Source organism: Rhinoraja longicauda, chromosome 1 (assembly GCF_053455715.1).
Source record: "Rhinoraja longicauda isolate Sanriku21f chromosome 1, sRhiLon1.1, whole genome shotgun sequence".
Lineage (NCBI taxonomy): Eukaryota > Metazoa > Chordata > Chondrichthyes > Rajiformes > Arhynchobatidae > Rhinoraja > Rhinoraja longicauda.
Genome location: NC_135953.1, coordinates 11818056 through 11890144, shown reverse-complemented (window position 1 = coordinate 11890144; position 72089 = coordinate 11818056).

The window sequence follows — 72089 nt, the reverse complement described above, 5'->3', positions numbered from 1 at the left end:
GATCGGGATTGAAGATCATTTCTCTGGCGGACCTTTTTTAGTTTAGTTTAGTTTCGAGATACAGCACGGAAACAGGCCCTTCTGCCCACCAAGCCCACGCCGACCAGCGATCCCTGTACATTAACACTATTCTACACATGCTGGCGGACATTTTCTATTTAACTTTTATACCAAGCCAATCAACCTACAAACCTGTATGTCTTCGGAGTGTGGGAGGAAGTCGAAGACCTCGGAGAAAACCCACGCAGGTCACGGGGAGAACGTACAAACTCCGAACAGACAGCACCCGAGGTCGGGATCGAACCTGGGACTCTGGCGCTGTGAGGCAGCAACTCTATAATGCTGCGCCACCGTGCCGTTTCTGGCAACCTAGATCAGAACATGAGCAGGATTAAAGATAATTTTTCTCGTGGACCATTATTGAAAGAGCCCTCCCTGAAAAGTTTCTGGAATGGTAGGGGGAACCAGATTCGGGCAGGTCTTCATTAATCTTCTTGCTTCCCTAATTTCCTTTGGACCTCCAATCGATTTTTGCAAGTTCCTGTCTAGAGTCATAGAGTGATACAGTGTGGAAACACATTGCCCACACCAACCAACATGCCCCATCTACACTAGTCCCACCTGCCTGCGTTTGAGCCACATCCCATGAAACCTGTCCTATCCATGTACTTGTCTAATTGTTTCTTAAACATTGTGATAGTACCTCAACTACCTTTTCAGACAGCTCGTTCTGTACACCCACCACACGTTGTGTAAAAAAAGTTATCACTCAGGTTCCTATTAATTTTGTCCCCTCCCCTCACCTTAAACCTACGTCTACGATTCCCCCAATTGTCTAATACCATCAAAGTTGGCTCTGCCCCAATTGTGAACTTTAACCTGTGGAGCAGCCCTGTCCTTATGTCTGAAGAAGGGTCCCGACCCAAAACGTGGCCTATCCATGTCCTCTAGAGATGCTGCCTGACCTGACAAATTAGTCCAGCACTTTGTGTTTTACTTAAGATCTCAGGAGTTTCTTATATCTCTATATCAAGTCAAGTCAAGTCAAGTCAAGTTTATTTGTTACATACATATACAAGATGTGCAGTGAAATGAAAGTGGCAACACCTGCGGATTGTGCTAAACTACAAAACAGAATACAAAAAAATATTTTTTAACACAAAAAATAAATTAATACAGTAAATTAAATTAGTCCCCTGGTGGTATGAGAGTTAACAGTCCTAATGGCCACTGGGAAGAAACTCCGCCTCATCCTCTCTGTTTTCACAGCGTGACAGCGGAGGCGTTTGCCTGACCATAGCAGCTGGAACAGTCCGTTGCTGGGGTGGCAGGGGTCCCCCATAATGTTGCTTGCTCTGGATCTGCACCTCCTGATGTATAGGTCCTGCAGGGGGATGAGTGTAGTTCCCATGGTGCGTTCAGCCGAACGCACTACTCTCCGCAGAGCCTTCCTGTCCTGGGCAGAGCTGATCCCAAATCAGATTGTGATGTTCCCGGACAAGATGCTTTCTACAGCCCTTATGTCCTTATCCCTAACTATTTAGAAAGCTCATAGAACTGTGGTCCCAAAGTGCTCACCCACTTCAAGTTCACTCACTTGCCCTGCCAAATTCCCTAAGAGTAGGTCAAGCAGCTTTGCCCTCTCCCCTTGTCGTGTCCTCTACATTTTTTTCGACATTAGACTTTGGAGATACAGCACGAAAACAGGCCCTTTGGCCCACCAAGTCTGAGCTGCTCAGCAATCACCCTGTACGCTTGCACTACCCGATGCACCAGGGAAATATTTACAATTTTACCAAAGCCAATTATCGTACAAACCTGTACATCTTCGGAGTGTGGAAGGAAACTGGAGGAGCCGGAGAAAACCCACGCAGGTCACGGGGACAACGTACAAACTCCGTACAGACAGCACCCGTAGTCGAACCCGGGTCTCTGGCGCTGTGAGGCAGCAACTCTATCGCTGCACCACCATGCCACCCTTGTCTTTTTCTTGTACACACTCAACAAATTTCAGCCCATCTGAGCCATAGATTATTAGTCATAAAGTGATACAATGGGGAAACAGGCCCTTCGGCCCAACTCGCCCACACCAGCCAACAATGTCCCAGCTACACCCTAGTCCCACTTGCCTGCACTTGGTCCATAACCCTTCAAACCTGTCCTATCCATGTACCTGTCCAACTGGTTTTTAAATGAAGGATAGTCCCAGCCTCAACTACCTCCTCTGGCAGCTTGTTCCATACACCCACCACCCTCTGAAAAAGTTACCCCTTGAATTCCTATTAAATATTTTCCTCTTCACCTCGAACCTATGTCCTCTGGTCCTCGATTCCCCTACTCTGGGTAAAAGACTCTGTGCATCCACCCGATCTATTCCTCTCATGATTTTGTATACCTTGGCATTATGACAATGTCCGTCTATAGAATAACAATACGCCAAAACCATTCTCCTTTCAACCTGTGACCCGAATTTCAGGGAACTATGTACTTCTATCTGGTCGCAGTTAAATACTCCCGTGGAGAATCCAATTATTTCCTAAAAATTGTCACACTTCATTAGTCCATTGGGATAATGATCCCGACATTAAGTGAGGGGAATAATTTCTCCATTAATAGTTTCAAGCTGTGTCATCTACTCCTGAATTTACAATTGAAGTTAACACTTGATTTTGGACTTGCCTTTCCAGTGTGCCAAGATACAAAAAGTAATGTGACTAACAGGAGCTTGTTGGAAGTAGAAGCTGGAAAAGGTGTCTTGCTTCCAAGATGGCGCCCAACCCGGGCGACTATTTGCGTGCTAGCCACAGAAGCGGGTCTACAATCACATATTACAATCGCCCCACACTCTTAAATCTCTATTCCTACAGCAACATTTCTTACTTTAACTATGATCTTCTTAAACTCCTACCAGTCCGGCACGGTGGCGCAGTGGTAGAGTTGCTGCCTTACATCGAATGCAGCGCCGGAGACCCCGGTCTGTACGGAGTTAAATAGATAGAAATGAGATAGAAAATAGGTGCAGGAGGAGGCCATTCGGCCCTTCGAGCCAGCATCGCCTTTCATTGTGATTATGGCTGATCATCCACAATCAGTAACCTGTGTTATAGACAATAGACAATAGGTGCAGGAGGAACCATTCGGCCCTTCGAGCCAGCACCACCATTCAATGTGATCATGGCTGATCATTCTCAATCAGTACCCCGTTCCTGCCTTCTCCCCCATACCCCCTGACTCCGCTATCCTTAAGAGCTCTATCCAGCTCTCTCTTGAATGCATTCAAAGAATTGGCCTCCAATGCCTTCTGAGGCAGAGAATTCCACAGATTCACAACTCTCTGACTGAAAAAGTTTTTCCTCATCTCAGTTCTAAATGGCCTACCCCTTATTCTGAAACTGTGGCCCCTTGTTCTGGACTCCCCCAACATTGGGAACATGTTTCCTGCCTCCTGTTTGTACATTCTCCCCGTGACCTGCGTGGGTTTTCTCCGAGATCTTCGGTTTCCTCCCACACTCCAAAGACGTACGGGTATGTAGGTTAATTGGCTTGGTAAATATTTTAAAAAATGTCCCAAGTGGGTATAGGATAGTGTTGATGTGCGGGGATCGCTGGTCGGCGCGGACCCGGTGGGCCGAAAGGGCCTGTTTCCGCGCTGTATCTCTAAACTAAACTAAAGTAAAAAATCATCCTATCACAACCAGAGAAAAGTCCTGAACTACTATCTACCTCATTGGTGACCCTTGGACTATCCTTGTTCGGTCTTTGCTGGCTTTACCTTGCACTAAACATTCTTCCCTTATCATGTATCTGTACACTGTAAATGGCTCGATTGCAATCACATATTGTCTTTCCACTGACTGGATCGCACGCAACACAAGCTTTTCACTGTACCTCGGTACACGTGACAATAATGTAAATGAAACTATAAACTCCATCAGCCCATCATGTCCGCTTCATCGTTCATGGTTTAGTTTAGTTTAGTGTAGTTTATTATTGTCACGTGTACCGAAGTACAGTGAAAAGCTTTTGTTTGTGTGCTACCCAGTCAAAGAAAAGCTGTACACTTTTACAATCAAGCCGTCCACAGTGTGCAGATACAGGATAAAGGGTGCAACATTTAGTGCAAGATGAAGTCCAGTAAAGTTCAAATTAAAGAGAGCTCAAAGTCTCCAATGAGATAGAAAGTAGATCAGGACTGCTCTCTAGTTGGTGATAGGATGGCTCAGTTGCCCGATAACAGCTGGGAAGAAACTGACCCTGGCACCGGAGGTGTGCGTTTTCAAACATCTGTACATCTTGTCTGATGGGAGAGGGGAGAAGAGGGAGTGACCAGGGTGAGACTGGTCCTTGACTATGCTGCTGGCCTTGCTGAGGCAGCGTGAGGTGCAGATGGCGTCTGATAGGAAGGATGTCGACAAAATGGAGAGGGTACAGAGGAGATTTGCTAGAATGTTGCCTGGGTTTCAGCACTTAAGCTACAGAGAGAGGTTGAACAGGTTGGGTCTTTATTCTTTGGAGCGTAGAAGGTTGAGGGGGGTAGAAGGTTGAGGGGGGACTTGATAGAGGTTTTTAAAATTTTAAGAGGGACGGACAGAGTTGACGTGGATAGGCTTTTCCCTTTGACATTGGGGAAGATTCCAACAAGGGGACATAACTTCAGAATTAAGGGACAAAAGTTTAGGGGTAACATGAGGGGTAACTTCTTTACTGAGAGGGTGGTGGCTGTATGGAATGAGTTTCCGGTGGATGTGGTGGAGGCAGGCTCGATTTTATTATTTAAGAATAAATTGGATAGGTATATGGATGGGAGGGGATTGGAGGGTTATGGTATGAGAGCAGGTAGATGAGACTAGGTCAGAGAAAGTGGTCGGCGTGGACTGGTAGGGCTGAATGGGCCTGTTTCTGTGCTGTAATTGTTATATGGTTATATGGTTATATGGTTATAGAAGGAACGTTGGTGGACACAAAATGCTGGACTAACTCAGCGGGCCAGGCAGCATCTCTGGAGAGAAGGAATGGGTGACGTTTCGAGTCGAGACCCTTTTTCGGACCAGTCAGGGGAAAGGGAAACATGAGAGATAGACAGTGATGCAGAGAATACAGAACAAATGGATGAAAGATACGCAAAAAAGTAACAGTGATAAAGGAAACATGCCATTGTTAACTGTTTGCCTGGTGTGAACGGGAACCTGGTGCGATTGGGGTGAGGAAGGGATGGAGAGAGAGAGGAAGTGCCGAGGTTACCTGACGTTAGAGAGAAAACACACGTGGCTGTGGTAGCGAGTCTGGGTTAAAACATGGTGGTGGAGCCAGAGAGCAGGACAATAGACAATAGACAATAGACAATAGGTGCAGGAGTAGGCCATTCAGCCCTTCGAGCCAGCACCGCCATTCAATGCGATCATGGCTGATCACTCTCAATCAGTACCCCGTTCCTGCCTTCTCCCCATACCCCCTCACTCCGCTATCCTTAAGAGCTCTATCCAGCTCTCTCTTGAAAGCATCCAACGAACTGGCCTCCACTGCCTTCTGAGGCAGAGAATTCCACACCTTCACCACCCTCTGACTGAAAAAGTTCTTCCTCATCTCCGTTCTAAATGGCCTACCCCTTATTCTCAAACTGTGGCCCCTTGTTCTGGACTCCCCCAACATTGGGAACATGTTATCTGCCTCTAATGTGTCCAATCCCCTAATTATCTTATATGTTTCAATAAGATCCCCCCTCATCCTTCACAGCGAGAGAGAGCAGCGAGAGAGGATGTTGCAGAACCCTCGTCCCACATTCCAAAGACGTACGGTTTGTCGGTTATTTGGCTTGGTATCAATGGAAAATTGTCCCTCGTGTGTGTAGGGTAGTGTTAGTGTGTGGGGATCGCTGGTCGGCGCGGACTGTACGTCCAAACTAAACTAAACTAAACTCTGAAGATCCTTTCCTAACCCCTTTCTCCTATCTTTAATCTGACTTTACTGGACTTTATCTTGCTCTAAACGTTATTCCCATTATTCTGTACCCGTGCACTGTGGGCGGTTTCATGGTGATCATTTATAGTCTCTCCCCTGACTGGATAGCACGCAACAAATAAATATTTCACTTGTTGTGTGGATTTTGAAGCAGCTTGTGTTCATTCACATTGCTTCCCGATGTACATCACCACTAAACTGACTTGTTCGATAGACTCACCACTGATCTATGAGCTGTTTTATTTTATGTCTGTGCCTATCTGAGTAAAGTCAGGTCTAGGGTAAAGGTGAAGTCCAAAATTCCCTCCTACATCACTGCCCCTCAGGACATGTGACTATAAACTGAACTAAAACTAAATGAGCAGCAAGCGTTTTCTGTGTGCCGTCATTTTCCAATACTCGAGGGAATTTGTTTGAACGGAGAAAGCCCCATGCCCAACTATTGCAGCTCTGGCAGACCGGGACTCAGCCCCAGACTATTAACTATGATGGTTATAAAGCATCACTTTCTACAGCGGCCTCCGGGCCTACAGTGTCTGGGCCTACAGTGTCCGGGCCTACAGTGTCCAGGCCTACAGTGCCCCCCGGGCCTAATACGGGGCAAGGGCAGTCCCGGACGGGGCAAACCAATTTAACCCAATATAGGGGATGTCCTGGCTAATACGGGACAGTTGACAACCCTACTTTCTATCCAAATATATTGTCAGAGTGAGGCCAAATGCAAATTGGAAGAACAGTACCTCATATTTTGCTTGGGCACCTTCAATAGTCAATAGTCGTTTATTTGTCACATACACATAAATGTGTAGTGAAATGAAACATTACCCGCAGTTCAACATTAAGACCAATAAGAATAATCAATAAAAATGCAATAACACATACAATCATAAACTAACACCAAACAAAAGAAACATCCATTACAGTGAGTCTCCTCCAGTCCCTCCTCACTGTGATGGAAGGCCAGAATGTCTTTTCTCTTCCCCTGCCGTCTTCTCCCGAGGTCAGGCTGTTGGAGTTGCCCCGTCGGGGCGGTCGGGGCTCCCGACATTGAAGCCCCCGCCGGACGGTGAAAGGTCCGCGGAGGGCCGACCCAAGCTACGCGATTCGGGGCGGGTGAAGACGCTGTCGCTGCCGCTGCCGCTGCCGGAGCTCCCGATGTCGGCCCCCACCCAGGGGCCTGTGGGCCTCCGGAGACTAGTCGCAGCCGTTCCCGCAGCATCCGCAGGCAGCCAGCGCCGCAGGTGGTGAGTCCGGGCCGTAGGCTCTGCGAACCAGAGCCCCAGGTGGTCCCAGGTGCATGGCCGGTGGTAGGCCGCAGTGGGAACGGAGACACGACACAGAAACAAAGGTCATGTCTCCGTTCGGGAGAGACAATGTACAGTTCCCGTTCCCTCCCACCCCCCCACACACATAACATACAAACACTACACCATATTAAAACTACAATTCATACAAAAACAACAAAAAACACAGAAGACAGACGGACTTTAGACAAGCCTCTTACAACCCTACGGTACGAATATAGATTTCTGTATCTTCAAACTTGGTACAAATTTGGTCAGGCAGCATCTCGGGAGAGAAGGAATGGGTGACGTTTCGGGTCGAGACCCTTCTTCAGACTGATGTCAGGGGGGGCGGGACAAAGGAAGGATTTAGGTGGAGACAGGAAGATAGAGGGAGATCTGGGAAGGAGGAGGGGAAGGGAGGGACAGAGGAGCTATCTGAAGTTGGAGAAGTCGATGTTCATAAAACCATTTTCTCCTCCCCCGTCCTGTTAGCACTTCACCCTGGAGTCTGAAGTCACAAAAGCTTTTAATCAAAAAGCTAATTTAAAATATGTTTTCAATTACACCTGGAATATTTCTTTGGGATACATCTAAAAATCAACGGGCTCCTGTGATCGGTGCCTGATAATTCAGTGGAACTAGCTTCAGTTCAAAAGAGAATCAGTCTGCTGCTTTACACTGAAGCATCTGCAGTTGCTCCCTACACCATTTTTTTAGAGATACAGCGCGGAAACAGGCCCTTCGGCCCACCGAGTTCGCGCTGCCCAGTGATCCCCGCACACTAACAATATCCTACACCCACTAGGGACAATTTTTACATTTACCCAGTCAATTAACCTACATACCTGTACGTCTTTGGAGTGTGGGAGGAAACCGAAGATCTCGGAGAAAACCCACGCAGGTCACGGGGAGAACGTACAAATTCCGTTCAGACGGCGCCCGTAGTCAGGATCGAACCTGAGTCTCCGGCGCTACATTCGCTGTAAGGCAGCAACTCTACCGCTGCGCCACCGTGCCGCAGTGTTGTCTGTTCTCCTCCTCTCTCCGACGAGTTCAGCAACACTCTGCTTCTGCTGTCTCTGTTTGCTGTCGTTCGCCTGACAGGGCTCACCATGGGGAGGTCGACAACGTGAGCCCCACTGGCTGCCTACGCCCTACCCCGACGGATCTCCTGCCGGTGCTCGCAGGTATCGCACCCGCCAAGCTTCGCAGAGAGTTCTTCACTCATTGGCTGGTGTGCAAGGCCCCATCGGACACCAAACATCCTTTGCACCACCTCGCCCAGGATTCACAGCAACTGGGACCTCAACGCCTGTCGTCTCGTCACCCTTTCTCCTGTCATGCAGAGACACTCTGTGGCTCCGGTTTCAACATACTAGGAGAATGGAGAACCAGCTGGGAACAGACATCGCCACCTCCTCAATTCACTGTCGCACCGAACACCACAGCCCCACCCGGCTCGGACACGCCCCGCAAAGAGCGGGTCGCCCTGAACCGGCTCCACACAGGGGTCGGCCGGTTCAACGCCAACATGCATCGTTGGGGGTTGCGTCCATCAGCAGCCTGCGTGTGTGGAGCAGACCAGCAAACAGCGCAGCACGGCATTTTCGACTGCACTGTCCTCCATCCCCCTGGTGGAGGGGTAGACCTCACGGCCCTCGACAACAGCGCATTGCACTGGCTACAGCGCCTGGAGGGCGTTACATAACTTCTGTTGCCTCAAACGCAAGAAGAAGAAGAAGCAACACTCTCTCTCGCTGCCTCCACTCTGTGATTCGTCCTGCTCTCCGGTTCTCAGCCTATCGTGTGCCCCACATTTCCTTGATTACCGTACCTGGAGTACTGTGTGCAGTTTTGGTCTCCAAATTTGAGGAAGGACATTCTTGCTATTGAGGGCGTGCAGCGTAGGTTCACCAGGTTAATTCCCGGAATGGCGGGACTGTCGTATGTTGAAAGACTGGAGCGACTGGGTTTGTAGACTCTGGAATTTAGAAGGATGAGAGGGGATCTTATTGAAACATATAAGACCATTAAGGGATTGGACACGCGAGAGGCAGGAAACATGTTCCCGATGTTGGGGGAGTCCCGAACCGGGGGCCACAGTTTAAAAATAAGGGGTAGGCCATTTAGAACGGAGATGAGGAAAAATATTTTCACTCAGAGGGTTATTAATCTGTTGAATTCTCTGCCTCAGAAGGCAGTGGAGGCCGATTCTCTGGATGCTTTCAAGAGAGAGTTAGATAAAGCTCTTAAAGATAGCGGAGTCAAGGGATATGGGGAAAAGACAGGAACGGGGTACTGATTGTGGTTGATCAGCCATGATCACATTGAATGGCGGTGATGGCTTGAAGGGCCGAATGGCCTGCTTCTGCTCCTATTGTCTATTGTCTATTGCTTTTTGCATATCTTTGCATTTCTCCTAAGTACTGTCTATATCTCTCGTTCCCCTTTCTCCTAACTCTTCATCTGAAGAAAGTAATGGGGAGAAGGCAGGAGAACGGGTTTAGGAGGGAGAGATAGATCAGCCATGACTGAATGGCAGAGTAGACCTGATGGGCCGAATGGCCTAGTGAAGAAGGATCTCGACCCGAAATGTCACCTATTCCTTTTCTCCAGAGACACCGCCTGACCCGCTGAGATACTCCAGCCTTTTGTGTCTGCCTTTGGTTTGAACCAGCATCTGCAGTTCCTCCCGACACATGTGCGTTTGCAGATGATGCTGAGGGAAAAATTAGATTCAAAGGCCTCGATCGGCCCAACTCGTCCCTGCCGATCAAGGTGTCCCATCTACATTGTTCCCTCACCGTGGCCGCTGGCTGGGTGAGGCCACGTGGGGCGCGGGGCGGTGACGTCACCCTTTGTCCCTTATTTGGGAGTGAGAAAGTTGGCAACCCTAGTCATGACGGGCTTAAAGACAATTTTCTGTTGCGTGTGGATCTAAGATTGCAGGAAATTCAAAAACATTAAAGAAAACCTGCAACAGAAACACAGTCAAAAGATAAGTCAGTCTGATGAAAAGTAACATATTTAAAACCTTAGTCAGAGCTTGTGTACACAAGACCGTTATGTAATCGCAGTAATTTGATCGTTGTTAATTTAATTCATTAACTGGTTGGAAATGTGGAATTCTCTGCTTCAGAAGGCAGTGGAGGCCAATTCCCTGAATGCATTCAAGAGAGAGCTCGATAGACCTCTTAAGGATAGCGGAGTCAGGGGGTATGGGGAGAGGGCAGGAACGGGGTACTGATTGAGAATGATCAACCATGATCACATTGAATGGCGGTGCTGGCTCGATGGGCCGAATGGCCTCCTCCTGCACCTATTGTCTATTGTCTATTGTCTTATCTCTGGGACATTATTCGCTGTTTCGTTAGTAAGGGGGGAAAAAAATCCCTTATATTTAGCCACAAAATGCAGGAGTAACTCAGCGGGACAGGCAGCACCTCTGGAGAGAAGGAATGGGTGACGTTTCGGGTCGAGACCCTTCTCTCCAGAGATGCTGCCTGTCCCGCTGAGTTACTCCAGCATTTTGTGTCTATCTTCGGTTTAAACCAGTTCCTTCCTATACTCTTATATTTAGCCCCAGGCGCTGAGACAACATTTCAGATTTTCAACCCAGCTTCAATGGCGCAGAATCAAATTCTCCAGTCGCCCAAAATAGCAAAGTGTGCAGGAAGGCACGAAACCTAGAAGCCGCAAGAAGACTATGAAAAAAAATAAACAAAGATAAATAAAAGGGAAGAAGTATAACATAGCAAAGAAGAGTGGGAAGCCAGAGGATTGGGACTCTTTTAAAGAGCAACAGAAGATAACTAAAAAGGCAATACGGGGAGAAAAGATGAGGTACGAGGGTAAACTAGCCAATAATATAAAGGAGGATAGTAAAAGCTTTTTTAGGTATGTGAAGAGGAAAAAAATAGCCAAGGCAAATGTGGGTCCCTTGAAGACAGAAGCAGGGGAATTTATTATGGGGAACAAGGAAATGGCAGACGAGTTGAACCGGTACTTTGGATCTGTCTTCACTAAGGAGGATACAAACAATCTCCCAGATGTTCTAGTGGCCAGAGATCCTAGGGTGACAGAGGAACTGGAGGAAATCCACATTAGGCAGGAAAAAGTTTTGGGTAGACTGATGGGACTCAAGGCTGATAAATCCCCAGGGCCTGATGGTCTGCATCCCAGGGTGCTTAAGGAGGTGGCTCTAGAAATTGTGGACGCATTAGTGATTATTTTCTAATGTTCTATAGATTCCGGGTCAGTTCCTGTGGATTGGAGGGTAGCTAATGTTATCCCACTTTTCAAGAAAGGAGGGAGAGAGAAAACGGGAAATTATAGATCAGTTAGTCTGACATCAGTGGTGGGGAAGATGCTGGAGTCAATTATAAAAGACGAAATTGCGGAGCATTTGGATCGCAGTAACAGGATCGTTCCGAGTCAGCATGGATTTACGAAGGGGAAATCGTGCTTGACTAATCTACTGGAATTTTTTGAGGAAGTAAACTAGAAAAATTGATAGGGGAGAGCCGGTGGATGTGGTGTACCTCGACTTTCAGAAAGCCTTCGACAAGGTCCCACATAGGAGATTGGTGGGCAAAATTAGAGCACATGGTATTGGAGGTAGGGTACTGACATGGATAGAAAGTTGATTGACAGACAGAAAGCAAAGAGTGGGGATAAATGGGACCCTTTCAGAATGGCAGGCAGTGACTAGTGGGGTACCGCAAGGCTCGGTGTTGGGACCGCAGCTATTTACAATATACATCAATGACTTGGATGAAGGGATTAAAAGTACCATTAGCAAATTTGCAGATGATACAAAGCTAGGTGGCAGTGTGAACTGTGAGGAAGATGCTATGAGGTTGCAGGGTGACTTGGACAGGTTGTGTGAGTGGGCGGATGCATGGCAGATGCAGTTAAATGTGGATAAGTGTGAGGTTATCCACTTTCGTGGTAAGAATAGGAAGGCAGAGTATTATCTGAATGGTGTCAAGTTAGGAAAAGGGGACGTACAACGTGATCTGGGTGTCTTAGTGCATCAGTCACTGAAAGAAGCATGCAGGTACAGCAGGCAGTGAAGAAAGCCAATGGAATGTTGGCCTTCATAACAAGAGGAGTTGAGTATAGGAGCAAAGAGGTCCTTCTGCAGTTGTACAGGACCCTAGTGAGACCGCACCTGTAGTACTGTGTGCAGTTTTGGTCTCCAAATTTGAGGAAGGATATTCTTGCTATTGAGGGCGTGCAGCTTAGGTTTACTAGGTTAATTCCCGGAATGGCGGGACTGTCATATGTTGAAAGACTGGAGCGACTAGGTTTTGTATACACTGGAATTTAGAAGGATGAGAGGGGATCTTATCGAAACATATAAGATTATTAAAGGGTTGGACACGTTAGAGGCAGGAAACATGTTCCCAATGTTGGGGGAGTCCAGAACCAGGAGCCACAGTTTCCAAAGCAAAATAGACAACATCTACAGCACCTTAACCACCAACGCACCTGCTCCCCCTCAAACCACCTGCCCCCCCTTTTCCTGTCAGCCCCTGCCTCAGTTCTCCCCAATCTCCACCACCGACCTCTCTGAGCTCTTCACAGGAATAAAAACTGCCACCTGCTCTCTGGACCCCATCCCCTCCAGCTTTGTCAAGGCCTGCCTTCCTGCTCTCTCTCCACTTATCACTGCAACAATAAACTCCTCCCTGTCCACTGGCATCGTCCCGCCATCCCTCAAAATCGCTGCTGTCACCCCCATTCTGAAAAAACCTGGTCTAAACCCTGACACCCCAAACAACTTCAGACCAATCTCCAACCTACCCTTTCTGTCCAAAGTTTTGGAACGTGCTGTAGCTTCCCAACTCAAATACCACCTCTCTACCAATAACCTGTATGAAACTTTCCAATCCGGATTCCGCTCAAACCACTGTACTGAAACTGCGCTCCTCAAAATCACAAACGACATTCTCCTCTCCTCCGACGCTGGCAACCTCAACATCCTCATCCTACTTGACCTCAGCGCCGCCTTTGACACCATAAATCACTCCATTCTCCTCACCCGGCTTGAAACCTCCCTTAACATCACCGGCACAGCCCTATCCTGGTTCAAATCTTACCTCTCTGACAGACACCAGTTCATCTCCATTAACAACTGTAAATCCCCCACCGCTCCCCTCCCCCAAGGTGTCCCCCAAGGCTCAGTCCTTGGCCCCCTCCTCTTCATCCTCTACCTGTTCCCCTTGGTCAATTAATCCGCCGTCATGGTCTCAACTTCCACTGCTTCGCCGATGATATCCAGCTCCTCATCTCCACCAAGTCAATCTCCACCACCACACACTCTACACTGACAAACTGCATCTCTGAAATAAAATCTTGGCTTCAATCAAACTTCCTCAAACTCAATTGCAACAAATCTGAAATCATCATCATTGGTCCAAAAACGCTCACCAAATCCACCCAAAACTTCATCCTCAACATTGATGGTCTCCCAGTATCCACCTCACCTCACATCCGGAATCTTGGAATCATCCTTGATCAAACCCTCTCCTTCAACAAACACATCAAACACATCACAAAGACAGCCTTCTACCACCTCAAAAACATTGCCCGTCTCCGTCCATCCCTCTCCTCCACAGCTGCAGAAACCCTCATCCACGCCTTCATCACCTCCCGTCTTGACTACTGCAACAGCCTGCTCTATGGCGCACCCTCAAAAATCATCAATAAACTTCAATACATTCAAAACTCCGCTGCCCGTCTACTCACACACACCTCGATCCGTGACCATATCACCCCCGTCCTTTATAAACTCCACTGGCTCCCCATCCCCCAGAGAATCCAGTACAAAATCCTCCTCATAACCTACAAAGCCCTCCATAACCTGGCCCCATCCTACCTGACCGACCTCCTCCACAGGCACACTCCCACCTGCACCCTCCGCTCTGCCGCTGCCAATCTCCTATCCCCCCACATCCGGACCAAACTCAGATCCTGGGGGGACAGGGCTTTCTCCATCGCTGCTCCCACCCTATGGAACTCACTACCCCAAACCGTTAGAGACTCCTCCACACTCACCACATTCAAAACATCGCTGAAGTCTCACCTTTTCAGTACTGCCTTCAACCACTGAAGGTCACCTCACCTTCTGTCTCCTTTCTCTGTTCATTTATTTATTTACTTATTTATCTATTTATTCATTTCCCTATGTTCTCAAAATCTCTGTAAAGCGTCTTTGAGTATATGAAAAGCGCTATATAAATAAAATGTATTATTATTATTATTATTAAGAATAAGGGGTAGGCCATTTAGAACAGAGATGAGGAAAAACTTTTTTAGTCAGAGAGTTGTGAATCTGTGGAATTCTCTGCCTCAGAGGGAAGTGGAGGCCAATTCTCTGAATACATTCAAGAGAGAGCTAGATAGAGCTCTTAAGGATAGCGGAGTCAGGGGGTATGGGGAGAAAGCAGGAACGGGGTACTGATTGAGAAAGATCAGCCATGATCACATTGAATGGTGGTGCTGGCTCGAAGGGCCGAATGGCCTACTCCTGCACCTATTGTCTATTGTCTATTGTCTATGAATCAAAGTAATTTGCTTCGCGACATTTCTTGGATTCAACCTCATCTTAACTCATTCGGGTTATCTGTCTAGCAGTTAATCAATTTCAGTCACACCTCATAAGTGATGGGAGCAGAATTAGGCCATTCGGCCCATCAAGTCTATTCAATCATGGCTGATCTTTCTCTCATCCTAACCCCATTCTCCTGCCTTCTCCTCATAACCCCTGACACCCGTTACGAAACACTCTCTGGATACAGTGAATGTGTAGAGGATGTTTCCCTTAGTGGGAGAGTCTAGGACCAGCGGCCATAGCCTCAGAATTAAAGGACATTCCTTTAGGAAGGAGATGAGGAGGAATTTCTTTCATCAGAGGGTGGGGTGAATCTGTGGAATTCATCAACACAAAGGCTGTGGTGGCCAAGTCAATGGATATTTGTAACGCAGAGATCGACAGATTCTTGATTAGTAAGGGTGGGGTGGGGGGGCCAGGGATTAAGGGCAGGAGAATGGAGTTAAGAGGGAAAGATAGGTCAGCCATGATTAAATGGTGGAGTCGATTGATGGGCTGAATGACCTAATTCTGGTCCTATCACTTACGAACTTACGAACCTATGAACTCTGTGACCCAATAATTTTATTTTAAAAGTTGCAAAAAATATTGTCTTTGGCTATCATGAAAGTATTCTGAGAAATGCACTGAGCTGCATGGATAGGCAATGTTTCGGGTCGAGACCCTTCTTCAGACTAAAGAAGGTGTTTTGGATATGATTTCTAATCGTTACAGCACCACTCATTTAATTTACTTTTGTTAATGTTTCAGTGAAACACTGAAGCTGAAGAAGATCTTATCGAAACGTATAAGATTATTAAGGGGTTGGACACGTTAGAGGCAGGAAACATGTTCCCAATGTTGGGGGAGTCCAGAACATGGGGCCACAGTTTAAGAATAAGGGGTAGGCCATTTAGAACTGAGATGAGGAAAAACTTTTTCAGTCAAAGAGTTGTGAATCTGTGGAATTCTTTGCCTCAGAAGGCAGTGGAGGACAATTCTCTGAATGCATTCAAGAGAGAGCTAGATAGAGCTCTTAAGGATAGCGGAGTCAGGGGGTATGGGGAGAAGGCAGGAACGGGGTACTGATTGAGAATGATCAGCCATGATCACATTGAATGGCGGTGCTGGCTCGAAGGGCCGAATGACCTCCTCCTGCACCTATTGTCTATTGTCTAGTCTATTGAAGCTGAGAGAAAGTGCAGGAACCAGGACCAAGTGAATAGGAAGAGAGTTAAGTTTAGTTTCGGATCTAGTTAAGGAGTTAAGTTGAGTTTAGTTTAGTGTTAAAGCTTGGAAACAGGTCCTTTGGGACCTCCGAGTCCACACCTCTCAATGATCGCCCGAACACAAGTTCTGTCCTACACACACTAGTGGGCGAGTCCACTGGTGGGAGAGTCTAGGACCAGAGGTCATAGCCTCAGAATTAAAAGATGTTCATTTGATGAATCGAGGACCAGAGGACATAGATTCAAGGTGAAGGGGAAAAGACTTAACAGGAATCCGAGGGGTGACCTTTCCACACAGAGGGTGGTGGGTGTGTGGAACAAGCTGCCAGAGGAGGTAGTTGAGGCTGGGACTATCTCAACTTTTAAGAAACAATTAGACAGGTACATGGATAGGACAGGTTTGGAGGGATCAGGATCAAACATGGGCAGGTGGGACTATAGACAACAGACAATGGACAATAGGTGCAGGAGGAGGCCATTCGGCCCTTCGAGCCAGCACCACCATTCAATGTGATCATGGCTGATCATTCTCAATCAGTACCCCGTTCCTGCCTTCTCCCCATACTCCCTGACTCCGCTATCCTTAAGAGCTCTATCTAGCTCTCTCTTGAATGCATTCAGAGAATTGGCCTCCACTGCCTTCTGAGGCAGAGAATTCCACAGATTCACAACTCTCTGACTGAAAAGGTTTTTCCTCATCTCTGTTCTAAATTGCCTACCCCTTATTCTTAAACTGCGGCCCCTTGTTCTGGACTCCCCCAACATTGGGAACATGTTTCCTGCCTCTAACGTGTCCAACCCCTTAATAATCTTATACGTTTCGATAAGATCTCCTCTCATCCTTCTAAATTCCAGTGTATACAAGCCTAGTCGCTCCAGTCTTTCAACATATGACAGTCCCGCCATTCCGGGACTTGTTAGCTGGGACTTGTTGGCAGGTGTGAGTAAGTTGGGCCGACGGTCCAGTTTCCACACTATATCACTCTATGACTCGATGACTCTATGGCATGACAACACACTAAACTGAACTAAGATTGTTCTGGCACCACTCAACCAGATCATCGAGCTCTCCCCTGTACCCCGACTCATCATTGTCTGTTACTTCGAAGGTAGACGCAAAATGCTGGAGTAACTCAGCGGGACAAGCAGCATCTCTGGAGATGCTGCCTGTCCCGTTGAGTTACTCCAGCATTCAGTGCCTGCCTTCGATTTAAACCAGCCATCTGCAGTTCTCTCCTGCACATCACCTGTTATTTGCCCAACATCGGTGGTATAGTCGGCAAACTTAGCGATGGTAGTGGAGCTGTGTCTGGCTACACAAAACCCATTGGCGGAGAGAGATTAGAGCAGTGGAGTGAGCACGCAGCGGTTTTTATCACGGCTTTTTAAACTAATGACAGGAGGAGATCAAGCAGAAGCCAGTAAATTCTTTAATTATAGAGTCGGATTTCAGGGCTAAGGGCCTGAACACTCAAAAATAAGAAACTGCAAGTTAATCAGCAGTCAGAATGAATTTCATCTTGATGTTGGTTTATTAACTGATTAATGAGCTGCATCCAAGCCTGATCCTATGATTCCTTCAGAAGAGAGGTCCTCAGTATGTTTCCAGCATGGTGTTTTTGAAAATAGTTTCCTCTTTTTAACCCTGGCCAACGCTGGAGTTTTAGTGCACTCAGACTATGGATCGTCCATAAGACAGTGGAGCAGAGACAGGCCATTCGGCCCATCGGGTCTGCTCCGCCATTCGATCATTTTCCATCTCAACCCCGTTCTATCGCCTTCCCCCCGCAATCTTTGTCCCCCGTACTAATCAAGAACTCGGCAATCTCCTCTTTAAAAATACCCCAATGACTTAGCCTCCAGTTAGACAGGTACATGGATAGGACAGGTTTGGAGGGATAAGGACCAAACGCGGGCAGGTGGAGCTAGTGTAGCTGGGACCTGTTGGCCGGTGTGGGTAAGTTGGGCCAACGAACAAATTCATTGCCATCTCTGGCAATGAATTGCTCAGATTCACCACCCCCTGACTAACAAAGAATGCCTCCACATCTCCGTGCTAAAGGTACATCTTTTTATTCTGAGGCCCTGTCCTCTGGTCCTAGACTCACTTACTAGTGGGATCATCCACGCTATCTTGGCCTTTCATTATTCGGTAGGTTTCAGTGATATTTTCCCTCATTGCTCTAATGTTCCCCCTTTTCCACCATAAGGTGAATGAATAATAGCTTTGATTCCACCTCAGTGAGGAGCAGGGCAAAAGCGTGCAAGCCTTTTTGTTCTTGTTTTATTACCTGTGTTCTGCCTCCCTTTGCACCACCTCCATTTCTTGTTCCTCTTCACCTCTACAAACTTTTCAACTTGGTAACAGCTGCTTAGTGTAAATAATGGCAAAAGATCCACTGAGTCATAGAGTCATGGAGTGATACAGTATGGAAACAGGCCCTTCGGCCCAACCTGCCCACACCGGCCAACATGTCCCATCTACACTACACCCACCTGTCTGTGTTTGGCCCATATCCCACTAAAACTATCCAATCCATGCACCTGTCTCAATGTTTCTTAAATGGTGCAATAGTACCTGAAATTTATTGTCGTATGTCCTGAAATAGAATTCTCCCAAAGATGAAAGATGAACATTACTTCTCGCAAAGCTAAAGAAGCATTTAGACAGATACATGGATTTCGATTTTCTTTTAGATTTAGAGATACAGCGCGGAAACAGGCCCTTCGGCCCACCGAGTCCGCGCCGCCCATCGATCCCCGCACATTAACACTATCCTACACATACTAGGGACAATTTTTACATATTACCCAGTCAATTAACCTACAAACCTGTACGTCTTTGGATAGGACAGGTTTAGAGGGATGTGGGCCAAACGCAGGCAGGTGAGACTAGTGTAGCTGGGACATGTTAGTCGGTGCGGGCAAGTTGGGCCGAAGGGCCTGTTTCCACATTGTATCATGTTATGACTCTATGATTCTATGTAATTCTTCCAGGGTTCAAAATTCAAGGTTTTCCATGAGTTCAGTTCAGTTTAGTTTATTGTCACGGGCACCGAAGTACAGTGAAAATCTTTTGTTGGCTGCTCTCCAGTTAGCAGAAAGACAATACATGATTACAATCTAGCCATTCACAGTGTACAGCTTATTTGCAGTGTATTACAGTACATTTACAGTACAGGGGAATAACGTTCAGTGCAAGGTAAAGCCAGCAAAGTTCGATCAAGGAAAGTCCGAGGGTGACAAAGAGGTAAATAGACATTCAGCACTGCTCTCTGGTTGTGGCGGGATGATTCAGTTGCCTGATAACAGCTGGGAAGAAACTGTCCCTGAATCTGGAGGTGTGCGTTTTCACACTTCTATACCTTTTGCCTGATGGGAGAGGGGAGAAGAGGGATTGGCCAGGGTGCGACTCGTCCTTGATTATGCTGCTGGCCTTGCCGAGGCAGCGTGAGGTGTAGATGGAATCAATGGATGGGAGGTTGGTTTTTGTGATGGTCTGGGCTGCTTGCCGCAGGTCTTGAATGGAGCTGTTCCCGAACCAACTTGTGATGCATCCTGATAAAATAGAAACATAGAAACATAGAAAATAGGTGCAGGAGTAGGCCATTCGGCCCTTCGAGCCTGCACCGCCATTCAATATGATCATGGCTGATCATCTAACTCAGTATCCCGTACCTGCCTTCTCTCCATGCCCCCTGATCCCTTTAGCCACAAGTGCCACATCTAACTCCCTCTTAAATATAGCCAATGAACTGGCCTCAACTACCTTCTGTGGCAGAGAATTCCACAGATTCACCACTCTGTGTGAAAAAAAACTTTCCCATCTCGGTCCTAAAAGACTTCCCCCTTATCCTTAAACTTTGACCAAGGCAGGAACGGGGTACTGATTGAGAGTGATCAGCCATGATCGCATTGAATGGCGGTGCTGGCTCGAAGGGCTGAATGGCCTACTCCTGCACCTATTGTCTATTGTCTATTGACCCCTTGTTCTGGACTTCCCCAACATCGGGAACAATCTTCCTGCATCTGGCCTGTCCAACCCCTTAAGAATTTTGTAAGTTTCTATAAGATCCCCCCTCAATCTTCTAAATTCCAGCGAGTACAAGCCGAGTCTATCCAGTCTTTCTTCATATGAATGTCCTGCCATCCCAGGAATCAATCTGGTGAACCTTCTCTGTACTCCCTCTATGGCAAGAATGTCTTTCCTCAGATTAGGAGACCAAAACTGTACGCAATACTCCAGGTGTTTCTCTGGTGCATCTGTAGAAGTTGTTGAGAGTTGTAGGGGACATGTCGAATTTCTTATGCCTTCTAAGGAAGGAAGAGTTAAAATTGCCCTAATAGATTTGGAGTTTATGAATCTGAATGCCAATATGTTTGACAGGAAGCCAATATGTTTGACAGGAAGCCAATTTGGCATCCGATGCTCTCCTTGACATGTATCTTTTTTTAATGTTAAAATCCGCACTGTCACTCTTTAAGTCATTTGCAACACAATAGTAATTATTATACCTGATATTCTTTGGAAGTGATTGAATGAGTAAGTACTATTTCATGATCTGGCACTTACCAGCAAACGGTGTCTGTAGCCTCGAACATATCCAATTCAGAGCCACTTAACGATGACATTAACTGTTCTGAAAGTTAAATTCCACTCTTCATTATCAAGTCAATCATTCATAGACTCAATGAGCTCACAGAAAAAAACTTTGTTAACTTGTTCAATTGAATACTTTATCGTCACATGTGACTGGTCACAGTGAAATTCTTTGCTTGCGTACCCAAGGTACGCAAATAGTCGCCCGTAAAGGGGGCTTACAATAGACAATAGACAATAGACAATAGACAATAGGTGCAGGAGGAGGCCAATCGGCCCTTCGAGCCAGCACCGCCATTCAATGTGATCATGGCTGATCATTCTCAATCAGTACCCCGTTCCTGCCTTCTCCCCATACCCCCTGACTCCACTATCCTTAAGAGCCCTATCTAGCTCTCTCTTGAATGCATTCAGAGAATTGGCCTCCACTGCCTTCTGAGACAGAGAATTCCACAGATTCACAACTCTCTGACTGAAAACGTTTTTCCTCATCTCCGTTCTAAATGGCCTACTCCTTATTCTTAAACTGTGGCCCCTGGTTCTGGACTCCCCCAACATTGGGAACATGTTTCCTGCCTCTAACGTGTCCAACCCCTTAATAACCTTATACGTTTCGATAAGATCACCTCTCATCCTTCTAAATTCCAGTTACAAAGTTATCCCCACCGCGCCACGTCCCCCTTTGTTCTCCCCCCCTCCCCCTTCCCCCATGGCGCCCCCCCCCCCCCCCCCCCACGTGTCAGCGGCGTCCTCACTCCCACGTGGTCCGTCCTCGTCCGTCAGTCGGTGCCATCATCGACCGACCTGTCCGCTAACACTGCCGGGGCCTCCATGGCGCCGACCCAGGCCCCAGCCGCGGGCTCCGCAGACGCAGGGGCCGATGGCCGCGGGCTCCGTCGACCCACGAAGCTCCACCACCGGCCCACGCGGCTCCGCCCTTCCTTATGGTTTCTGTATTGCGCGTAATAAAAAAGAATATAAAATTGTAGAATAGGTGATATAACCCTAGAGGGCTAATCTTTATCATCCCCAAAATGGCGGGATGGCGATGCATGAATAACCGTTGCCCCAATGTGGAGCCAGCACTTTAATTTTGAGCTGCCCACTCTTCGCTAAAACTGCAGTCGATAAGTTGTGATTTAGGTGGCTGGACATTATAGCGAGCGCAGGAGGATGAGGGGTGATCTTTAGGAGGTGTATAAAATCATGAGAGGAATAGATTGGGTAGACGCACAGAGTCTCTTGCCCAGAGTAGGGGATTCGAGGACCAGACGACATAGGTTCAAGGTGAAGGGGAAGAGATTTAATAGGATTCTGATGGGTAACTTTTTCGCACAGAGGGTGTGGGTGTATGGAACAAGCTGCCAGAGGAGGTAGTCGAAGCAGGGACTATCCCAACATTTATGAAAAACTGTCAGACATGTACATGGATAGGACAGGTTTGGAGGGATACGGGCCAAACGCAGGCAGGTGGGACTCGTGTAGATCGGACATGTTGGCCGGTGTGGGCAAGTTGGGCCAAAGGGCCTGTTTCCAAGCTGTATCACTCTATGACTCTATGAATCTATAGCAAATGATCAAATTCAAAAGCTGCTAACCTCAGTTATGATTAAACTCCTATTTCCCATACCCAAGTACGAGGGAGATAGGTCAGGCAGGTAATAGAACATAATCAGAACATTAGAACAGAACAGCACAACAATGTTGAACAAGTTGCCCCATCTCCACTAGTCCCACCTGCCCACGTTTGGCCCATGTTCCGCTACAACTTTCCCATGCATGCACTGTACTTTTCCAAATTACTTTAAAATAATAGGATGCAAGGAAATGGCAGTGAAGTCAAACAATACCCTGAATCAAACTTCATGGTGATAATCCCAAAGATTCCTGATGAGCTGGTTTCAAACATTACAGATCTTCCAACAGTCGGCACGGTGGCGCAGCGGTAGAGTTGCTGCCTTACAGCGCAACAGACCCCGGTTCAATCCTGACTGTGGGTGCTGTCCGTACAGAGTTTGTAATCCCTGTGACCACGTGGGTTTTCTCCAGGAGCTCTGGTTTCCTCTCACACTGCAAAGACGTACAGGTTTGTAGGTTAATTAGGCTTGGTATAATTGTAAATTTTCCCGAGTGTGTGTAGGATAGTGTTAGTGTTCGGGGACCACTGGTCGGCGCGAACTCGTTGAGCCAAAGGACCTGTTTCTGCGTTGTATCTCTAAACAAAAAAAACTAAAGTCATCGTCGAGAGGGACAAAATATTTGAAAAACTAGTGGAAGTGAAGGCAATCAAATTGCTAGTTCATAATGGCCTGCATCGAAGATTGTTCAAGGAAGTGGCTTCACAGATTGCACAGCCATTAGTTCAGGTGTTTCAAAATTCACGGTGTTACCAACAGATTATAAAACCATAAATATGACTCCATTGTTTAGGAAGGGAGGAAGACAGTAAGTGGGTCCCTGAGGGCTCGTTAGATTAAAGTCTGTTGCGGGCAAAATTCTGGAGTCTATAATGAAAGAAGAAATAGCTAATGATTTAGAGAAGCTTAATGTAATCAAAGCAAGTCAACATAGTTTAATTTATGGTCGATAGCTGCAAAGTGCTGGAGTAACTCAGCGGGACAGGCAGCATCTCTGGAGAGAAGGAATGGGTGACGTTTTGGGTCGAGGCCCTTCAGGGGAGAGGGAGACAGAGGAATATGAAAGGGTATAGTGTGAAAACGAGAGATCAAAGGTGGACGAAGGTCAAGGAAAAGATTAGAAAGATTACCAATAATCTAGTAGAAAAGATTATTGGTAGGAAGGGGAAGTTGACAACGAGGCATACAAAGATAAAATTTAATCAGGAGGACAATCAGACTGGTCGGAGAACTAGGGTGGGGGAGGGATGGAGAGAGAGGTTACTTGAAGTTGTAAGCTGCCCAAATGAAATATGAGGTGCTGTTCCTCCAATTTGTTTGGGCCTCACTCTGACAGTGGAGGAGGCCCAGGACAGAAAGGTCAGTGTGGGAATGGGTGGGGGAGTTAAAATGTTTAGCAACAGGGAGATCAGGTAGATCTGAGCGGATGTGTTCAGCGAAACGATGGCCGAGCCAGCACTTGGTCTCGCAAGCTTCTGTTTGTGTTTGACAAATGTATTCAAGTTTAGATTTTTAGATTTAGAGATACAGCGCAGAAACAGGCCCTTCGGCCCACCGGGTCCGCGTCGCCCAGCGATCCCCGCACATTAACACTATTCTAGACCCACTAGGGTCAATTTTTGTACATTTGCCCAGCCAATTAACCTACAAACCTGTACGTCTTTGGAGTGTGGGAGGAAACCGAAGATCTCGGAGAAAACCCACGCAGGTCACGGGGAGAACGTGCAAACTCCGTACAGTACAGCACCCGTAGTCAGGATCGAACCTGAGTCTCTGGCGCTGCATTTGCTGTAAGGCAGCAACTCTACCGCTGCGCCACCGTGCCGCTTTTTGAAGTTGTTTGAGAGTTTTCAGGGGAACCTGTGGATGTAGTGTATTTAGAATTACAGAAAGCATTTTCCAAGTGCCACATAAAAGGCTAGACACACAATAAAAGCACATGGATTATGGACAGTGTGTTAATGTGGATTGAAGGTTGGTTATGCATTGTCAATCATTCAATGGTGCTTTAATGCCATGTGCAAACACACAGTGAAATTCTGTTTTTAGTTTAGTTTAGGGATACCGTGAGGAAACAGGCCCTTTTTGGCCCACCGAGTCTGCGCCGACCAGTGATCCCCATGCAATAACTCCATCTTACATGCACAAGGGACAAGTTGCAATTTTACCAAGCCAATTAACCTACAAACCTGTACGTCTTTGGAGTGTGGGAGGAAACCGGAGCACCCGGAGAAAACTCACGCGGGTCACAGGGAGAACGTACACGTTCCGCACAGACAGCACCCGTAGTCAGGTTCGAACCCAGGTCTCTGGTGCTGTAAGGCAGCAACTCTAACGCTGCGCCACTTTTTATGCACACAGTTCAATAAAATATAGCCTTTCACTCAGTACACGTGACAATATACTAAACTGAGGTGACGGTTCGGGTCGGGGCTGTTCTTCAGAGTGATTGTACACCACTCTACTAGAGTCATAGAGTCATAGAGTGATACAGTGTGGAAACAGGCCCTTCGGCCCAACTTGCCCACACTGGCCAACATGTCCCGGCTACACTAGTCCCACCTGCCTGCATTAGGTCCATATCCCTCCAAATAAATACATCAACATGTTCAATATAAGATCATAAGACATCTCAGCATCTACCCTTGTGTACCGTTCAGTCTTACAGCGTGGAAACAGGCCCTTCAGCTCAACTCAGATTAGTTGAGTGAATGGTCCAACAACTGGCAGTGGAGTTTACTCAGGGGGGAGTTCACTTCAATAAGAGGAATTACAAGGCAGATTATAGAGAAGGATTGCAGATGAGTGAAGTGCAGAGGGATTTCTTGATCACAGATTGCTCAATGTTAACGTGCAGGTACAAAAAATAGTTAGGAAGGCAAACGATATGTACCTTTAGAAAGGAGATGAGGATGGATTTATTTTGTCAGAGGGTGGTGAACCTGTGGAATTCATTGCCTCAGACGGCTGTGGAGGCAAAGTCAAAGGATATTTTTAAGGCGGAGATTGATAGATTCTTGAATAGTAAGGGTGTCAGGGGTTACGGGGAGAAGTCAAGTCAAGTCAAGTCAAGTCAAATTTATTTGTCACATACACATACACGATGTGCAGTGAAATGAAAGTGGCAATGCCTGCGGGTTGTGCACAAAAAATAATTACAGTTACAGCATATAAATAAAGTTAATAAGTTACTATTAGTGTCGACAAAAATTTAGTCTCTGGGGTTATAAAAGTTGACAGTCCTGATGGCCTGTGGGAAGAAACTCCGTCTCATCCTCTCCATTTTCGCAGCGTGACAGCGGAGGCGTTTGCCTGACCGTAGCATCTGGAACAGTCCGTTGCTGGGGTGGCAGGGGTCCCTCATGATCTCGCTTGCTCTGGATCTGCACCTCCTGATGTATAGGTCCTGCAGGGGGATGAGTGTAGTTCCCATGGTGCATTCTGCCGAACGCACTACTCTCTGCAGGGCCATCCTGTCCTGGGCAGAGCTGTTCCCAAACCAGACTGTAATGTTGCCGGACAGGATGCTCTCTACAGCCCCAGAGTAGAAGCAATGAAGGATCCTCAGAGACACTCTGAATTTCCTCAATTGTCTAAGGTGGTAAAGGCGCTGCTTAGCCTTACCCACCAGTGCGGCAATGTGCGTTGCCCACGTCAGATCCTCTGTGATGCGGACTCCCAAGTATTTAAAACTGCTCACCCTATCCACAGTAGACCCATCTATCTCCAGTGGCGTGTACGTCCTTGGATGTTTAGCCCTTCTAAAGTCCACAATCAGCTCCTTTGTTTTAGTGACATTCAAGAGGAGGCTATTGTCCCGACACCAGAGTGCCAGATCAGCCACCTCCTCCCGGTAGGCCTTCTCATCGTTGTCGGAGATCCGGCCCACCACCACAGTGTCATCAGCAAACTTGATGATGGAGTTTGAGCTGAACCTGGCCCCACATGAGAAGGAGGAGGCAGGATAATGGGGTTGAGAGGGAAAGATACCCCATGATTGAATGGCGGGGTGGACTCGATGGGCAGAATGGCCTAATTCTGCTCCTGGAACTTATGAAATTCTGCACATTAGTATATTTGGTAAGTGGACTGGAATTGAAATAGGGAAAGACTGTTACAATTGTACAGGATACTGAAGAGGCCACACCAAGAGTGCTACGTAGCTTTGGTTCCCTTATTTAAGGAAGGATATAAAGAAGTAGATGACTTGTTGACAGGAACATAAGTGCAGATGCTGGTACAAATCGAAGGTATCACAAAATGCTGGAGTTGTTGTTGTTGTTTGTCCTTCGGGTTCAAAGATGACCATGACTTCACTTTCAGTTGGAGGATTGGTGACTGTGGGTCCGGAAGTGACTGGTGAGGCCAATCCGGGCCCGGAAAGGGGTTAAGGGGTTGGACACGTTAGAGGCAGGAAACATGTTCCCAATGTTGGGGGAGTCCAGAACAAGGGGCCACAGTTTAAGAATAAGGGGTAGGCCATTTAGAACTGAGATGAGGAAAATCTTTTTCAGTCAGAGAGTTGTGAATCTGTGGAATTCTCTGCCTCAGAAGGCAGTGGAGGCCAATTCTCTGAATGCATTCAAGAGAGAGCTAGATAGAGCTCTTAAGGATAGCGGAGTCAGGGGGCATGGGGAGAAGGCAGCAATGGGGTACTGATTGAGAATGATCAGCCATGATCACATTGAATGGCGGTGCTGGCTCGAATGGCCGAATGGCCTCCTACTGCACCTGTTGTCTATTGTCTATTGGAAGGCACGCCCACACACGTAGGACACAAGTGGATGGGTGCTGCAGTGGAAGTGGAGGTAGGCCGGGCCTTGCCCGTGGTGCATTTCCTCTGGGCCTCTGCAGTGCGTCTGTTCTCTGCTGCACGGGCTCCTGTGGTGAGCTTGCTACGCCAGGTTGGACGGTCCAGAGCAAGAGACTCCCAAGTGCTGAGGTTGATGTCCAAGTCTTTGAGGGACACTTTGAGGCAGTCCTTAAACCGTTTCTTCTGTCCTCCTACTGAGCGCTTGCCCTGACACAGTTCTCCATACAGAAGCTGTTTTGGCAGTCGACTCTCGGGCATTCTGACGACATGGCCTGCCCATCTGGCTTGGGCTTTCCGTAGGAGGGTGTCGAAGCTAGGGATTCCGGCTCGTTCAGCAGGTCAGGCCTTCCCTCCAGAGATGCCATCTGTCCCGCTGAGTTACTCCAGCATGATGTGTTCTATCTTTGCGGATTAGGACAGTTCAGTCATAATCACATTGAATAGTGGGGGAAAGTTTCAGGTTCTGAGTGCCCCCTTTTTTAAATTATAGTCTCATGTTCTAATGTTGGGATATAACGTCAAATGTTTACAGTAGTGTATTCCAATGCCGAACAAACTTGCAACACATCAACAATAAATAGATAATTAGCCTTGAATCCAATCTGTTTGGCATGAACAAAATGTACTCGTATCAAAGTCTGCGTTCTCTTTTTTGAATTGAAGCATTAAACTAAGTGATTAATTAAAATGTGCTACCGGGAAAATTTGGTGGCGAGCTTAAGAATTCCTGTCAATTTACAATCAGCTTGAGTACATTTGCTGCTTGTTCCCACCATTTCGTCATTCAGTTCAAGTAATGAGATTTCTTCATGTCTGCAAGCTTTTGTATTCACTAAACACATTCTCTCTCACAGTATCTTCAGTTAAAACTCCACTACTTTTAAACCTGACTGCTCGAGAGTCCAGTTCTGGTCACCCCCCCCCCCCCCCCCCATATGGGGGAGAAACCTAGGAGAATAGGGTTAGGAGGGAGAGATAGATCAGCCATGATTGAGTAGACTTCATTGGGCCAACTGGCCAAATTCTGCTCCTATCACTTATGAACCTTTAAAACTTTAAAACTGAGGTGAGAAGGAACTTCTTCACCCAGAGAGTTGTGAATTTGTGGAATTCTCTGCCACAGAAGGCAGTGGAGGCCAAATCACTGGATGGATTAAAGAGAGAGTTAGATAGAGCTCTAGGGGCTACTGGAATCAAGGGATATGGGGAGAAGGCAGGCACGGGTTATTGATTGTGGATGATCAGCCATGATCACAATAGACAATAGACGATAGACAATAGACAATAGGTGCAGGAAGAGGCCATTCGGCCCTTCGAGCCAGCACCGCCATTCAATGTGATCATGGCTGATCATTCTCAATCAGTACCCCGTTCCTGCCTTCTCCCCATACGCCCTGACTCCACTATCCTTAAGAGCTCTATCTAGATCTCTCTTGAATGCATTCAGAGAATTGGCCTCCACTGCCTTCTGAGGCAGAGAATTCCACAGATTCACAACTCTCTGACTGAAAAAGTTTTTCCTACCCCTTATTCTTAAACCCCTTATTCTTAAACTGTGGCCCCTTGTTCTGGACTCCTCCAACATTGGGAACATGTTTCCTGCCTCTAACGTGTCCAACCCCTTAATAATCTTATACGTTTCGATAAGATCTCCTCTCATCCTTCTAAAATGAATGGTGGTGCTGGCTCAAAGGGCCGAATGGCCTCCTCCTGCATCTATTTTCTATGTTTCTATGTTTCTATGAACCCCCATAACATGAAAGACGTGAAGGCTTTAGAAAGAGTGCAGAGGAGGTTCACCAGAATGATTGAAACAAGGAATGACAGTGCTGGTTTACAAAAAAAGACACAAAGGTGCTGGAGTAACTCAGCGGGTTGGACAGCATCTCTGGAGAGCAGAGAGAGGTGACCCTTCTTCTGAACCAGTCTGAAGAATGGTCTCGACCAGAAACATCACCTATCCATGTTCTGCAAGGATGCTGCCTGACTGGCTGAGTTACTCCAGCACTTTGTGCCTTTTTTTTAACCAAATTGTTGCCTGGATTAAGCTAACAGGAGAGGTTGGACAGACTTGGTACACGGAAGGTTGAGGAGAGCTGAAATAGAGGTATATAAAATTATAACAGGCATAGATGGGATAGACAGTGAGAACTTTTATTCCGGGATAGAAATATCAAAACCTAGGGGTCGTTCGTAACTTTAAGGTGAAAGGCGAAGTTTAAAGGGGATGTGTGGGGAAGTTTATTACACAGTGCCTGGAACACATTGCCCTGGGTGGCGCTGGAGGCTGATACGATAGTTTAGTTTAGTTTGATTTAGAGGCACAGTGCGGAAATAGGCCCTTCGGCCCAACGAGTCCGCACCGATCAGCGATCCCCGCACACTAACACTCTCCTATACGCACCAGGGACAATTTACACATGCACCAAGCCAATTAACCGACATACCTGCACGTCTTTGAAGTGTGGGAGGAAATTCGGAGAAGATCGCGGAGAAAACCCACGCAGTCACGAGGAGAACGTACAAACTCCGCACAGACAGCACCCGTAGTCGGGATCGAACCCGGGTCTCCGGCGCTGCAAGTGCTGTAAGGCAGGAACTCTACCGCTGTGGCCACCTGAGGCGTTTAAGAGGCTCTAGATAGGCACATGCTAGGAATGGAGGGATATGTCTGTAGGTTAATTGACATCTGTGGATTGTCCCCAGTGTGAAGGATAGAACTAGTGTAGTTGGTCGGCACGGAGTCGGTGGGATTGTGTTCAGGGTGGGATGAATTTCACAGGAAGGCAGTGACAAGCTATTGTTTATTGTTGGTTGTTACAGGGAATGGATTTCTCGACTGTGCACCATGTGAGACCTCGTGAGAGTTGATGAACTAGATTATAAGCAAATGAAAATCGAAAAATAATTGAAGATGGAAATTCAATAAAGAGTTTTTGTCCGAAGAAGGGTCTCAAACCGAGACGTCACCTATTCCTTTTCTCCAGAGATGCTGTCTGACCCGCTGAATTATTACAGCTTTTTTTGTGTCTGTCTAAGAGTTTTTGAAAGTTTATTCTGCCTCCCTTTGTATTTGTTGGTCTGTTTGTTTTGTTATAATTATACACTGACCTTTCTTTTGTTGTTTATTATGGGTTTTACAGAGTAATCAGTTTACATATCTGTTGTGCTGCTACAAGTAAGAATTTCATTGTTTTCGTTTCAGGACACATGACATTAAAACACTCTTGACTCTTTCCACAGATGCTGCCTGATCTTTCTGTATTTATCCAGTATTTTCTGCTTTTCTTTCAGATTTCCGGCATCTGGAGTATTGTGTGCAGTTTTGGTCTCCTAATTTGAGGAAGGATGTCCTTGCTATTGAGGCAGTGCAGCATAGGTTAATCCCTGGGATGAAGGGACTATCATATGAGGAAAGGTTGGAAAGACTGGGCTTGTATTCACTGGAGTTTAGAAGGATGAGAGAGGATCTTATAGAGACGTATAAAATTATAAAAGGACTAGACAAGCTAGATGCAGGAAAAATGTTCCCAATGTTGGGGGAGTCCAGAACCAAGGGACACAGCCTAAGAATAAAGGGGGGGCCATTTACAACTGAGGTGAGAAGAACCTTTTTCACCCAGAATTGTGAATTTGTGGAATCCTCTGCCATAGAAGGCAGTGGAAGCCAATTCACTGGATGTATTTAAAAGAGAGTTAGATAGAGCTCTAGGGGAAAGTGGAATTAAGGGATATGGGGAGAAGGCAGGCATGGGTTACTGATTGTGGATGATCAGCCATGATCACAATGAATGGCGGTGCTGGCTCGAAGGGCCAAATGGCCTCCTCCTGCACCTATTTTCTAACTTTTTTTTTTAACTCACTGTTTCTTTAATAGTTTATTGTTCCAGAATTATACAACCATCAACACATTATGCCCTTTAACAGACAATTTGCCTTAACTTTATTTTTATTATTATTAATGGAACATTAAGTTCTGTTTCTTCGTGAATAATACCAGCAATTTGTTCGGGCTGCACTAAAGACTTTGGATTTTGTTTCGTATAAATATTGCAGGCACTGTGCCCTGTACTCACTGGAGTTGGCAAGGATGAGGGGGGGGGACATCATTGAAACTTACCGAGTAGTGGAAAGCCTGGATAGAGTGGATGTGGAGAGGATCTTTCCATTAGTGGAAATGTTTTCCCATTACTAACACCAGAGGACATGGACTCAGAATAAAAGGACTTACTTTTAGAAAGGAGATGAGCTGGAATTTCTTTAGTCGGAGGGTGGAGAATCGGTGGAATTCATTGCCTCAGTTGGCTTTGGAGGCCAAGTCATTCGGTATATTTAAGGCACAGTTTGACAGACTTTTGATGTCACGGTGTCAGGGGTCAGGGGTCATGGGCAGGAGAATGGGGTTAGGAGGGAGATTTGGATCAGCCATGATTAAATGGCGCAGTAGACTTGATGGGCCAAATGGCCTAATTCTGCTCCTATAATTTATGAAGTTATGAACATTTAATTTTAATTTTTTTTGTTTGTTTGTTTCTTGGGTTATCTGTGAGTACTGTGCTTACGGACATTTTATGTTGTTGCAAGTAAGAATTTTATTTTTCTGCTCATGGTACATTTAACAATTAGACATTTGATTCTTGGTCCAACTACATTAACACGGTGGCCAAGAAAACACTCCTAAAAAGCCTCTATTTCCTCCTGCATCACAACTTGGTTTGGCAACTGCTCTGCCTCTTACCCGAGGATATTTTAGAGAGTTGTGAACACAGTCAAGCCCATAAAGCAAACTAGCCTCCACCCCCCCCTTTCAACTCCAACTATACTTAATGACCATTGACAGGCAAAGTGAATAACTGATTATCTTGTTACAATGGAACTTGTCAAGGAGTGGGATATATTAGGCAGCAAGTGAACAGTCAGTTCTTGAAGTTGATATGTTGGATGCAGGAGAAATGGGCAGGAGTAAAGACCTGAGCGACTTTGACAAGGGCCAAATTGTAATGGCCAGACGACTGGGTCAGAGCATCTCTGAAACGGCAAGGCTTGTGGGGTGCTCCCGGTCAGCAGTGTTGAGTACCTACCGACAGGGGTCTGAGGAGAGACAAACCATAAACCGGCGACAGGGTGTTAGGTGCCCAAGGCTCATCGATGCGCGAGGGCAACGAAGACTATCCCATCTGGTCCGAACCGACAGAAGGTCTACTGTGGCACAAGTCACAGAAAATTTTAATGATGGTCACGGGAGGAATGTGTCACAATACACAGTGCATCGCACCCTGCTGCGTATGGGGCTGCACACGGAGGACCAACAGCGTATTAGGCAGGTGGTCATAATGTTTTGGCTAATCAGGTCATTACGTTTTGGCTGATCGGTGTATGGTATTACAAAATGCTGGAGTAACTCAGCGGGTCAGGCAGCATCTCTGGAGAGAAGGAATGGGTGATGTTTCGGGTCGACACCCTTCTTCAGACTGATCTTTTATGGTATTTATAGTATATATTATAATGATTGCACTGTTATTAATTATTTAATCATAATAATAATAATAATAATAATAATAATAATAATAATAATAATAATAATAATAATAATAATAATAATAATAATAATAATTATTATTATAATAATAATAATTATTATTATTATTATTATTATTATTATTATTATTATTATTATTATTAATATTAATATTATTATTATTATTAATATTATTATTATTATTATTATTATTATTATTATTATTATTATTATTATTATTATTAATATTAATATTAATATTATTATTATTATTATTATTATTATTATTATTATTATTATTATTATTATTATTATTATTATTATTATTATTATTATTATTATTATTATTATTATTATTATTATTATTATTATTATTATTATCTGAAGCAAGGTCCCTGCTTGAAATGTCACCTATCCACATTTTTTTTAGATTTAGATTTAGATGTAGAGATACAGCGCGGAAACAGGCCCTTCGGCCCACCGAGTCCGCACCGCCCAGCGATCCACGCATACTAACACTATCCTACACCCACTAGGGACAATTTTTACATTTTACCCAGTCAATTAACCTACATACTTGTACGTCTTTGGAGTGTGGGAGGAAACCGAAGATCTCGGAGAAAACCCATGCAGGTCACGGGGAGAACGTACAAACTCCGTACAGACGGCGCCCGTAGTCAGGATCGAACCTGAGTCTCAGGCGCTGCATTCGCTGTAAGGCAACAACTCTACCGCTGCGCCACCGTGCCACCCAGATTATGCCACCTGACCCACCGAGTTACTCCAAACACTTTGCATTTTTTGTTGTTGTAAACCAGCATCTGCAGTTCCTCGTGCCTTGCAGCTTCGAACAGCAACTGCGAGCGTCGCCTTGTCCCCGATGGAAGGTTCCCAAGAATGAGCAGTGGCCTTCCGCCACTTATCCAATTAATTCTGACAGGCTTGTATACACTGGAATTTAGAAGGATGAGAGGAGATCTTATCGAAACGTATAAGGTTATTAAGGGGTTGGACACGTTAGAGGCAGGGAACATGTTCCCAATGTTGGGGGAGTCCAGAACCAGGGGCCACAGTTTAAGAATAAGGGGTAGGCCATTTAGAACTGAGATGAGGAAAAACGTTTTCAGCCAGAGAGTTGTGAATCTGTGGAATTCTCTGCCTCAGATGGCAGTGGGGGCCAATTCACTGAATGCATTCAAGAGAGAGCTAGATAGAGCTCTTAAGGATAGCGGAGTCAGGGGGTATGGGGAGAAGGCAGGAACGGGGTACTGATTGAGAATGATCAGCCGTGATCACATTGAATGGCGGCGCTGGCTCGAAGGGCCGAATGGCCTCCTCCTGCACCTATTGTCTATTGTCTATTGTCTATTGTCTATTGTCTATTGTCCATTGTCTATTGTCTATTGTCTATTGTCTATCGGTTGCATATGCTGGAGTGGGCCTTGGGGAAACCGGGCTTGTGATGTGAGGCGATGAACGCAATCTGCCAGGCATCATGTGAATGAATACCTGGCGTGGGATGAAGGCTTGTGACGGAAGCAGTCTGCACGTGAAGCTGCTGATCCATTGTCCTGCTGCAATGCTTCACACCACTCGCCATTCATGACCTGCCTTCTATTGCCGTCTCACCTTAACATACCGTTTTCACCTTCAGTGCGTTCTCTGTTCAATAAAGTTGCGCCTGCAAGTAACCTGGGTGAGTCTAGGACCAGAGGTCACAGCCTCGGAATTGAAGGACGTTCTTTCAGGAAGGAGACGAGGAAGAATTTCTTTAGTCAGAGGGTGGTGAATCTGTGGAATTCATTGCCGCAGATGGATGTGGAGGCCAAGTCAGTGGATATTTTTAAGGCAGAGATAGATTAGTACGGGTGTCAGGGATTATGGGGAGGAGAATGCGGTTAGGAGGCACAGATAGATCAGCCATGGTTGAATGTAGGAGTAGGCTTGATGGGCCGAATGGCCTAATTCTACTCCTATCATTTATGACCTTCTGGATTCCCCTCTGGTCACTGACACTGACGGCACGGTGGTGCAGCGGTAGAGTTGCTGCCTTACAGCGCCAGAGACCCAGGTTCAACCCTGACGACAGTGCTGTCTGTACGGAGTTTGTACGTTCTCCCCGTGACCTGCGTGGGTTTTCTCCGGGTGCTCCGGTTTCCTCCCACACTCCAAAGACGTACAGGTTTGTTGATTAATTAGCGTCAGTAAAGATTGTAAATTGTCCCCAGTGTGTGTCGGAAAGTGTTAGTGCACAGGGATCACTGGTTAGCGCTGAAGGGTCTATTTCCATGCTGTATCTCTAAACTAAACTAAGCCTGCCCTGGTTTATAAACTCACCTCTGTCCGTTCGATCCTGTAACTTTAGGTGAGTGCAACCAACATCCACCATGCTTCGAGAAGCTGGACATAGTGCATACAGCACGAAAACGGGCCCTTCGGCCCAAATTGCCCACGCCGACCAATGTGTCCCATCTACGCTAGTCCCACCTCTATGCGTTTGGTCCATATCCCTCTAAACCTCCTATCCACGTACCTGTCCAAATATCTTCAGCCCCCCAATTACTAGATCACATGCAGGCAGAAAAGTTTAGACAATAGATAATAGACAATAGGTGCAGGAGGAGGCCATTCGGCCCCTCGAGCCAGCACCGCCATTCAATGTGATCACGGCTGATCATTCTCAATCAGTACCCCGTTCCTGCCTTCTCCCCATACCCCCCTGACTCCGCTATCCCTAAGAGCTCTATCCAGCTCTCTCTTGAATGTATTCAGAGAATTGGCCTCCACTGCCTTCTGAGGCAGAGAATTCCACAGATTCACAACTCTCTGACTGAAAAAGTTTTTCCTCATCTCAGTTCTAAATGGCCTACCCCTTATTCTTAAACTGTGGCCCCTTGTTCTGGACTCCCCCAACATTGGGAACATGTTTCCTGCCTCTAACGTGTCCAACCCCTTAATAATCTTATACGTTTCGATAAGATCTCCTCTCATCCTTCTAAATTCCAGTGTGTACAAGTTTAGTTTAAGTTGGCATCAACTGGAAAAGGTTCTCAATCCCAAACGTCTATCCAGAGATGCTGCCTGACCTGCTGAGTTACTCCAGCACTTTGTGTCTTTCTTTTGTTTCGTTGTTTTCTTTTTGTCTCCTTTACTCTTGTTTGCCACCCTTTTGTCACCTTTTCACCTCCAGCCCTCGTCCATCCACATGCCAGTCAAAAACCCTGCCTTACCTGTAGCCACCTATCACTTGCACAACTTTGCCCTGTCCCCCACCTCTTTTCCAAGCTTTCTCTCCTCCGCTGAAATCCGTCTGAAGAAGGGTCCTGATCCAAAACTGAATCGGTCTGAAGAAGGGTCTCGACCCGAAGCGTCACCCACTCCTTCTCTCCCGAGATGCTGCCTGACCCGCTGAGTTGCTCCAGCACTTTGTGTCTACCTCCTGATCCAAAACATCGTTTATCCATGTCCACCAGGGTTGCTGCCTGACCCGCAGAGTTACTCCAGCGCTTTGTGCTCTACAAAGGGGCAGCACGGTGGTACAGTGGTAGAGTTGCTGCATTTCGGCGCCAGATATTTGGATTCGATCCTGACCTCAGATGCTGCCTGTACAGAGTTTGCACGTTCTCCCCGGGACCGTGTGGGTGAAACATAGAAACATAGAAAATAGGTGCAGGAGTAGGCCATTCGGCCCTTCGAGCCTGCACCGCCCTTTCAATATGATCATGGCTGATCATCCAGCTCAGTATCCCGTACCTGCCTTCTCTCCATACCCCCTGATCCCTTTAGCCACAAGGGCCACATCTAACTCCCTCTTAAATATAGCCAATGAACTGGCCTCAACTACCTTCTGTGGCAGAGAATTCTGCACAGACTCACCACTCTCTGTGTGAAGAAATGTTTTCTCATCTCGGTCCTAAAAGACTTCCCCCTTATCCTTAAGCTGTGACCCCTGGTTCTGGACTTCCCCAACATCGGGAACAATCTTCCCGCATCTAGCCTCTCCAACCCCTTAAGAATTTTATATGTTTCTATAAGATCCATAGAATCTTATAGAACTTAGAATCTTATAGAACCGGGTGCTCCGGTTTCCTCCCTCACTCCAAAGACGTGCAGGTTTCTCGGTTAATTGGCTTCAGTAAAGATTGTAAATTATCCCTTATGTGTGGTATTGTGTTTGTGTACCACGATCGCTGGTCAGTTTAGCTTCGTTTATTCCCACATGTACCGAGGTACATTGAAAAGCTTTTATTGCGTGCAGTCCAATTAGCAGAAAGACAATACATGATTACGATCGAATCATTCAACGGAACGGACTCGGTGAGCCGAAGGGCCTGTTTCAGTGCTGTATCTCAAAACTAAACTAAACTAAACTAAACAAGATTCCAGCACTGTACTTTGTCCCGATTACCATAAGATGAGTTGGACAGGAGAATCTCGAGAAGTGAGAAGCCCTGTTCAAGAAACAACATCACTCTTTGATCTGGTAAGATATGTCAAGTTGAACATTGCAGCACAGAAATATTGTTCTCTCTGCCTTTCAGCTGTGTTATTTTAATCTCTTTCAAGATGGATCCTATTGTAATCACTATTGGATAATGGCTCCTGTAACAGAAACTACATCAGACACATTACTCAATAGCAGATACGATAGTGGCATTTAAGAGGCTTTTAGATAGGCACAGGGAATGTGCAGGAATGAAGGGATATGGGTCATGTGCAGGCAGCTGAGATTAGTTTATTTTAGTTTTTTTTGGCATTGTTATCTTAGCCTGATTATCTTGGCATGGCATTATTTATCTTGGCATGATTGACTGTGGCCGATGGGCCTCTTCCTTTTCTGTACTGTTCTATGTACATCTTTAGTTCAGTTTAGTTTAGTTTAGTTTAGAGATACAGCGCGGAAACAGGCCCTTCGGCCCACCAAGTCCGCACCGACCAGTGATCCCCGCACATTAACACTATCCTACACATGCACTAGGGACAATTTTACACATACACCAAGCCAATTAACCTACAAACCTGCACGTCTTTGGAGTGTGTGAGGAAACCGAAGATCTGGGAGAAAACCCACGTGGTCACGGAGAGAACGTACAAACTCCGTACAGACGGCACCCGTAGTCGGGATGGAACCCGGGTCTCCGGCGCTGCAAGCGCTGTAAGGCAGCAAATCTACCGCTGCGCCACCGTGCCGTTCTGAAAACAAGGCTCGCTCCTTGGTTAGTTCCATAACATTGTCGTAGGAAATTATTTTGCACCCTGCAATTAAATCACTTTATCCCGATCTGTACAAAGCAGGTCGGCTAAACTTCCTCTGTCTTGCTATTTTAAGGGCACTGATTAATGCATGTGTATTAATTTTGTGCATTTACTATTTCAACACAACAAGTCGCAATTATCCAGTGTCATTCACGTGGCAATACATGTCCCAAGTTATTCCGTGCGGTTTGGTTTTCAGGGGTGGCGGGGGGGGTGGGGGAGTCAACCCACATGACATTGATTTATAGTTTATAAGACATTAGTTTATAATATGCACTTTTGGGGGCTTTTCCAATGGGGGATGCAAGTTGTGGACATAGACTGGCGAAGAGAAAGTGATTTTCCTTGTCGACAGACACAGTCCACGTCGAGCACAAAATATAAATGTGGATGATGTTTAACAGATGCCGAGCGCTCCAACTGGGTGACAGGACTACTCCTGCCTGTGGCATTTCATGGCTGACATGTTAAAGTAAGGCTCCAGCACTTCCCTTCACTCTTTGCCAAGTAAATGACAACTGCAAGGTTAAGCTGGGTGTAGCCAAGTGTAAATAAATTATAGCCTGTACTGTGGATAAATGGACTGGCTCGTACATCAAAGCAGATGATATCGCAAGCTATTTTGTTAAACTTATACCCGGCAGGCTGGATCAGAATGGCAGGTAACACAGTACGTGGCTCATTGCAAAGCTTCCCTACAGCCATTAGGCTATTAAACACTACAGCCTGCAAAGAAACTCTGAACTACATGGACTATTATTGTTATCTTGCACTATTATTACTCCAGCATTTTGTGTCTACATATATATATAGATATATATATATATACACACACACACACACACACACACACACACACACACACACACACACACACACACACACACACACACACACACACACACACACACACACACATATATATATATACGTGTGTGTATGTATGTATATATATATATATGTATATATATATATTTAGAAAGTGTAAGAAAATAACTGCAGATGCTGGTACAAATCTACGTTATTTATTCACAAAATGCTGGAGTAACTCAGCAGGTCAGACAGCATCTCGGGAGAGAAGGAATGGGTGACGTTTCGGGTCAAGACCCTTCTTCAGACTTTGCAGGCTGTTGTGTTTAATAGCCTAATGGCTGTAGGGAAGCTTTGCAATGAGCCACGCACTGTGTTACCTGCCATTCTGATCCAGCCTGCCGGGTATAAGTTTAACAAAATATATATATATAGAAATATATATGTGTAGGCACAAAATCAGTCTGAAGAAGGGTCTCGACCCGTTACGTCGCCCATTCCTTCTCTCCACAGATGCTGCCTGACCCACTGAGTTTACTCCAGCGTTTTGTGATATCTTCGACTTGTACCAGCATCTGCAGTTATTTTCCTACACTACTATGTCGACACAAAATGCTGGAGTAAGGAAGGGACTTGCAGACGCTGGTTTAAACCGAAGATAGACTCAAAAATCTGGAGTAACTCAGCGGGACAGACAGCATCTCAGGAGAGAAGGAATGGGTGACGTTTCGGGTCGAGATGTGTGAATATGTATATATATATATATACATGCGTGTGTGTAAGAGTATGTATATACACACACTGAACTTTTTTTTCTCACTTAATATATTGTTTACAGAGTATCTATGAGTCTGAAGAAGGGTCTTGACCCAAAACGTCACCCATTTCTTCTCTCCAGAGATGCTGCCTGACCCGCTGAGTTACTCCAGCATTTTGTGTCTGTCTTCGGTTTAAACCAGCATCTGCAGGCCCTTCCTACACACTACGTTTACATATTCTGTTGTGCTGCCACAAGTAAATATTTCATTGCTGTATCTGGGACATATGACAGTAAAACACTCTTGAATCTTGACTCTTGATTGCACACCGTATACCAGCTGCTTCACTCCCATCCCTGCTAAACGCCTTTTTTTGTGTTAAACTTAAGAGGGTGGGAGAAAAGGTCTAATGAGCACGGAAACATAACCAACTTTTGCCTTGGATGGGAGATGCCTTGATACATAAACTGTGAGATTGTGCCCGTGAAATCACCCTGTACACCAGTGAGTGAGGGTGGGTGAGTAGGTGTGTGTGTGTGGGTGAGAGGGTGAGTGAGTGGGAGAGTGAGAGAGTGAGAGAGTGAGAGTGAGAGAGTGAGAGGGCGAGAGGGTGAGAGGGTGAGTGAGTGGGAGAGTGAGAGGGTGAGAGGGTGAGAGAGTGAGAGGGTGAGAGAGTGAGAGAGTGAGTGGGTGAGTGGGTGAGAGAGTGAGAGAGTGAGTGAGTGGGTGAGAGAGTGAGAGGGTGAGAGAGTGAGAGTGAGAGAGTGAGAGGGTGAGAGGGTGAGTGAGAGGGAGAGTGGGAGAGTGAGAGAGTGAGAGTGAGAGAGTGAGAGGGTGAGAGTGAGAGAGTGAGAGGGTGAGTGAGTGGGAGAGTGGGAGAGTGAGAGAGTGAGAGAGTGAGAGGGTGAGTGAGTGAGAGGGTGAGAGAGTGAGAGAGTGAGTGAGTGGGTGAGAGAGTGAGAGAGTGAGAGGGTGAGAGAGTGAGTGAGTGGGTGAGAGAGTGAGAGAGTGAGAGGGTGAGAGAGTGAGTGGGTGAGAGAGTGAGAGAGTGAGTGAGTGGGTGAGAGAGTGAGAGGGTTAGTGAGTGAGTGGGTGAGAGAGTGAGAGAGTGAATGGGTGAGAGAGTGAGTGAGTGGGTGAGAGAGTGAGAGAGTGAGAGAGTGAGTGGGTGAGAGAGTGAGAGAGTGAGAGAGTGAGTGGGTGAGAGAGTGAGAGAGTGAGTGAGAGAGTGAGAGAGTGAGAGAGTGGGTGAGAGAGTGAGAGAGTGAGAGGGCGAGAGGGTGAGAGGGTGAGTGAGTGGGAGAGTGAGAGGGTGAGAGGGTGAGAGAGTGAGAGGGTGAGAGAGTGAGAGAGTGAGTGGGTGAGTGGGTGAGAGAGTGAGAGAGTGAGTGGGTGAGAGGGTGAGAGGGTGAGAGGGTGAGTGAGTGGGAGAGTGAGAGGGTGAGAGGGTGAGAGAGTGAGAGGGTGAGAGAGTGAGAGAGTGAGTGAGTGGGTGAGAGAGTGAGAGGGTGAGAGAGTGAGAGTGAGAGAGTGAGAGGGTGAGAGGGTGAGTGAGAGGGAGAGTGGGAGAGTGAGAGAGTGAGAGTGAGAGAGTGAGAGGGTGAGAGTGAGAGAGTGAGAGGGTGAGTGAGTGGGAGAGTGGGAGAGTGAGAGAGTGAGAGAGTGAGAGGGTGAGTGAGTGAGAGGGTGAGAGAGTGAGAGAGTGAGTGAGTGGGTGAGAGAGTGAGAGAGTGAGAGGGTGAGAGAGTGAGTGAGTGGGTGAGAGAGTGAGAGAGTGAGAGGGTGAGAGAGTGAGTGGGTGAGAGAGTGAGAGAGTGAGTGAGTGGGTGAGAGAGTGAGAGGGTTAGTGAGTGAGTGGGTGAGAGAGTGAGAGAGTGAGTGGGTGAGAGAGTGAGTGAGTGGGTGAGAGAGTGAGAGAGTGAGAGAGTGAGTGGGTGAGAGAGTGGAGAGAGTGAGAGAGTGAGTGGGTGAGAGAGTGAGAGAGTGAGTGAGAGAGTGAGAGAGTGAGAGAGTGGGTGAGAGAGTGAGAGAGTGAGAGAGTGAGTGAGTGAGAGAGTGAGAGAGTGAGAGAGTGGGTGAGAGAGTGAGAGAGTGAGAGAGTGAGTGGGTGAGAGAGTGAGAGAGTGAGTGGGTGAGAGAGTGAGAGAGTGAGTGGGTGAGAGAGTGAGTGAGTGGGTGAGAGAGTGAGAGAGTGAGAGAGTGAGTGGGTGAGAGAGTGAGAGAGTGAGAGAGTGAGAGAGTGAGTGGGTGAGAGAGTGAGAGAGTGAGTGAGAGAGTGAGAGAGTGAGAGAGTGGGTGAGAGAGTGAGAGAGTGAGAGAGTGAGTGAGTGAGAGAGTGAGAGAGTGAGAGAGTGGGTGAGAGAGTGAGAGAGTGAGAGAGTGAGTGGGTGAGAGAGTGAGAGAGTGAGAGAGTGAGAAAGTGAGAGAGTGAGAGAGGGAGAGAGTGAGAGAGTGAGTGAGAGAGTGAGAGAGTGAGAAAGTGAGAGAGTGAGAGGGTTAGTGAGTGAGTGGGTGAGAGAGTGAGAGAGTGAGAGAGAGAGAGAGTGAGAAAGTGAGAGAGTGAGAGGGTGAGAGAGTGAGAGAGTGAGAGGGTGAGAGAGTGAGAGAGTGAGAGGGTGAGTGAGTGGGAGAGTGGGAGAGTGAGAGAGTGAGAGAGTGAGAGGGTGAGTGAGTGAGTGGGTGAGAGAGTGAGAGAGTGAGAGGGTGAGAGAGTGAGTGGGTGAGAGAGTGAGAGAGTGAGTGAGTGGGTGAGAGAGTGAGAGGGTTAGTGAGTGAGTGGGTGAGAGAGTGAGAGAGTGAGTGAGTGAGAGAGTGAGTGAGTGAGTCGGTGAGAGAGTGAGTGAGTGAGTGGGTGAGAGAGTAAGAGAGTGAGTGGGTGAGAGAGTGAGAGAGTGAGAGAGTGAGAGAGTGAGAGGGTGAGAGAGTGAGAGAGTGGGTGAGAGAGTGGGTGAGAGAGTGAGAGAGTGAGAGAGTGAGTGAGTGAGAGAGTGAGTGAGGGAGTGAGTGAGAGAGTGAGAGAGTGAGAGAGTGAGTGGGTGAGAGAGTGAGAGAGTGAGAGAGTGAGAGAGTGAGAGAGTGAGAGGGTGAGAGAGTGAGAGAGTGGGTGAGAGAGTGAGAGAGTGAGAGGGTTAGTGAGTGAGTGGGTGAGTGAGAGAGTGAGAGAGTGAGAGAGTGAGAGAGTGGGTGAGAGAGTGAGAGAGTGAGAGGGCGAGAGGGTGAGAGAGTGGGTGAGAGAGTGTGAGAGAGTGAGAGAGTGAGAGAGTGAGAGAGTGGGTGAGAGAGTGAGTGAGAGAGTGAGAGAGTGAGAAGTGAGAGAGTAAGAGAGGGAAGAGAGTGAGAGAGTGAGTGAGAGAGTGAGAGAGTGAGAAAGTGAGAGAGTGAGAGGGTTAGTGAGTGAGTGGGTGAGTGAGTGGGAGAGTGGGAGAGTGAGAGAGTGAGAGAGTGAGAGGGGTGAGTGAGTGGTGGGTGAGAGAGTGAGAGAGTGAGAGGGTGAGAGAGTGAGTGGGTGAGAGAGTGAGAGAGTGAGTGAGTGGGTGAGAGAGTGAGAGGGTTAGTGAGTGAGTGGGTGAGAGAGTGAGAGAGTGAGTGAGTGAGAGAGTGAGTGAGTGAGTCGGTGAGAGAGTGAGTGATGTGAGTGGGTGAGAGAGTAAGAGAGTGAGTGGGTGAGAGAGTGAGAGAGTGAGAGAGTGAGAGGGTGAGAGAGTGAGAGAGTGGGTGAGAGAGAGGGTGAGAGAGTGAGAGAGTGAGAGAGTGAGTGAGTGAGAGAGTGAGTGAGGGAGGTGAGTGAGAGAGTGAGAGAGTGAGAGAGTGAGAGAGTGAGAGGGTGAAGAGAGTGAGAGAGTGGGTGAGAGAGTGAGAGAGTGAGAGGGTTAGTGAGTGAGTGGGTGAGTGAGAGAGTGAGAGAGTGAGAGAGTGAGAGAGTGGGTGAGAGAGTGAGAGAGTGAGAGGGCGAGAGGGTGAGAGAGTGGGTGAGAGAGTGAGAGAGTGAGAGAGTGAGAGTGAGAGAGGTGGGTGAGAGAGTGAGTGAGAGAGTGAGAGAGTGAGAAGTGAGAGAGTAGAGAGGGAGAGAGTGAGAGAGTGAGTGAGAGAAGTGAGAGAGTGAGAAAGTGAGAGAGTGAGAGGGTTAGTGAGTGAGTGGGTGACGAGAGTGAGAGAGTGAGAGAGAGAGTGAGAAAGTGAGAGAGTGAGAGGGTGAGAGAGTGAGAGAGTGAGAGGGTGAGAGAGTGAGAGAGTGAGAGAGTGAGGAAGTGAAGAAGAGTGAGAGGTTGAGAGAGTGAGAGGGTGAGAGAGTGAGAGAGTGAGAGAGTGAGAAAGTGAGAGAGTGAGAGGGTGAGAGGGTGAGAGAGTGAGAGAGTGAGAGTGAGAGAGTGAGAGAGAGTGAGAGAGTGAGAAAGTGAGAGAGTGAGAGGGTGAGAGAGTGGGTGAGAGAGTGAGAGGGTGAGAGAGTGAGAGAGTGAGTGGGTGAGAGAGAGAGAGAGAGAGAGAGAGAGAGAGAGAGAGAGAGAGAGAGAGAGGGTGAGAGAGTGAGTGAGTGAGAGAGTGAGAGAGTGAGAGAGTGAGAAAGTGAGAGAGTGAGAGGGTGAGAGAGTGAGGGTGAGAAAGAGAGAGAGTGAGAGGCGTGAGAGTGAGAGAGTGAGAGAGTGAGAGAGTGAGAGGGTGAGAGAGTGAGAGAGTGAGAGGGTGAGAGAGTGGGTGAGAGAGTGAGAGGGTGAGAGAGTGAGAGAGTGAGTGGGTGAGAGAGAGAGAGACGAGAGAGAGAGAGAGAGAGAGTGGGTGAGAGAGTGAGTGAGTGAGAGAGTGAGAGAGTGAGAGAGTGAGGAAAGTGAAGAGAGTGAGAGAGTGAGAGAGTGAGGAGAGTGAGTGGGTGAGAGAGTGAGAGAGTGAGAGAGTGAGAGGTGAGAGAGTGAGAGAGTGGGTGAGAGAGTGAGAGAGTGAGAGGGCGAGAGGGTGAGAGAGTGAGAGAGTGGGTGAGAGAGTGAGAGAGTGAGAGGGTTAGTGAGTGAGTGGGTGAGAGAGTGAGAGAGAGAGAGAGTGAGAAAGTGAGAGAGTGAGAGGGTGAGAGAGTGAGAGAGTGAGAGGGTGAGAGAGTGAGAGAGTGAGAGTGAGAGAGTGAGAGGGTGAGAAAGTGAGAGAGTGAGAGGGTGAGAGGGTGAGAGAGTGAGAGGGTGAGAGGGTGAGAGAGTGAGAGATTGGGTGAGAGAGTGAGAGAGTGGGTGAGAGAGTGAGAGAGTGAGAGAGTGAGAGGGTGAGAGAGTGAGAGAGTGGGTGAGAGAGTGAGAGAGTGAGAGAGTGAGAGAGTGAGTGGGTGAGAGAGTGAGAGAGTGGGTGAGAGAGTGAGTGAGAGAGTGAGAGAGTGAGAAAGTGAGAGAGAGAGAGAGAGTGAGAGAGAGAGTGAGAGAGTGAGTGAGAGAGTGAGAGAGTGAGAGAGTGGGTGAGTGGGTGAGAGAGTGAGTGAGAGAGTGAGAGGGTGAGAGAGTGAGAGAGTGAGAGGGTGAGAGAGTGAGAGAGTGGGTGAGAGAGTGAGAGAGTGGGTGAGAGAGTGAGAGAGTGAGAGAGTGAGAGGGTGAGAGAGTGAGAGAGTGAGAGAGTGGGTGAGAGAGTGAGTGAGAGAGTGAGAGAGTGGGTGAGAGAGAGAGAGTGAGAGAGTGAGAGGGTGAGAGAGTGAGAGAGTGAGAGAGTGAGAGAGTGAGTGAGTGAGAGAGTGAGAGAGTGAGAGGGTGAGTGAGAGAGTGAGAGAGTGAGAAAGTGAGAGAGAGAGAGAGTGAGTGAGAGAGTGAGGGAGTGAGAGAGTGAATGGGTGAGAGAGTGAGAGAGTGAGAGAGTGAGAGAGTGAGAGAGTGAGAGGGTTGGTGAGTGAGTGAGTGAGTGAGTGAGTGAGTGAGTGAGTGAGTGAGTGAGTGAGTGAGTGAGTGAGTGAGTGAGTGAGTGAGTGAGTGAGTGAGTGAGTGAGTGAGTGAGTGAGAGAGTGAGAAGGTGAGTGTGAGTGGGTGTGAGTGAGTGGGTGAAAGGGTGAAAGAGTGAGAGAGTGAGAGAGTGAGAGGGTGAGTGTGAGTGGGTGTGAGTGAGTGTGAGTGGGTGCGAGTGGGTGTGAGTGGGTATGAGTGAGAGTGTGAGTGGGTGTGAGTGGGTGAGAGAGTGAGTGAGAGAGTAGGTGGGAGAGTGGGAGAGGGTGTGAGAGGGTGTAGGTGGGTGAGAGTGAGAGTGAGTGAGTGGGTGTAGGTGGGTGAGAGAGAGAGTGCGTGAGTGAGTGAGTCAGCCTTAGAGTTATCCAATGTGCAGATAGACCCTTTGATCCAACTAAACAACATGGCCCAAGATGCTTGTCTATGTTAAATCGAAGATAGACACAAAATTCTGGAGTAACTCAGAGGAACAGGCAGCATCTGTGGAGAAAAGGAATGGGTGACGTCTCAGGTGGAGACCTTTCTACAGAATGTTCAACAACAACACTTCAGCATGTTAGGTCTATCTTTGGTGTAAACCACCATCTGCAGTTCCTACCTACATATTCCAACTGCTTATCTATGTTAATCCCATTTGCCTGTGTTCAGTCTATATCCCTCCAAATCTTTCCTATTCATGTACCTATTCAAATGTTTTTTATACCTTTTTATTATACCTGCCTCCACCACCTCCCCTGGTAACTTATTCCATTTACTGAACGCCCTCTGTGTGAAAATCCTTCCCGTCAGATCCCCTTAAAATCTTTTCCTGTCACCTTAAATCTTTGCCCACCAGTATTAGATATCCCTGTCCTGGGTTAAAGGTCATTGCCATCTACCCTAACTATGCCCTTTATCTGTAATAATCTCTGTAAGGTCACTCCTTAATCTCCTTTGCTCTATGAAAAGTAGTCCAGTCTGTCTAATCCAACTCCAGCCCTCCAGTCCAGGCCACAGCTATGTGGATCTTGTCTACATTCTCTCAGGCGGAATCCCATCCTTCCTAGAGCGTGCCGGTCAGATCAGGGGCGGCACGGTGGCGCAGCAGTGGAGTTGCTGCCTTACAGCGCCGGAGACCCGGGTTCCATCCTGACTACGGGTGCCACCTGTACGGAGTTTGTACGTTCTCCCCGTGACCTGCTTGGGTTTCACCCGGGTGCTCCGGTTTCCTCCCACACTCCGAAGACGTACAGGTTTGTCGGTTAATTTGGCTTCTGTAAATTATTCCTAGTGTGCAAACATGGATACATAGAAAATAGGAGTAGGATCTTCGAGCCGGCACCGCCATTCAATATGGTCGTGGCTCATCATCCAAAATCAATACCCCGTTCCTGCTTTCTCCCCATGTCCCTTGATTCTGTTAGCCTTAAGAGCTATATCTCTCAGGTAGTGCTGGTGTACGGGGTGATCGCTAGTCAGCGGGAAGGGCCTGTTTCCGCGCGGTATCTCTAAACTAAACAAAAATAAACTAATCAGTCTGAAGAAGGGTCCCGAGCTAAAACTTCACCTATCCATGATCTCGAGGGAAAGCTGGAAGAGGGTGGTGAATCTGTGGAATTCATTGCCACAGGTAGATGTGGAGGCCAAGTCAATGGATATTTTAAAGCGGAAATTGACAGATTCTTGATTTGTATGGGTGTCAGGGGTTACGGGGAGGTGGGGGGGGAATGGGGAGGAAGGCAGGAGAATGAGGTTAAGAAGGAGGCCAATTCTCTGAAAGCATTCAAGAGAGAGCTAGATAGAGCTCTTAAGGAAAGTGGAGTCAGGGGGTATGGGGAGAAGGCAGGAACGGGGTACTGATTGAGACTGATCAGCCTTGATCACATTGAATGGCGGTGCTGGCTCGAAGGGCCGAATGGCCTCCTCCTGCACCTATTGTCTATTGTCTATTGTCTATTGAGAGATAAATCAGCCATAACTGAATGGCGGAGTAGACTCGATAGGCCAAATAGCCTAATTCTGCTCCTAGAACAAATAAACATGAATAGGTTAGGTGATCCTGGATCTCATGTGATCTAACCTTCTGTACCGTCGTACTATGTGGGACCTTGTCAAAGGCCTTGTTAAGGTCGATGTCGACAAGGACAACTTCCCTGGCTGAGTCAGCTCTCTTGCTTACCTCCTCAAAAAAAAAATCACATTTGTGAGACATGATTGCCCATGAATAAAGCCGAACTGACTATCCCTAATCAGTTCTTTCTTTTGCAAATGCTAATAAATGGGGTTCCGCAAAATCGCTCCCAGTAACTTAACTCCCACTGATGTTAGACTCACCAGTCTGTAGATTGCTGGCAGCCCATATTAAATATAGGTACAACATTAGCCAGCCTCCAGTCCTCTGGCAGCTCACCCGTGGCTAATGAAGATACAGCAATCTCTGCCCGGGTACATAGCAATTTCCTCCCTTGAATCTCACCATATCCGAGGATACACTTGGTCAGGTCCCTGAAGATTTATCCACTTCTATGCACTTCAAAAGCACCATCAGGTCCTCCTTCGTAATGTTGACAAACTTCAAGACATCACTGTTCGCTTCGCTAAAAACTCTAGCTTCCATGCCCTTGTCCACACTAAATACAGATGAGAAGTATTCATTAAAGACCTCGTCCATCTCCCATATGTTCCTAGACAATAGACAATAGACAATAGGTGCAGGAGGAGGCCATTCGGCCCTTCGAGCCAGCACCGCCATTCAATGTGATCATGGCTGATCATTTTCAATCAGTACCCCGTTCCTGCCTTCTCCCCATACCCCCTGACTCCACTATCCTTAAGAGCTCTATCTAGCTCTCTCTTGAATGCATTCAGAGAATTGGCCTCCACTGCCTTCTGAGGCAGAGAATTCCACAGATTCACAACTCTCTGACTGAAAAAGTTTTTCCTCATCTCCGTTCTAAATGGCCTACCCCTTATTCTTAAACTGTGGCCCCTTGTTCTGGACTCCCCCAACATTGGGAACATGTTTCCTGCCTCTAACGTGTCCAACCCCTTAATAATCTTATTATTAAGCGGAAGAGTTGCTGCCTTACAGCGCCCGGGTTCGATCCTGACTACGGGTGCTGTCCGTGTGGAGTTTGTACGTTCTCCCCTGTGACCGCGTGGATTTTTCCCCGAGATCTTCGGTTTCTCCCCACACTCCAAAGACATACAGGTTTGTAGGTTAATTAACTTGGTGTAAAATGTAAAATTGCCCCTCGTGTGCGTAGTGTTAATGTGTGGGGATCGCTGGTCGGCGCGGACCTAAACTAAACTAAACTAAACTAAACTAAACCAAACCAAACCAAACTAAACTAAACTAAGCTAAACAGTGCAGGGTTCCACGGGGAAAACCACGATCACTGCTCTACTAAAGTTGTCATTCATTATGCCCCTTTCACAAAGAGTCTAAATGCCTAAAAATCGGCTTGAAGCAATTTCCGCACCAAGATGTTTAGCAGCAGGAAGAGCCTTTTCCCACTCCACCTACCTGCACTATTTAAAGACGTCATTGGCTTGCAGCTGTGATGGTGACCAAATCCTAGTTTGAGAAGGCTGCTTTTTTTCCGTTGAAGTGCAAAAGTATTTTGTGTTAACGCTGCAAACATTTAACCCTTTGGTCGTCTCCTCTGGTGAGCACTCACATCGGGACAGATTCTTCCCAGCTGTTATCAGGCAACTGAACCAACCTACCACAACCAGAGAGCAGAGCAGTGCTGAACTACTATCTACCTCTTTGGTCACCCTCGGACTTTCCTTGACTTTCCTAAACGACTGTCTACCTCAGCGGCCTCCAAACTGTGGCCCGCGGGCCACATCCGGCCCTCCACAAGATTTTATTCTGCCCGCGGCAAGTACGTTTCGTGCTGCGGGTTCTGTGGTAACGTGGGAACTTTTTTTTTTTAGCGGCCTATATGAATGTGTGCGCTGCACAGTGGAATCTTTTTAGCGCAGATCGCACGTGCACGAGTCACCACCATGTTTTGGCATCGTTTACAAAAAGTCCAAAGTCTGGATGTACTGGAGCGGCCGCCGATCCAGGCGGGCCCCAGGCTGCTGCAGGGCCTTCTCCTTCACCCTCGACTGGCTCGACCCATCGATCGAAGTCCCTCTCCTCGCTCGACCGACCGACCGCCTCTGTGTCCCGGGGGAAACGCCTTCTGCAGCCGCCCTTGCAGGTGCTTGGGGAGCCTCATCGTGTCCATCGTCACCAGCGGCTCCCCCCTCCTCGGTTCTCCGGTCTTCAGGGCCGATCTCAGCGGCAGTTTCCGAACTTACACGTCAGGTAGGCTGTCAAGTTTAGGGCTTGTATGCAGCTGCCGACTTAATAATAATTTTAAATTTTAATGATGTTTTAGTGGAGTGTCCAATCGTGAGTCACTGTCACGGTGACCCACATGTGGTCACTTTGCCATTATATCAAGTCAAGTCAAGTCAAGTTTATTTGTCACATGCACATACACGATGTGCAGTGAAATGAAAGTGGCAATGCCTGCGGATTGTGCACAAAAAATAATTACAGTTACAGCATATAAATAAAAGTTAATTCACAGAAGACAAAATTTAGTCCCTGGAGTTATAAAAGTTAACAGTCCTGATGGCCTGTGGGTAGAAACTCCGTCTCATCCTCTCTGTTTTCACAGCGTGACAGCGGAGGCGTTTGCCTGACCGTAGCATCTGGAACAGTCCGTTGCTGGGGTGGCAGGGGTCCCTCATGATCTTGCTTGCTCTGGATCTGCACCTCCCGATGTATAGGTCCTGCAGGGGGGGGAGTGTAGTTCCCATGGTGCGTTCTGCCGAACGCACTACTCTCTGCAGGGCCTTCCTGTCCTGGGCAGAGCTGTTCCCAAACCAGACTGTAATGTTGCCGGACAGGATGCTCTCTACAGCCCCAGAGTGGAAGCAATGAAGGATCCTCAGAGACACTGTGAATTTCCTCAGCTGTCTAAGGTGGTAAAGGCGCTGTTTTGCCTTACCCACCAGTGCGGCAATATCATATGATATTTCTATACTGTCTGCATGCCCACTGGCGATCACTGTATTTTTCTGTTTTATAAATAATTGTACACCTATGATACATATATACCAATATTTCACGCTCTTTTAAAAAATTCAATATTATTTATTTGTTGCCATATAAACCTCATTAAATTTATAAAACTGACATTTCTTTATTTTTTCCTACAGCCTGCAAAAATGTGCCAAATATATAATGTGGCCCTCATGCTGAAAAGTTTGGAGACCCCTGGTCTACCGCAATGGTGACCCTTGCTCGGACTATCTTTGATCGGACATCATTGACTTTACCTTGCACTAAACGTTGTTCCCTTATCATGTACCTGTGCACTGTGGGGAAAACATGTAATAGGAATCCGAGGGGTAGCTTTTTCACACAAACGGTGGTGGGTGTAAGGAACAAACTGCCAGAGGAGGCAGTTGAGGCTGGGACTTTCCCAACGTTTAAGAAACAGTTAGACAGGTTAGTGGATAGGACAGGTTTGCAGGGATATGGACTAAGGTGGGACTAGTGTAGCTGGGACATGTTGGCCGGTGTGTGCAAGTTGGGCGAAGGGCCTGTTTCCACGCTGTGTCACTCTCTCTATGACAAAATGCTCTCTGGGAAAGTGCAGTAACATAGAGTTAGTGCGAACGGGCAGACGAGTAGCATGATTTCTGCAGATAGAGAGAGGAAAGTGCGAGTTTGCTAGTGGATGGTTTGGATACTCAATGCCCGCTGCAGCAGGGAATGCACTCAGGAATGAAATTGGATGCAATAACAGTGTGGAGAGATGTGCCTCGGTTTGCTGCAATATTCATGGTCAGAGAACCATGGAAGCTTTCGTACAGAAGGAAGCATTTCACGCATTGTGTCTGTGCAGTCTCTTTGCAGGAGCCATGCAGAATTAATCTTTCGGTCCCGCCCTCTCCTGGAGACCTGCGTTGTTCAATAATCTCTCCCACTTTCCCCTGAAAAGGCTCAACGGTCTATCTTCGCTCAGTGACAAAGGATTTCTGCAGGAGGCTGGGCAGAATTAAAACCTGAGATAGACACAAAAGGCTGGAGTAACTCAGCGAGACACGGCAGCATCTCTGGATAGAAGGAATGGGTGGCGTTTCGGGTCGAGGCCCTTCTTCAGACTGAGAGTCATGGGGGAGGGAGAGGAGAGATATGGAAGGGTAAGGTGTGCAAAACGAGTGGTCAAAGCGGACGAGGATCAAGGAAAGTGTAGAATAGATCATTGTTAAGCTGGGGTAGTGTAAGAAAATAACTGCAGATGCTGGTACAAATCGAAGGTATTTATTCACGAAATGCTGGAGTAACTCAGCGGGTCAGGCAGCATCTCAGGAGAAAAGGAATGGGTGACGTTTCGGGTCGACACCCTTCTTCAGACTGATGTCAGGGGGGCGGGACAAAGGAAGGATATAGGTGGAGACAGGAAGACAGAGGGAGAACTGGGAAGGGGGAGGGGAAGAGAGGGACAGAGGAACTATCTAAAGTTGGAGAAGTCAATGTTCATACCGCTGGGTTCAAGCTGCCCAAGCGAAATATGAGGTGCTGTTCCTCCAATTTCCGGTGGGCCTCACTATGGCACTGGAGGAGGCCCATGACAGAAAGGTCAGACTGGGAGTGGGAGGGGGAGTTGAAGTGCTCAGCCACCGGGAGATCAGGTTGGAAAGGCGGACTGAGCGAAGGTGTTGAGCGAAACGATCGCCGAGCCTGCGTTTGTTTTCGCCGATATAGAGAAGTTGACATCTAGAGCAGCGGATACAATAGATGAGGTTAGAGGAGGTGCAGGTGAATCTCTGTCTCACCTGTTTGTTTCATTGGGTTGTTTAAATTAACACTGACTAGCTAATTAAATTATTGCATCGTATGGGAGGCGCATTCCCAATCTCGTTGTACCCCTGTACAATGACAATAAAGATATATTGTATTGTATTGTACCTGGAAAGACTGTTTGGGTCCTTGGATGGAGTTGAGGGGGGAGGTAAAGGGACAGGTGTTGCACCTCCTGCGGTTGCTGGGGAAAGTGCCCGGGGATGGGGTGGTTTGTGTAGGAAGGGACGAGTGGACCAGGGAGTTACATGGGGGAAGGTGACAACGAGGCATACAATTTAAATTATATCAGGAGGACAGTCAGGTTGGTCGGAGAACTAGGATGGGGGAGGGACAGCGGGCAAGGGAAAGCAAGGGTTACTTGAAGTTGGAGTAGTCAATATTCATATCATTGGGTTGTAAGCTGCCCATGCAAAATATAGGGTGCTGTTCCTCCAATTTGGGTTGGGCCTCACTCTGACCCAAATATTAAGTTGAAACCTGAATTAAAGCCTGTTCACTCTGACAAGATCTCAATTATCTCAAATGTGTCAGGTTAGGTAAGGGGGAAGTGCAGCGAGACCTGGGTGTCCTTGTACATCAGTCACTGAAAGTTGGCGTGCAGGTACAGCAGGCAGCGAAGAAAGGTAGTGGCATGTTGGCCTTCATAACGAGAGCATTTCAGAATAGGAGTAAACAGGTTCTTCTGCAATTGTATAGGGCTCTGGCTAGACCACATCTGGAGTATTGTGTACAGTTTTGGCCTCCTAATTTGAGGAAGGACATCCTTGTAATTGAGGCAATGCAGCGTAGGTTCACGAGATTGATCCCTGGGATGGCGGGACTGTCATATGAGGAAAGATTGAAAAGACTAGGCTTGTATTCACTGGAGTTTAGAAGGATGAGAGGGGATCTTATAGAAACATATAAAATTATAAAAGGACTAGACAAGCTAGATGCAGGAAAATGTTCCCAATGTTGGGCGAGTCCAGAACCAGGGGCCACAGACTTAGAATAAAGGGGAGGCCATTTAAAACTGAGGTGAGAAGGAACCTTTTCACCCAGATAGTTGTGAATTTGTGGAATTCTCTGCCAAAGAAGCCAATGGAAGCCAAATCACTGGATGAATTTAAGAGAGAGTTAGATAAAGCTCTAGGGCCAAGTGGAATCAAGGGATATGGGGAGAAGGCAAGCACGGGTTATTGATTGTGGATGATCAGCCATGATCACAATGAATGGCGAAGCTGGCTCAAAGGGCCGAATGGCCTCCTCCTGCACCTATTTTCTATGTATTTATGTATGTAAGATGTGCGGTTCCTATCCGAGTGCCCTCTTTATTGGTGTTCCGGACGGCACAGTGGCACAACGGTAGAGCTGCTGCCTCACAGCGGCAGAGACCCCGGTTCGATCCTGACCTTGGGCGCTTTCAGTGTGGAGTGTGTTGGTTCTTTCTGTGACCGTGCGGGCTTTCTCCGGGTGCTCCAGTTTCCCCCCACGTCCCAAAGGCGTGCGAGTTTGTAGGTTAATGGCTTCTGTAAATGGGCCCTGGTGTGTGGAATGCGAAAGTGGGATAACATGGAACCAGTGTTAGCGGGTGATGAATGGTCGGCTTGGACTCGGTGGGCCAAGTTCCCACTCTGTATCTCTAAGCTAAACTAAACTAAACTAGACAGCGGGACTATCGGTGGAAAACAAAGTATTCACAATGTACGCCCGGTTTCTTTTGCCTCTTTGAAAGGAAACATCTCCTTCTTTTTCTCCGTTGTAGAGCGGCTTATCTTTGCTGTTGACTCGTTGAAGTTCACTCGTAGTTATCCCACGTTCAAATTGCTACAAAGCAGGTCTGTTTGCAACAGATGTCGGACCAGATGTTGTCCTTCGAAAATAGCTGTGTTTGTTGAATATTGTGTTGTCAAACCTTTCATCTTTGATACCCCATGGTATTGAGGAAGCCTCTGGTTCACCGCGCGTTGTCAAGCATATGCACTCGCTTAAGCTATTTGCAGGTGCACCAGCCAGCTATACCTTACTCTCCCTACGTGTAGGACAAACAGAGGGCCGCTTCCGAGTGTTACCAATCTCCCTGCTTCTCCCCGCGCCCTCCAGGCACAATTGCCGACTATCCTTTGTTGATCCAACGTTGCCGCGCGATAAATCTCCGCAAAGCCTCTGCCCGCCTGAAAGGGCATGCCCTCAGCAAACAATGCCACCTGAAGGATAAGCAGCCTGCTTTATGTAGATTAGATTCAGCTGGCAACCAGCGTGAAATGAAGTGTCGGAGAGAGTTAGATAGAGCTCTCGGGGCTAGTGGAATCAAGGGATATGGGGAGAAGGCAGGAACGGGGTACTGATTGTGGATGATCAGCCATTGATGGGCGGCACGGTGGCTTGGTTTAGTTTCAGTTTAGTTTAGAGATACAGTGCGGAAACGGGCCCTTCAGCCCATCGAGTTCACACCGACCCGTGATCCCCGCACATTAACACTATCCTACACACACGAGGGACAATTTTGCATTGATACCAATTCAGCATGAATTTGCATTAATATTAATTCAGCCAATTAACATAAAAACCTGTACGTGTTTGGAGTAGGAACATAGAAACATAGAAACATAGAAAATAGGTGCAGGAGTAGGCCATTCGGCCCTTTGAGCCTGCACCGCCATTCAATATGATCATGGCTTATCATCCAACTCAGTATCCCGTACCTGCCTTCTCTCCATACCCCCTGATCCCTTTAGCCACAAGGGCCATATCTAACTCCCTCTTAAATATAGCCAATGAACTGGCCTCAACTACCTTCTGTGGCAGAGAATTCCACAGATTCACCACTCTCTGTGTGAAAAAAAACTTTCTCATCTCGGTCCTAAAAGACTTCCCCCTTATCCTTAAACTGTGACCTCTTGTTCTGGACTTCCCCAACATCGGGAACAATCTTCCTGCATCTAGCCTCTCCAACCCCTTAAGAATTTTGTAAGTTTCTATAAGATCCCCCCCTCAATGAGTGTGGGAGGAAACCGAAGATCTCTGAGAAGACTCACGGGGGGAACGTACAGACTGCGTACAGACAGCACCCGCAGTCGGGGTTGATCCCGGGCCTCTGGCGCTATAAGGCAGCAGCTCTACCGCTGCGCCACCGTGTCGCCTGGTATCGTGTCTGAGATTAGACTCGAGACCCTCGACCGTGCAGCTGTTGAATGGCTCTTTCAATATTCTCACAAATAGTTTGTGGTCACTTTTCGCTGATCCTCCAGCCATTGAAATGTTGATGAGATTTCTCACAACATCCATCACTCGCACATGTCATGTAATTGCTCCACGCCGTGGCCAGTGCGCACGAGGCATGAGCGAGAGATCTGACAACTCGACGGATAGCAACACCTAATGTAAGCAGTGATGTGTCAACCTGTAATGTCTGCCCTCTATCATGATGCTGCAACGTTAGTCCGAGAGATGTTGTGACCCGTGTGCGCTATCTATTTTTAAATCAAGGTTGCCATCTGTTTCGAATGTGCCTCCCTGTTTTATTAGGTTCCAGCGCGTCTTTTGTTTAATCGAGGGGAATCGAGAACCAGAGGCCACAGGTTTAAGGTTAAGGGGGAAAGATTTCGTACGGTCATAAGGTCATAAGTGATAGGAGCAGAATTAGGCCATTCGGCCCATCAAGTCTACTCTGCCATTCGAACATGGCTGATCTATCTCTCCCTCCTAACCCCATTCTCCTGCCTTCTCCCCATAACCCCCGACACCTGTACTAATCAAGAATCTATCTATCTCTGCCTTAAAAATATCCATTGACGGCCTCCACAGATAATTAGGGGATTGGATACATTAGAGGCAGGAAACATGTTCCCAATGTTGGGGGAGTCCAGAACAAGGGGCCACAGTTTAAGAATAAGGGGTAAGCCATTTAGAACGGAGATGAGGAAGAACTTTTTCAGTCAGAGAGTGGTGAAGGTGTGGAATTCTCGAAGAGGTGTGGACGGCACGGTGGCGCAGCGGTAGAGTTGCTGCTTTGCAGCGTCAGAGACCCGAGTTCGATCCTGACCTTGGGTGCTGTCAGTCTGGAGTTTGTACGTTCTCCCCGTGTCCTGCGAGGGTTTTTCTCCGAGATCTTCGGTTTCCTCCCACACTCCAAAGACGTACAGGTTTGTAAGTTAATTTTGTCTTGGTATAAAAAATGTGAAATCGTCCCTCGTGTGTGCAGGGTAGTGTTAATATGCGAAGAACGCTAGTCGGTGCGGACTCTGGGGGGGGCCTGAAGAGCCTGTTTCCACGCTGTATCTCTAAACTATACTAAACTAAACGATCATTAGCAAGAAACGACACAGGATCATAAAATGTACAATCCTTGTGGGCCGAGTTAAGAAACTGCAAGGATAAAAAAAAAGACCCTGATGGGAGTTAGAAACAGGCCTCCAAATAGCAGCCACAATTGTGGGGGACACATTACATCCGGAGATAGAAGAGGCATGTAAGAAAAAGCAGTATCGCAGTGGTCATGGGGGATTTGTAAGCAGCTAGACTGGGAAAATCACATTGGTACATTATCCCAAGAGAAGGAATGTTGCAATGCCTACGAGATGACTTTTTAGAGCAGCTTGCAGTCGAAACCACTGGGGAAAAGGCAATTCTGGATTTGTTGTGAAATGGACCAGGTTTGATCAAAGATCTTAAAAGTGAAGGAACCCCTAGGAGGCCGTGATCATTATATGATAACATTCATTTTGAGAGGGAGTAGCTGAAACCAAATGGTTCAGTATTACTGCTGAATAAAGGGTTACCACAGAGGCATTAGGGAGGACAATAGACAATAGACAATAGACAATAGACAATAGACAATAGACAATAGACAATAGACAATAGACAATAGGTGCAGGAGGAGGCCATTCGGCCCTTCGAGCCAGCACCGCCATTCAATGTGATCATGGCTGATCATTCTCAATCAGTACCCCGTTCCTGCCTTCTCCCCATACCCCCTGACTCCGCTATCCTTAAGAGGTCTATCTAGCTCTCTCTTGAATGCATTCAGAGAATTGGGCTCCACTGCCTTCTGAGGCAGAGAAATAATGTGAGCAAGCCTTAATCTATATAAATTCAAGGAACTGCAGATGCTGGTCTCCAAAGATGTACAGGTTTAGAGGTGAATTGGCTTACGTAAAATTGTAGATTGTCCATGGTGGGTGGGATAGTATTGGTACACAGGTCAGTGCAGACTCAGTGGGCCAGGTGTCGTGTCGTGTCGTGTCGTGTCGTGTCATGTCGTATTGTATTGTATCGTATTGTACTGTATCGTACCGTATCGTATCATATTGTATCGTGTTTCCGCGCTGTATCTCTAAAGTCCAAAGTCCAAGGTAAAGGTGGAGAGTCTAATGCAGTGTGAATGTCACCTATCAATGTTCTCCAGAGCTTCTGCCTGACCTGCCGAGTTACTCTGGCACTTTGTGTGTTTTTCTGTAAACCACATTGCATCTCTAAAACGAAACTGAGACTAAATTTGTACAGAACTCCACAGGAGATCCTTTTTTTCCTGTGGCTTTCAAACTGTAAAACTCCTCCCCTTCTGTCGTGGGGTAGACTGAACCGTACAGTATCATATCGTATCATGCGGTATCGTATCGTATTGTATTGTGTCGTACAGTATCATATCGTATCGTGTCGTTTTGAATGACAGTGCAGCCGCAGTGAAGTGTCATTTGAGCGGCAGCGTCCCTCCCTCTTTCTTGTCAACTGTGAACCTCGCCACTGTGCGTGTGTATGTGTGCGTAGGCGTGTCTATGTGCGTGTGTGTGTGCGTGTGCGTGTGTGCATCTGTGTGTGTGCGTGTGCGTGTGTGCGTGCGTATGCGTATGCGTGTGTGTGTGCGTGTGCGTGTGTGAGTGTGTGCGTGTGTGCGTGTGTGCTTATGTGTGCATGTGTGTGTGCGTGTGCGTGTCTGTGTATGTGCGCGTGTGCGTGTGCGTGTGTGCGTGGGTATGTGTGTGCGTGTGCGTGCGTGTGCGTGTGTGTGTGTGTGTGTGTGTGTGTGTGTGTGTGTGTGTGTGTGTGTGTGTGTGTGTGTGTGTGTGTGTGTGTGTGTGTGTGTGTTGTGCCTGCAATCATGTGCGGCAATTCGTCAGGCTGCCATCTGGAAGAGGCGCGGAGCGTAAATGTCAGCCAAATGTCAGATAGTTAAGAAAAGCAATATGTTACAGTGAGTGTTTTGCTATCACTGAGAAAGAGAAGTTTTGAGCCTTCCTTGACTCACTGCCATGGTGTCAGATCAGCTGGGAGAACGTGGTGGAAAGTTAAACCATGCCCAGTCACGGCCTGCAGAGAAGAGCAAGGGTACATTTCCCTGAATACCGGGCAATAATTATACCCCAGTCAATATCTATAGCAGATTTATCTTACTAAGTGATTGGACCAGAAGTAGGCCATTCGGCCCATCTTGTCTGCTCCGCCATTCAATCATGGATGATTTATCTCTGCCTCCTAACCCCTTTCTCTTGCCTTCTCCCCATAATCCCTGGCCTAATTCTGTTCCTAAAACCTATGAACCTACTGCAAAGTTCTTGAGTTATGAATTTATGATCTTGCAATCTGGTCCAGTGGTTCTGGAAGCAACCATAGACCCTGCTGCAGATGTGTAAGAGGGTCCTCGGTGGTAGAGGCATGGTGCAGGCTTGGGATGTGATGTTCCCCTTTGGGCGATCTATACTTGGGTTGTCTCTGCTTCCAATGAGTGGTCCAAGGCTTGCAGTCACACGCCGAAGGCTTGTCCTCCATTTCGAGTTGTCATGGGCCATGGAGGCCCAAGAGTCACCGAGTCATGGTGCCTCTCTTGAAGAAAGAATTTGAAAACATTCCCAAATCTTTTATTCTGTCCACTGGTAACCTCTTGCCAAGGTGGAGCTCGGAATAGAGTCCACTTGTTTGGGGGGGTATCGTTTAGTTTTGAGATACAGTGCGGAAACAGGCCCTTCAGCCCAACGAGTTTGTGCTGACCAGCGATCCCCACGCACACTAACATTATACACCCACTAGGGACAATTTACAATTATACCAAAGCCAATTAACCTACAAAGCTGTACACCTTTGCAGTGTGGAAGGAATCCGGAGATCACGGAGAAAACCCACGCAGGTCACGGGGAGAACGTACAGACTCCGTGCAGACAGCACCCGTAGTCAGGATCGAACCCGGGACTCTGGAGCTGTAAAGCAGCAAATCTACCGCTGAGCCATCGTGCCGGAAAACACTACTCTACACACACTGTGGACCATTTTATGGCTTTCAGTATCGCTCAGTCCACAACTTGTTGGGCAACAGGGGAGGAGTTGCTGCCTCGCAGCGCCAGAGACTCGGGTTCGATCCTGACTATGGATCAGGGTTCGATCCTGGAGTTTGTATGTACTCCACATGTCCACGTGGGCTTTCTCCGGTGGCTACCGACCAGCGATCCCCGCACATTCACACTATCCTGCACACACGAGGGCCAATTTATTTTTATACCAAGCCAATTAAACATAGAAACATAGAAACATAGAAAATAGGTGCAGGAGTAGGCCATTCGGCCCTTCGAGCCAGCACCGCCATTCAATAAGATCATGGCTGATCATCCAGCTCAGTAACCTGTACCTGCCATTTCTCCATACCTCCTGATCGCTTTAGCAGAAAGGGCCACATCTAACTCCCTCTTAAATATAGCCAATGAACTGGCCTCAACTACCTTCTGTGGCAGAGAATTCCACAGACTTACCACTCTCCGTGTGAAGAAATGTTTTCTCATCTCGGTCTAAAAAGACTTCCCCCTTATCTTTAAGCTGTGACCCCTGGTTCTGGACTCCCCCAACATCGGGAACAATCTTCCCGCATCTAGCCTGTCCAACCCCTTAAGAATTTTGTAAGTTTCTATAAGATCCCCCCTCAGTCTTCTAAATTCCAGCGAGTACAAGCCTAGTCTATCCAGTCTTTCCTCATATGAAAGTCCTGCCATCCCAGGGATCAATCTGGTGAACCTTCTCTGTACTCCCTCTAAGGCTAGAATGTCTTTCCTCAGATTACAAACCGGTACGCCTTTGGAGTGTGGGAGGAAACCGAAGATCTCGGAGAAAACCCACGCAAGTCACGGGGAGAACGTACAAACTCCATACAGACAAGCACCCATAGGCAGGATGGAACCCGGGTCTCTGGTGCTGTAAGGCAGTAGCTCTATCGCTGCGCCACCGTGCTACCCATAGTGTAGGATGTGTAAACGATATGGCCATCAGATTGGAAACAACTGGGTATAATTAGCGTCTCATTGTGGGGGAGATTGTCCTGGAAGATAATGCTAACATGGGCTCACCTATCTTGCCAATGGATTTGGAAGATTTTGCAGAGAGAATGTACATCTTTCCAGCATTCTGATATGATGAAAGAATGGGTCAACTGGGCTTCAATTTAGAAGGATGAGAGGGGATCTTATAGAAAGATATAAAATTCTTAAAGGATTGGACAGGCTGGATGCAGGAAAAATATTCCCCATGTTGGGGGAGTCCAGAACCAGGGGTCACAGTTTAAGAATAAGGGGTAGGCCATTTGGGACTGAGATGAGGAAAAACGTTTCCACCCAGAGAGTTGTGAATCTGTGGAATTCTCTGTCACAGAAGGCAGTGGAGGCCAATTCACTGGATGTTTTCAAGATAGAGTTAGATTGAGCTCTTAGGGTTGACAGAATCAAGGGATATGGGGAAAAAGCAGGAACGGGGTACTGATTTTAGATGATTATATTGGATGGCTCGAAGAGATGAATGGATTACTCCTGCACCTCCCTTCTATGTTTCTATGTTTCTATGTTTCTATGTTTCTATGTTTCTACGTTTCTACATTTCTACGTTTCTACGTTTCTATGTTTCTACGTTTCTATGTTTCTAAGTTTCTATGTTTCTATGTTTCTATGTTTCTATGTTTCTATGTTTCTGTTTCTATGTTGTCCAGCTTCTAAATAGTCTTTCCATGAGCTAGTATAGCATCTGATTCGCTTCTACCTGCTCTGAACATTGGACGTTGTCTATGGAACTGGTGCACCACAATGTGCTACTTATCTGTCTATGAGCAAAGAGGTCCTTCTGCAGTTGTACAGGGCCCAAGTGAGACCGCACCTGGAGTACTGTGTGCAGTTTTGGTCTCCAAATTTGAGGAAGGATATTCTTGCTATTGAGGGCGTGCAGCGTAGGTTTACTAGGTTAATTCCCGGAATGGCGGGACTGTCATATGTTGAAAGACTGGAACGACTAGGCTTGTATACACTGGAATTTAGAAGGATGAGAGGGGATCTTATCGAAACGTATAAGATTATTAAGGGGTTGGACACGTTAGAGGCAGGAAATATGTTCCCAATATTGCGGGAGTCCAGAACCAGGGGCCACAGTTTAAGAATAAGGGGTAGGCCATTTAGAACGGAGATGAGGAAAAACTTTTACAGCAGAGAGTTGTGAATCTGTGGAATTCTCTGCTTCAGAAGGCAATGGAGGCCAAGTCTCTGAATGCATTCAAGAGAGAGCTAGATCGAGCTCTTAAGGATAGCGGAGTCAGGGGGTATGGGGAGAAGGCAGGAACGGGGTACTGATTGAGAATGATCAGCCATGATCACATTGAATGGCGGTGCTGGCTCGAAGGGCCAAATGGCCTACTCCTGCACCTATTGCCTATTGTCTATTGTCTATTGATTAATAAGGGTTTTAAAGGCTACGGGGAGATGGCAGGAGAACGGGGTTGAGAGGGAAAGAGAGATCAGCCATGAATGGATGGTGGAGTAGACTCGGTGGGTCGAATGGCCTAATTCTGCTCCTATGACCAATGATCTTCTGAACAATGCAGAGAACTACATTCTACATCCTGTATCTTTGCATCCTGTATCTGAGTCTGAAGAAAGGTCCCGACCCGAAACGTCACCCATTCCTTCTCTTCAGGGATGCTGCCTGTCCCGCTGCGTTACTCCAGCTTTTTGTGCCTATATCCCGTATCTTTCCCTTGATTGTATTCATGTACAGTATTATCTGGTTTAATTGGAGAGCATGCAAAACAAAGCATTTCACTGTACTTTGGTACACATGACAATAATAAACCTAAACCATAACCTAAAAGCATGGTCTACTCTAAATGTAGAAACATGGAACTGAAGATGCTGATTTACACAAAAAGGCCACAAGGTTGTGGAGTAACTGAGCTGGTCAGGCAGCATCCCTGAACAACACGGATAAGTGATGTTTCAGGATGGGGCCCTTCTTCAGACCTATCCATGTTCTTCAGAGATGCTTCCTGACATAGAAACATAGAAAATAGGTGCAGGAGTAGGCCATTCAGCCCTTCGAGCCTGCACCGCCATTCAATATGATCATGGCTGATCATCCAACTCAGTATCCCGTACCTGCCTTCTCTCCATACCCCCTGATCCCTTTAGCCACAAGGGCCACATTTAACTCCCTCTTAAATATAGCCAATGAACTGGCCTCAATTACCTTCTGTGGCAGAGAATTGCACAGATTCACCACTCTCTGTGTGAAAAAAAACGTTCTCATCTCGGTCCTAAAAGACATCCCCCTTATCCTTAAACTGTGACCCCGTTGAGTTACCCCAGCACCCTATGTCCATTGGTGTAAACAAGGCATAGGCAACACTTTGAAGAAGTAAACAGCCGGATGGACAAAGGAGAGTTATTGGATGTTGTTTACCTGAATTTTCAAAAGGCCTTTGATATGGTGCCGCCCATGAGGCTGCTGAAGAAGATGAGAGCCCATGGTATCAGAGGGCAGATACTGGCACTGATAGCAGGTTGGTAAAGATAGCAGAAGGCAAAGAGTGGCAATAAAGGGGGCTTTAACTGGTAGCCTGCCAGTGACTAGCAGAGTTCCACAGGGCTCGGTGCTGGGGACAACCAGAAAAAAAACCCTTTACTGCCACTCTTTGCCTTCTGCCATGCTGCCAACCTGCTATCCATCTGCCCTCTGCTCTTCATGTTGTATATTAATGATTTGGACGAGGGGATTGAAGGCTTTGCGGCCAGGTTTGCAGATGATACGAAGATAGGTGGAGGGGCAGGTAGTGTAGGGAAAGCAGGGACTCTACAGAAGGATAGTTTGGGAGAGTGGGCAAAGAAGTGGCAGATAGAATAGAATGTAGCAAAGTGGAGAGTTATGCATTTTGACAGTAGGAATAAAGGCGTACACTATTTTCTAAATGGGGAGAGAATCCAGAAATTGGAGCTGCAAAGGGACTTGGATATGCTGGTACAGGATTTCCAAATAGTTAATTTTGCAAGTCCAATCAGTAGTAAGGAAGGCAAATGTAATGCTCGCAATTATTTCGAGAGGACGAGAATATAAAAACAGGGATGTAATGCTGAGACTCTAAAAGGCGCTGGTCAGGCCCCATTTGGAGTATCTTGAGCAGTTTTGGGCTCCATATCAATAGACAATAGACAACAGGTGCAGGAGGAGGCCATTCAGCCCTTCGAGCCAGCACCGCCATTCAATGTGATCATGGCTGATTATTCTCAATCAGTACGCCGTTCCTGCCTTCTCCCCATACCCCCTGACTCCACTATCCTTAAGAGCTCTATCTAGCTCTCTCTTGAATGCATTCAGAGAATTGGCCTCCACTGTCTTCTGAGGCAGAAATTTCCACAGATTCACAACTCTCTGACTGAAAAAGTTTTTCCTCATCTCAGTTCTAAATGGCCTAGGGGAGGCTATCATTCTCGTAAACCTCCTCTAGACCTTCTCCAATGCCAGCACATCTGAGGAAGGATGTGCTGGCATTGGAGAAGGTCCAGAGGAGGTTTACGAGAATGATCCCAGGAATGATTGGGTTAACATATGATGAGCGTTTAACAGCACTGGGCCTGTACTCTGTACCTTGAACTGGACATTAGAAGGATGAGACGGGGCCACATTGAAACTTACCAAACAGTGAAAGGCCTGGATTGAGTGGATGTGGGTATTGAGTAATGAGGAAGGGTTAGTTAGCAGTCTTGTTGTGCGAGGCCCCTTGGGCAAGAGTGATCATAATATGGTAGAGTTCTTCATTAGGATGGAGAGTGACAAAGTCGATACAGAAACAAGTGTTCTGAACTTAAAGAAAGGTAACTTTGAGGGTATGAGGCGTGAATTGTCCAAGATAGACTGGCGATTGATGCTGAAAGGGTTGACGGTGGACATGCAATGGAAGGCATTTAAAGGTCGCATGGATGAACTACAACAAGTGTTCATCCCAGTTTGGCAAAAGAACAAACCAGGAAAGGTAGTGCATCCGTGGCTAACAAGGGAAATCAAGGATAGTATTAAAACAAAAGATGAAGCATACAGATTAGCCAGAAAAAGTAGCATACCAGAGGACTGGGAGAAATTTAGAGTCCAGCAGAGGAGGACAAAGGGCTTAATTAGGAAAGGGAAAATAGATTATGAGGGAAAACTGGCAAGGAACATAAAAACAGACTGCAAAAGCTTTTATAGATATGTCAAGAGAAAAAGATTAGTTAAGGCAAATGTAGGTCCCTTGCAGTCGGAAACAGGTGAATTGATCATAGGGAACAAGGAGATGGCAGACCAATTGAACAAATACTTTGGTTCTGTCTTCACTAAGGAAGACATAAGCCGTCTGCCGGAAATAGCGGGGGACCGGTGGTCTAATGAGATGGAGGAACTGAGGGAAATCCAGGTTAGTCGGGAAGTGGTGTTAGGTAAATTAAATGGATTAAAGGCAGATAAATCCCCAGGGCCAGATAGGCTGCATCCCAGAGTGCTTAAGGAAGTAGCCTCAGAAATAGTGGATGCATTAGTGATAATTTTTCAAAACTCTTTAGATTCTGGAGTAGTTCCTGAGGACTGGAGGGTAGCTAATGTAACCCCACTTTTTAAAAAGGGAGGGAGAGAGAAAACGGGGAATTATAGACCAGTTAGCCTAACATCGGTAGTGGGGAAAATGCTAGAGTCAGTTATTAAAGATGTGATAGCATCACATTTGGAAAGTGGTGAAATCATCGGACAAAGTCAGCATGGATTTACCAAAGGCAAATCATGTCTGACGATTCTTATAGAATTTTTCGAGGATGTAACTAGTAGAGTGGATAAGGGAGAACCAGTCGATGTGTTATATCTGGACTTTCAGAAGGCCTTCGACAAGGTCCCACATAGGAGATTGGTGTACAAATTTAAAGCACACGGTATTGAGGGTTCAGTTTTGAGGTGGATAGAAAATTGGTTGGCGGACAGGAAGCAAAGAGTAGGAATAAACGGGTCCTTTTCGGAATGGCAGGCAGTGACTAGTGGGGTACCGCAAGGCTCAGTGCTGGGACCCCAGTTATTTACAGTGTATATTAATGATTTGGACGAGGGAATTGAATGCAACATCTCTAAGTTTGCGTATGACACGAACCTGAGGAAAGACGTACAGAGAAGGTTCACCAGATTAATCCCTGGGATGGCGGGACTTGCATGTGAGGAAAGACTGGATAGACTGGGCTTGTACTCGCTGGAATTTAGAAGACTGAGGGGGGATCTTATAGAAACATATAAAATTCTTAAGGGGTTGGAGAGGCTAGATGCGGGAAGATTGTTCCCGATGTTGGGGGAGTCCAGAACCAGGGGTCACAGCTTGTCTGTGGAATTCTCTGCCACAGAAGGTAGTTGAGGCCAGTTCATTGGCTATATTTAAGAGGGAGTTAGATGTGGCCCTTTTTGCTAAAGGGATCAGGGGGTATGGAGAGAAGGCAGGTACAGGCTACTGAGCTGGATGATCAGCCATGATCATATTGAATGGCGGTGCAGGCTCGAAGGGCCGAATGGCCTACTCCTGCACCTATTTTCTATGTTTCTATGTTTCTATGTTTCCACAAATGGGAGAGACTTGGACCAGAGGCCATCGCCTCAGAATAAAAGGACATACATTTAGAAAGGAGACGAGGAGGAATTTCTTTCGTCAGTGCGGTGATTCTGTGGAATTTATTGCCATAGATGACTGTGAAGGCCAAGTCAATGGATCTTTTAAAGGCAGAGATTGACAGATTTGTGATTAGTACGGGTTTCAGGGGTTATGGGGAGAAGGCAGGAGAATGGGTTTGAGAGGGGAAGATGGATCAGCCATGATTGAATGGCGGAGTGGACAAGATGGGCCGAATGGCCTAATTCTGTTTCTACAACTTGTTGTTGCTATGGTATCATTTTTTAAATCATTGTGGGTCTTGGCAATGTGCAAGGACGGTGCAAATACATGGATCAGTGACCTACTCTTCAAGAAATATTTGGTTGGCTCAATTGCTTTGGGGGGTTTGAAGCCATGAAATGAGTTGAAGTAATGCAATTTATCTCCCTGCATTGTTTTGCTATTCTTGTCGTTGTCACTGGAATGAAGGTGCAGCATAGCGTTACCATTCACTGTGCCGATTCACAGACCCGCGTACAGATAACACACACAAGCACCATAGGGGATTTGAGGAAGGATATTCGTGCTATTGAGGGCGTGCAGCGTAGGTTCACTAGGTTAATTCCCGGAATGGCGGGACTGTCATATGTTGAAAGACTGGAGCGACTAGGCTTGTATACACTGGAATTTAGAAGGATGAGAGGGGATCTTATCGAAACGTATAAGATTATTAAGGGGTTGGACACGTTAGAGGCAGGAAACATGTTCCCAATGTTGGGGGAGTCCAGAACAAGGGGCCACAGATTAAGAATAAGGGGTAGGCCATTTAGAACTGAGATGAGGAAAAAAAAATTCAGTCAGAGTGTTGTAAATCTGTGGAATTCTCTGCCTCAGAAGGCAGTGGAGGCCAATTCTCTGGATGCTTTCAAGAGAGAGCTAGATAGAGCTCTAAAGGATAGCGGAGTCAGGGGGTATGGGGAGAAGGCAGGAACGGGGTACTGATTGAGAATGATCAGCCATGATCACATTGAATGGCGGTGCTGGCTCGAAGGGCTGAATAGCCTCCTCCTGCACCTATTGTCTATTGTCTATAGAAAGCATTTTATCAGGATGCATCACAGTTCACTTTGGGAACAGCTCCATCCAAGACCGCAATCAACTTCAGCGAATTGTGGACACAGCCCAGACCATCACACAAACCAACCTCCTTTCCCCATAGACTCCATTTACACCTCACGCTGCCTCGGCAAGGCCAGCAGTATAATCAAGGACGAGTCGCACCCTGGCCACTCCCTCTTCTCCCCTCTCCCATCGGGCAAAAGGTATAGAAGTGTGAAAACGCACACCTCCAGATTCAGGGGCGGTTTCTTCCCAGCTGTTATCAGGCAACTGAATCATCCCACCACAACCAGAGAGCAGTGCTGAACTACTATCTACCTCTTTGGTGACCCTCAGACTATCCTTGACCGGACTTTGCTGGCTTTACATTGCACTAAACATGCAGCGCCGGAGACTCAGGTTCGATCCAGACTACGGGCGCCGTCTGTACGGAGTTTGTACGTTCTCCCCGTGACCTGCGTGGGTTTTCTCCGAGATCTTCGTTTTTTTCCCACACTCCAAAGACGTACAGGTTTGTAGGTTAATTGGCTGGGTAAATGTAAAAATTGTCCCTAGTGTGTGTAGGATAGTGTTAATGTGCGGGGATCGCTGGGCGGCGCGGACTCGGTGGGCCGAAGGGCCTGTTTCCGCGCTGTATCTCTAAATCTAAAAAAAAATCTAAACGATATTCCCTTATCATATATCTATACACTGTAAATGCATCGATTGTAATCATGTATTGTCTTTCAGCTGCACTGGATAGCACGCGACAAAAGCTTTTCACTGTACCTCGGTCGGTACACGTGGCAATAAAATCAACTGAACAGAAATAACCATTCGCCCTACAGGCTTGTAACAGATATCAGTGTGACTAGACACAGTTGGTAGATTCAGGTCGATCTTTAGTATGCCTGCGAGCATCCTGGGGTGACAGTGAAAATATAAATCAGCAGCCAAAAATGTTGGAAGCACTCAATATTTCTTGAGGAAAGAGTAACTGGAGTTAATCTTTCTGGTCGAGAGACCCTCTTGAGGAAAGAGTAACTGGAGTTAATCTTTCAGGTCGAGAGACCCTTAGTCAGAACTACAAGTGGAATTTTCAATTGAACCCATGTTCTGAGGATGAATGTAAAGAACTGAGAGAGCACTGAGAATGCTGTGGAAGAGGTTGCCTTGGAGCAATTGTATTCGACATCAACCTCGGGTTGACCAGGGTAGCACCAACCCTTTTGTTTGGTGTTTAGAAGGATGAGGGGGGGGGGGGGGGGAGGGGGGGGGGGGAGGGGGAGGGGGGGGGGGGCTCAGTGAAACGTACAGAGTAGTGAAAGGCCTGGATAGTGTGGATATGGAGAAGATGTTTCCACTAGTGGGAGTGTCTAGGGAGAGTCTAGGATCAGAGGTCACGGCCTCAGAATTAAAGGACGTACCTTTAGAAAGGTGCTGAGGAGGAATTTTCTTTAGTCAGAGGGTGGTGCATCTGTGGAATTAGTTGGCACAGTTGTGGTACAATTAAACCACGATCACAGCATCCAAAGTGGGTGTTAGAACATAGTCTTTCCGTTTTTTTTGTGATACAGTACCGAAACAGGCCCTGCGGCCCACAGAGTCCATGCCGACCACAGATCACTGTACACTCGCACAATCCTACAAACAGGAGACAATTTAATATCGTTACCGATGCCAATTAATCTGCAAACTCGAGAACTGCTCTTGAGTAGTTGGTAGGATGGTTCATTTGCCATTCAGTAAAGCTCTATTAGTTGAGTTTACTTTAGTTTAGAGATACAGTGCGGAAACAGGTCCTTCAGCCCACAGAGTCCGCGCCGCCCAGCGATCCCCGCACATTAACACTATCCTACACACACTAGGGACAATTTATAACTTTACCAAGCCAATTAACCTTCAAACCTGTACGTCTTTGGAGTGTGGCGGGAAGCGGGAGAAAGCCCATGCAGGTCACGGGGAGAACGTGCAAACTCCGTACAGACACAGTCAGGATCGAACCCGAGTCTCTGGCAGCAACTCTACCGCTGCGCCACCGTGCCACCCATTACTCTGTGACTTTAAGGCAGAACCAGTGCTGACATTCATATGACGTTCGTACTCTCGTGTCCCTGAATCTTGCCACAGGCAGTGGGCATCCCTGGCCAGGCAGAGTTGCATCATTGATAGAAACTGAGCGTGTTGCAGGCAGCTCTGGAACTAGATAAATCATTGTCAGTGTGAACCCTCACAGATGGCTGACTGTGCAAGAGTAACTGACTGTGGTCCCTGGATGTGATCGCTGGACCAGATGGATTTTTACGATGATCCCGTTATTTTCATGGTCACCATTAACTGATGCTGGCATATTATTGCAGATTTGCTTAAATTAGCTGCATTCCGCTCTCCCAGCAGCTGTGGTGGGAGTTGAGCTCGTGTCTCAGAGTAATAAGCCCACTCCTCTTCACTGCCAGCGTGGTAGCATTAAGCCCACGCGACACAGACCCTCCCGAATCCTCCGACCCTGGACGTCTCGATAAGATCTCCTCTCATCCTTCTTGCGTGAATGAATCAGCTTCCATTTTGGTAGTAGTTAGTTTAATATAGTTTAGAGATACAACGCGGAAACAGGCCCTTCGGCCCACTGACTCCGTGCCGACCAGTGATCCCCCGCACACTAACACTATCCTGCACACACCAGGGACAATTTTTTACACTTATACCAAACCAATTAGCGTACAAATCTGTACGTCTTTGGAGTGTGGGAGGAAACCGAAGACCTCGGAGAAAACCCGTGGTCGGGATCGAACCTGGGTCCCCATCGCTGCATGCACTGTAACGGGTCTGTCCCACAGGCGATTTTAAGGCGACTGCCGGCGACTAGGCTGTCGCCCGATGTTGGCCGGGGTGTCGCTGGCATGATCGTGAGGAGTCTTCAAAGAATCGTAGTAGATCTCGGCGCGTCGCTGAGACATTTTCCGGATGGAAATTTCTGGGCGACAGCTGGCTTGTCGCCAGGTATCGTTGCTTATTGCGGGCGCTGTCGCATGCTGTCCCCAGGGTTGCTAGGTTCTCTTAGATGCTTTTAGAAGCACATAATATTAAATTGAGTAAAGTCATTTGAAGATACCATAAAATACTTGTGTTTAACCAATTTATTTACCTTCAGGACATTTGACAGGTAGATTGGAGGCGACAGTTTGACGGTCAGGTAAGCGTGGGGATTTCACGATGTTTATGACCATCAGCGATTACATTTAAAGTAGGCTCCCAACCCAGCTATGCAACCCAGAAACCAAATATGCATCTCCCGTACATTTTCAAAGAATGCCCACACTCCGCACAAAAATCCATTTAACCACGTTTAAAATTACATTTCTTAATATTGCTATTAGTAAATGGGTAGTCAATCCAGTTTATGCCTTGTTACCGTGAAGCTTGGTTTTCAAGTAACCCGGGTAAGATGTTATATTTCAAAACTCTCAAGTAATTACAGGCTTGTCAGTGATTTCAGCAAAAATTAGGACGCCGGAGAAGATTGATTCCTGGGATGGCAGGACTTTCATATGAAGAAAGACTGGATAGACTCGGCTTGTACTCGCTGGAATTTAGAAAATTGAGGGGGGGTCTTATAGAAACTTACAAAATTCTTAAGGGGTTGGAGAGGCTAGATGCAGGAAGATTGTTCCCGATGTTGGGGAAGTCCAGAACAAGGGGTCACAGTTTAAGGATAAGGGGGAAGTCTTTTAGGACCGAGATGAGAATGTTTTTTTTCACACTGAGAGTGGTGAATCTGTGGAATTCTCTGCCACAGAAGGTAGTTGAGGCCAGTTCATTGGCTATATTTAAGAGGGAGTTAGATGTGGCCCTTGTGGCTAAAGGGATCAGGGGGTATGGAGAGAAGGCAGGTACGGGATACTGAGTTGGATGATCAGCTATGATCATATTGAATGGCGGTGCAGGCTCGAAGGGCCGAATGGCCTACTCCTGCACCTATTTTCTATGTTTCTATAAGCGTGGGAATTTTGGGACGTTTCCGAAGACGGTGTAATCTCTTAGCCAGGTGCAAGTTTCACAACAAAAGTAACTTGTATCGACCTGACTCGGCATTGTCGTGGTCATTGTCGTGGGTTAAAGAAAATGTTGGCTATCTGCTACGACTTTGACAGTCGCCGGCAGTCGCCTAACAAATCGCCTAAGTGGGACAGGCCCATAAGGCAGCAACTCTAACGCTGCGCCACCATGCTGAATGGTTAGCACTGAAGTGCGATGCAAACACTTTTTGCACCACAATAGTTTAGAAACCTTTTGCATGTCGATACCGTTCAGAATCTGCCTTCTGAGTTATTATGAGCCTAACCAGGGAAAACCCAGTAGGTGCTCTCGTGATATTGGAAAATTCATAAAAGTACAGGCAATCCATCACTGATAATTGGTTAAATTGTTTGCAGTTCAGTAGCAATAAGCATTTACCAAATGTATTAAACCAATATTAGGAATTACAGGTCTACCTAATGGGAGTACTGGGCCAATCAGCTGAATCTGCTTCTTATATCGCCATTAATAAAGAAATAAAATGATTACATTTGAAAATGCCCTACATAATTTGACTTTACATTAAACACAATTCGTTTGTAGTTAAGATTAATGTGGATGGATTAAAAACAAAATCCAAAGACCTTGCTTAAGGACATACCCACTCAGTTATTCACAGGAACTCGGAAACACAACTGTTATATTTAACCTGGAATTCATGAAAATGAGGATGTTGTCAGGACTGGAAATTCAGGAAAGTGAAGATGCTTGTTAAATGAGGACCTGTCACTTGCCAGGCTTTGTCTCTCCCCCACCTCTTTTCCACCTTTCTCTCCCCTACTACAATCAGCCGGGTCTCAACCTGAAACGTCACCTTCTTTCTCCTTCCAAT